Raw genomic sequence first — 72,089 nt, forward strand, 5'->3', positions numbered from 1 at the left:
TGTGTAACCTCATTCATGTGTGTCTGAAGAATGAAGAAGAACTCATGTCAGAGTCATTCACGCTGTACTCTTGTATCATGTGGCTATGTGTTCTCCTTTACCAAAAAGTTTATTTTACTAAGTACACTTAAGTAATATTTTTAAGTATATGTTATGTAGCAAGTAAGCATATATCAGTGTTGTAGTAGTATACTTGTGAGTGTACTGTCTCAGTTCTCTTTGGGACTAAATTGGCACACTTTCTAGTATATAAATGTATACCTTAAGTATAACAGTAGCAAACTCTGAGTACACAACTAGTTTACCTCTGTGTTTGTAGTTTGTACTGCAATTATACTAAAAGTGAACTTATATGTATGCTGATAAGTTTACTATGTTATGTATGTTATATACTTTAAAGTGAAGAATAAGACGACAGAGACACGAGGTGAGTTTCACAGTCAGGTCTTCATCGAGCGCAGTGTTAGTTCAGTCAGGCCATGGAGGCAAGGCTGTGAAACAGCTGATGCGGTTAGCTGTCGAATCACTCCAATCACCACATCTCTCCTATTAGACACGGGACATATATACACGTGTCACTACTGCTCGGTAAGTATGCTCAATGGCTCGCAAGGCTCAAACTGCTCACGAGAGCCATTGCTCGCTCAGGAAATATCAGACGGCGAATCTATCTCCATAGGAAGCATTAATAATAATAAAATAATTAATTACATTTATATAGCGCTCTTCTATGCACTCAAAGCGCTTACATCGTCAGGGGGTATATCCTCATCCACCACCTGTGTGCAGCATCCACCTGATGATGCTCCAGATCGCCCAGCACACACACAAACACACACACACACACACACACACACACACACACACACACACACCAGCTTACTGGTGGAGAGGAGACAGAGTGATGAAGCCAATCAGCAGATATGGCAGGGCTCCAAACAAAAAAAACCACTTAGGAGCCATTGGCTCCTATAAGAAAAAAACTTAGGTGCCAAATGATTTTTTTAGGTGCCACAGAATAAACATGTTTTATGTATTTTATTTAAATTATTTATTTTACATTTTAACTTTTTAATCATACTGACGTGTTTATGTCTCATCTTTTCTTGACTTTATCAGCATTTTAATCCATCTTGTAGATGACCTGGGAATGAAGGTTCATGTAAAGTGGGAGCTAAATGTCTTTTCCAACTTGAAATATACAGTCATGCGTTGTTTATTACACAAAATCTGTACCCATATCATGGACCATAAGCATCACTTGGCCCCTGAGTATAGTTAGGGGTCCTCCTCAATGCATCCTGTAAATGTTGTCATACATGGGGAAGTTGTGGCCTAATGGTTAGAGGGTTGGACTCCCAATCGAAGGGTTGTGGGTTCTAGTCTCGGGCCGGCAGGAATTGTGGGTGGCGGTAGTGCATGAACAGCTTCAATACCACGACTGAGGAGCCCTTGAGCAAGGCATCGAACCCCCAACTGCTCCCCGGGCGCCGCAGCATAAATGATGAACACTGCTCCGGGTGTGTGTTCACAGTGTGTGTGTGTGTGTGTGTGTGTTCACTGCTCTGTGTGTGTGCACTTTGGATGGGTTAAATGCAGAGCACAAATTCTGAGTATGGGTCACCATACTTGGCTGAATGTCACTTCACTTTCACTTTCTCTCTTAAAAATAAAGGTGCTTCATAGAAGAACTTTTTTCCCTGTCTAAATGGTTTGAAGACAATAACAGATTATGAAAAGGTCAGAAAGACATTGTTCTTCAAAGAGCCTTTGACTGAATGGTTCTTTGTGGAACCAAAATTGTTCTGTGAAGAACCTTTTAAGCTCCTTTATTTTTAGGAGTCTTTCACACTTTCAGTCTGTTTTTCTTTATTATTAAATTTTTTTTCTATTTTATAGGAAGAGTTGAATCATGTAGACAACAGGTTAAATAAAAATTCAATAGCTCAGAAATATAGCAAAATGCTCCTCTTTAAGTTATTTTTCTAGCTGACTGATGATGGACACCAAAAGATTACTGAGGTTAATATTACGTAGCATGTTAACAAGCCTTACACGTTTTCCGCAGTTTGAAAGTGTTGTACTGTAGAATATCTTATAAATAGCCTACCTTTTGATGTTAATTCATGTTCATTATGTACTCTAGTAGTGAAGCGCAAGGTATGATAGGTTCACGCGCTGCTTGAACTGAGGCACTACTCGCGATCGCGCCTGCCGCATTAGGGACCGTTCACATGTCGCGTCTTTTGTGCGCACAAGTTCGGTGTTTCAAATGTAGCGGTATGTGTGCGTGCTCATAATGGAAGCGACGCGCTCGTTTTTTCCAGAAGCGCCCGCACCGCATCGAGTTAAAAACATCTCAACTTTTCAGAATCCCACAAGCGCACCGCGGGTCATGTGACAAGAACCAACCAATCAGCTTCATCCTTTCCAGTACCAAAGTTGAAAGCTCAGCCAAGATGAAGGAACAGCTGATCATAGCAGTATATGGATAGCCATTATTAAATACATTTAGTAACAGAGCTGCTGCAAGCGATTTTTAGTGCTGCAAATCCATTTATCCTTTGCTGAAATTTACGTCTTCATGGAGAGAGCAGCTCATGGTTGCTTAGCAAAGGCAGACGCCTCAGGAGCGCTTTGGAAAGGAGAAAAGCGGCACGCCTAGCGTTTTCCACGCGTTTTTAGTCGCGATATGTGAACGGCCCCTTAAAGAGCACCAAAACTGTATTTATTGTTTGAATTTTGTTATGAATTTGGAATAATTTTAAAGCGGATACTTTGTAAATGAAAAAGTAACAAAGCACAAAGCGATTACTGGACGGCAAGTGCACTTCATATAATGAAGTTCATGCATTAACAGAACACAGCATGGACTAAGATCTTGTTAAGAAGAAGCCTTATGATTATAAACGAGAACTGTTAACGATATTGCCAATATCCACACAGATGACAGCTTTACCTGTTATAGTTTGTTCAAGTTTTGAACGAAATAGACGCTGTTTTTCTGCACTTTCTCTTCAAGTCTCCATCATTTCTCTCTCGCGCGTTTATCAGATGTGTGTCAGCACTGCTGCGCGGCAGATGAGGACTGTTTAAAACTCTTTTTCCCACTAACACTTCGATGCGCACTCACTCAATGCGCGAATATAACAAAAGATGTGAATGCAAAACAATCAGGAAAAAAGGCATTACATGCAATTTTTTAAAAGAAAACATGTAAATACATAGGCCTAGTCGCCAGTGGCGACCTAAGAAAAACTTCACTCGCATTTTAATATTTATGGTCGCAAATGCGACTGTTTTAGATGAATCACGTTTACTTCGCACGTGATTCATCGTCAGAGTGTACTAATATGACTGAATCACAACCTTACACGAAATCTGTTCCCCACTGGAAGAGCTATATATTCAACAAAAATCAAAGCATCCATCAACAATTGGCAATTTCAACTTTAATCCATTTCTGGACGTCTTCACGAAGCTAAGCAAAGGTATTTCATTTTATTGCCTAGTGCTATTTTGGCGAACATGCTACAGAGATTGTTTATTGTAAAAGCTATTGTTCAGTTATGTTGCGAGGCATGCTATCATATTACCACACCGGTAACACAGTTAAATTTACCCACTGCCTCGTTAATCTGTGGTCAAGGCTGTCGATATGAATGGGCTGCTGCCTCAGGCTCATCTATTGGGGATGCTTTCCTCAAACTTATCTGTTACGCCCTTATTAGGGAGCAACAATGAAGGAGGATAAAACGTCTACGGCGGTTACAATATTTTTTTTATTCTCACATTCTACATAGCAAAGACTGTCTCAAGTTTCGCAATACGCCGCAACGCCGATCAACATCTCGGTCCTGGCCAGGGATCAAGGTGACAGAATGGAACGTACTTGAACCTGATGTGTGGCGTGAAAGCGTGTGAAAAGAGTCAATTGCGTGTGTCTCACGGTGAATGCTTGAGAGTTGGCAGCTCTGGTTACGTTGGTTGGCGCTAGCTTGGTCAACATCAGCTGTCTGATGTTGGCCAATGATGTTGACAGAATGCTGTCTGTCAAATTAATTTAATTCAAATAATGTAATGTAATGTAATATGAACAAAACAAATATGAACATATTCACTGGTAAAGGTGAAGGGGAGTAGCTTGAAGATGTCATGTTTCAAAATCACTTGACATCACCCAACGTTCCTCTGGAGGCAAAATGTCCTCTTAGGCTTCGGCTATGGCTGTAGGGTTGTTGTGAAGGTAGGGGCGGAGCATATGACGTTTCTCCTTTGTTACTCTAGAGTAGACCAATTCACTTTATTGAGGCATACTGCCCCCATCTGGTATGGAATGTGGAGTATGACTTGATTTTTTTGCCAGACATGACAGATGGCACCTTTAATCAGTGATCTGCTGTTGCTCAATCAATCAATCAGTCAATCACCTTTATTTATATAGCGCTTTAAACAAAATACATTGCGTCAAAGCACTGAACGACATTCATTTGGAAAACAGTGTCTCAATAATGCAGAATGATAGTTAAAGGCAGTTCATCATGGTATTCAGTGATGTCATCTCTGTTCAGTTTAAATAGTGTCTGTGCATTTATTTGCAATCAAGTCAATGATATCACTGTAGATGAAGTGACCCCAACTAAGCAAGCCAGAGGCGACAGCGGCAAGGAACCGAAACTCCATCGGTGACAGAATGGAGAAAAAAACCTTGGGAGAAACCAGGCTCAGTTGGGGGTCAGTTCTCCTCTGACCAGATGAAACCAGTAGTTCAATTCCAGACTGCAGCAAAGTCAGATTGTGCAGAAGAATCATCTGTTTCCTGTGGTCTTGTCCTGGTGGTCCTCTGAGACAAGGTCTTTACAGGGGATCTGTATCTGGGGCTCTAGTTGTCCTGGTCTCCGCTGTCTTTCAGGGCAGTAGAGGTCCTTTCTAGGTGCTGATCCACCATCTGGTCTGGATACGTACTGGATCCGGGTGACTGCAGTGACCCTCTGATCTGGACACAGACTGGATCTGGTGGCTACGGTGACCTCGGAATAAGAGAGAAACAGACAAATATTAGCGTAGATGCCATTCTTCTAATGATGTAGCAAGTACATCGGGTGTTATGGGAAGTGTTCCCGGTTCCAGTTTACCTAATTAATGCAGCCTAAAAATCCTTTAACGGATTTGGATATTAAAAGCATATTAGTATGTTATGTGTATGCCAGGTTAAAGAGATGGGTCTTTAATCTAGATTTTAACTGCAAGAGTGTGTCTGCCTCCCGAACAATGTTAGGTAGGTTATTCCAGAGTTTAGGCGCCAAATAGGAAAAGGATCTGCCACCCGCAGTTGATTTTGATATTCTAGGTTTTATCAAATTGCCTGAGTTTTGAGAACGTAGCGCACGTAGAGGAGTATAATGTAAAAGGAGCTCATTCAAATACTGAGGTGCTAAACCATTCAGGGCTTTATAAGTAATAAGCAGTATTTTAAAATCTATACGATGTTTGATAGGGAGCCAGTGCAGTGTGGACAGGACCGGGCTAATATGGTCATACTTCCTGGTTCTAGTAAGAACTCTTGCTGCTGCATTTTGGACTAGCTGTAGTTTGTTTACTAAGCGTGCAGAACAACCACCCAATAAAGCATTACAACAATCTAACCTTGGGGTCATAAATGCATGGATTAACATTTCTGCATTTGACATTGAGAGCATAGGCCGTAATTTAGATATATAAAACTAGTGTATCGATCTGCTTGATACTAAATGTACAGATCGTAATTTTTTCTTGTATCAATTCTAAAACGTATCCGACAAGGGCTCATGCTGTTGCATTAATTAGAGTTCTGACCATATGACATACTGCTTACAGGTGCACGATGATTTTCAGCTGTTTAAAAGAGCACCCTTCGCTACTCCTATTTCTGTAGGTGATCCTGCACCACTGCACACACTACGGTCTTTGTTTAAGCTATCAAGATATGGGACTGCTTGCTTGTGAGGTTTATGTAATGTCCAGCATCATGTGCTAGTCCTGCCATCGCATAGGAAGGATTCATGCTTTTGCTGGCTCCACTGCGAGCCTCCGCTGACTGAGCACGCACCTGATCAAACGTTCAAGGCTTCATACTCGTCACATTTGCCGTTGTACAGGGTCATAGCACGGGGTGTTCGAATCCTCGGAAATGCTGGAAATTAATGCAGTATTTCAAAGGTTAATCATAAAAATGCTTGGATTTAAATAAGTGCCCCGAAATGCGCACATTGGGTTAATATTTGCTTCTTACTGAATGAGTTTTGAGCTCTCTTCATCCAGTTTTATTTGCCAGAAGCCTTGATTAGTGTCTAGGACTGAGAATATCTTTGCTTTTGGCATATTGGATATCACTTCTTCTACTGTCAGTTTGTGCATCCAAGAAGTGCAGGTACGTTACCATCGATATCTTGAAATTTAATATTGTGCTTTTGGTTTCTGTAGGTGAAGGTAAGTTGAACTTGACCCACAGGTGACATCTTGTGGCCAAAATATGTAATTAAGTGACAGGTGGATTTTTGTAGTTTTCTTTGTGTTTCCAGTGACTTGAACACATTGTTGGGTATTACATTACATGCTGCCCCTGTGTCTAATTTAACGTTCTTGTTGTTTATTTTCAGGCTTTCAGTCCATTTGTCTTTTTCATTCTGTGTTTCAGTGATGACTGTGTGCATATTTTCCATTGTTTGTGTTGTCTGCACATCAATGGTTCCAACAAAGAAATCATCTTGCTCATCACTTTGTTCTACAGTCTGTATTTTACTGGTGGAGACTTGCATTCTGCACATTTTAACAATTTAATTGAGGTTCAACAATTAAAAAACAGATGCAATATGGATAAACAAATGATAAAGCTTGGCTTATTGAATATCAGATCCCTTTCTACAAAAACATTTTTGTAAATAATATGATCAATGATCATATTGATCAAATGATTTGAAGTAATGGTGCTAAATATAACATTATCCAGAGAAACAAATTTTAATGATAAATCCCCTGTTATGTTTGTACTGGCTACTGTATACAGGCCACCAGGGCACCATACAGACTTTATTAAAGAGTTTGGTGATTTTAAATCTGAGTTAGTTCTGGCTGATAAAGTTTTAATAGTTGGTGATTTTAATATACATGTTGATTATGAAAAAGATGAATTGGGATCAGCATTTATAAACATTCTGAACTCTATTGGTGTTAGACAACATGTTTCAGGACCTACTCATTGTCGAAATCATACTCTAGATTTAATACTGTCACATGGAATTGATGTTGATAGTGTTGAAATTATTCAGCCAAGTGATGATATCTCAGATCATTATTTAGTTCTGTGTAAACTTCATATAGCCAAAATTGTAAATTCTACTTCTTGTTACAAGTATCGAAGAACCATCACTTCTACCACAAAAGACTGCTTTTTAAGTTATCTTCCTGATGTATCCAAATTCCTTAGCATATCCAAAACCTCAGAACAACTTGATGATGTAACAGAAACTATGGACTCTCTCTTTTCTAGCACTTTAAATACAGTTGCTCCTTTACGCTTAAGGAAGGTTAAGGAAAACAGTTTGACACCATGGTATAATGAGCATACTCGCACCCTAAAGAAAGCAGCCTGAAAAATGGAGCGTAGCTGGAGGAAAACAAAACTAGAGGTATTTCGTATTGCTTGGAGGGAAAGTAACCTATCCTACCTATAGAAAAGCATAAAAACTGCTAGATCCAATTACTTTTCTTCTCTTTTAGAAGAAAACAAACATAACCCCAGGTATTTATTCAATACAGTCTAAATTAACGAAAAATAAAGCCTCAACAAGTGTTGACATTTCCCAACACCACAGCAGTAATGACTTTATGAACTATTTTAATAATAATAATAATAATAATAGATTTTATTTATAATGCACTTTTCATTTGGGGGAATCTCAAAGTGCTACACTAAAATAACAAGATCATAAACATCACAGATTACTAAAACATGACAGCTCAGCAATTATATGCTTTCCTAAATAAAAAAGTCTTTAGGTTTGCTTTAAAAGTGTCCAGTCTCTGTGTGACTCGCAACTGGACAGGAAGATGGTTCCAAAGCTGTGGGGCTGCAGAGCAAAAAGCTCGACCCCCATAGTACAAAGCTTGGTGAAAGGAACTTGAAGGAGCATGCTTCCTGATGATCTGAGGGTACGATTTGAAAGTTGCAAATTGATCAAATCTTTGAGATATGATGGTGCCTGGCCGAAAATACATTTGTGAGTTAACAAAATGATTTTGTATTCAATCCGGGTAGAAACAGGGAGCCAATGGAGTGATTTCAGAATGGGGGTGATATGTTCAAATTTCCTTACTTTCATTAGGATTCTAGCCGCGCTGTTTTGGATGTACTGCAACTTTTGTATGTCCTTAGCAGGAATCCCAACAAAAAGTCCATTACAGTAGTCCAGCCTTGAGGAGATAAAGGCATGGACAAGTTTCTCTGCATCTGGAAGAGTTAACAGGGGGCGGAGTTTGGAAATTTTTCGTAGCTGATAAAATGATGTCTTACACAGATGTTTTATGTGGCCGCTGTAGGTCAACTGTGCATCAAGCTGAACCCCCAAATTTGTGACTGAGGAGGAGAGAGTAATAATCTTGCCATCAAAGAGGAACTGAGATATAGGAAAAGAACGAATCTGATGGGGGGTACCAACAAGGAGTCCCTCAGTTTTACTACTATTTAACTGTAAAAAATTTCCATTCATCCATGCCTTTATCTCCTCAAGGCATGCGGTGAGGTGAGAGATGGCTTCTGAGGGGTTAGGGACAGTTTTGATATAAAGCTGCGTGTCATCAGCATAGCAATGGAAGGACAGCCCATGTCTGCTGATGACGTGCCCGAGAGGTAACATATAGATGGTAAAAAGGATGGGACCAAGAACTGACCCCTGCGGAACACCACATGTAACGGTGGACAGCCTGGACTTACATCCTCCCAACATAACACATTCAGTTCTGCCAGACAGGTAGGACTGGAACCACTGCAGTGCAGTCCCCGAGAGTCCAACTGTATGATGGAGTCGATCCAGGAGAATAGTATGGTCCACTGTGTCGAAGGCCGCAGACAAATCCAACAGAATAAGCAGTGATGGCGATCCTGCATCAGCTGTCATCAGTAGGTCATTTGTCACCCTGAGCAGTGCTGTTTCCGTGCTGTGGGCATTTTTACTTCTAAAATCGATACTATTAGAGATAAAATTGCAACCATTCAGCCGTCAGCTACAGTATCACATCAGACAGTGCACTATAGACCCCCTGAGGAACAGTTCCACTCATTCTCTACTATAGGAGAGGAAGAATTGTATAAACTTGTTAAATCATCTAAACCAACAACATGAATGTTAGACCCTATACAATCTAAGCTCCTGAAAGAGGTGCTTCCAGAAGTCATAGGTCCTCTTCTGACTATTATTAATTCCTCATTGTAATTAGTATATGTTCCCAAAACCTTCAAACTGGCTGTTATTAAGCCTCTCATCAAAAAACACAACTTGACCCCAAAGAACTAGTTAATTATAGACCAATCTCAAATCTCCCTTTTCTGTCCAAGATACTAGAAAAAGTGGTATCCTCACAATTATTTTCCTTCTTAGAGAAAAATGGTATATGTGAGGATTTCCAGTCAGGATTTAGACCGTATCATAGTACTGAGACTGCTCTCCTTAGAGTTACAAATGATCTGCTCTTATCATCTGATCGTGGGTGTATCTCTCTATTAGTTTTATTGGATCTTAGTGCTGCGTTTGACACAATTGACCACAACATTCTTTTGCATAGACTTGAACACTTTGTTGGCATTAATGGAAGTGCATTAGCATGGTTTAAATCGTACTTATATGACCGCTATCAGTTCGTAGCAGTGAATGAAGATGTATCATATCGATCACAAGTGCAGTATGGAGTACCTCAAGGCTCAGTACTAGGGCCGCTACTCTTCACGCTTTATATGTTACCCTTGGGAGATATCATCAGGAAACATGGTGTTAGCTTTCACTGTTATGCTGATGATACTCAGCTCTATATTTCTTCACAGCCCGGTGAAACACACCAATTTGAAAAACTAATGGAATGCATAGTCGATATAAGAAACTGGATGACGAGTAATTTCTTACTGCTAAATTCTGAAAAAAAAAAACAGAGGTGTTAATTTTAGGACCTAAAAACTCTGCTTGTAATAACCTAGAACACTGTCTAAGACTTGATGGTTGCTCTGTCAATTCTTCGTCATCTGTTAGGAACCTTGGTGTGCTATTTGATTGCAATCTTTCCTTAGAAAGCCACGTTTCTAGCATTTGTAAAACTGCATTTTTCCACTGCATCTAACTTACGGCGCTGAATGGTTTAGCACCTCAGTATTTGAATGAGCTAATTTTACATTATAATCCCATTATAATCATTGTTTTCACATGCTCTTCACAAGATACTTCTGTGATTGGCTTCACTGCTCATCGCTTCATGCCCTTCACCGAGTGCTCACACAGAAACACACAAAAGCATCTGAAAGCCCCATCTATCAGCTGATCAGTCGATGTGCAGATATATTAGGGATCCACTGACGGTGACGAATCCATTTTTAACATTTCAGTACCAAATAGTATTGCAGTCGTTTGAGCACTCGGTGAACAGCATGAATTCAATTAAATTCAAATCAAGTTCCTCTTCAGGAACTCGAGCTGCATCGAGAACGTTTGGGGAACGCGTCCAGCATGACGTCTCTGAATAACATGTATAATCAGTCCAAAGGAAGGGCGAGACGTCATAGGCGGGTGACGTCAGAGACCAGGAAGCATAAAAGCATGAGCAGCGAAGCTGGATATCAGCCTTGTGTCTTGAGCAAGCGCTCTGTGTGTGTGTCAGTCGCTATCTGTTTGTGAGTCTTATTTAGTGTCGTTTGTCCACTGATAAACTCCATTGTCAAAGCTTCAATCAAGGGAAGTTTTGGGCGAGAGCAGGCAGCGCTCAGGTTGTGTGTTTTTCCCTGCCAAAAAAAAAAAAAAGGGGTAGGGACACACGCTGCTCGTGTGTTGTCTGCTTGAGAGTGAAGCGTGCAGTGTCAGCTCTCGAGGGAGTTGACGGCTGCGATGCGAGCCTTTGCTTCACTCTCAGAAAGCTCTCTTTGAGGAGAGAGCTTTCACTGGCGTTTCTCGCGGTGCCAGTCGCTTTCGGATCTGCTGGAAGGAATGTAAGTCGGGCAAGTCCCTATCTTCTTTCTTAGCCACCAGATCCGGCGCCCGCTCTCGGTGGTCGGAAGCCCACATTTGCGGTACTTTCTCCCCGATGAGAGGGCGCGACGGCGCTGCCTGTCTTTCTCTGAGGAGATTGATGTGGAAAGGCGTCGATGAGCTCGCCAGTTACCAAAGCACCAGTCACACAAGCACCAGTTGCACAAGCATATTATGCCTAATATTAACATAAGCAGCAATAATGAAGACTGGAGCTTGCGCAGTCAGCTCTCGGGGGCTGATTGTGCTTTTCTCGCTGTTAAGCGCTCCGCTCTCGCCGGGCACGCTCTGAGGAGTGTGTCCGTGAATGCGATCCTGCAGTTGCGGTCACGCTGATGCCGAGGCACAGCGGCGGCCGCGATAGCGGGAATCGCACATGAACTGGCGAACGGGTTGGAGACGGCTCGTCTTATCTCCACCCGTGTTCACTAGATCTAGAGCTCATTCTCGAGGCTTGGAAACCAGCGCTGCAGTTTTCTTCGCCCTCTCAGACAGCTCGCTGCGGCATCCATCTTTCTCTGAGGAGACTGATGTTGTTTGTGTGACTGAGTAGCATAAAATAATATATATATATATATATATATATATATATATATATATATATATATATATATATATATATATAAAAGACATGAGCGCTGCCGAGGCAACGCGTGTATTACAAGGTTTCATTTTTATGTGAGTTTTTCTACACCAGACCGTGTTGACTAGTCTGGTTGCTGACTACATTTAATTCTAAGGAATAAAATGACATTTATCTGACTATGTGAAGTTAGATGTACAGGGGCTCTAGGGATGTGATTTCTTTTGTGAGAACACGTGTGTACCGCTCTTCCTCTGAGGAGGTTGAGGCGGTCAGGGGCTGCTGGGCGGAGCAGTCCCAGCCGTGTTCCAGCCCCACGTGCCGGGGGTGTCACTTTTGTACTCCGCAGACGCTAGAGTCAAAGTGGCGTTCCCAGGCCGAAGGCTTCTAGTGGAAAGCAGTTCTATGGACCGTTGTTTTCGCTGGATAGCCTTCATCATAATGTCCTGACGCCTAGGACGTTTTGAGGGTCAGCTCCCTCTGGGGAAGAGTGGTGTACACCGCATTAAACGGTGCCCGTCTCTCCTCAGTGCCCTCAGGAGATCGTTCTGCCAACCCTGCTGGTGTTCCAGGCCGCAGCGATCTCCGGCGAGCGCTTCTCTCAGTTACCGCCCGGAAACGTAGCGGTGCTGAGAGGCTCGCTACCTCTACGGAGGTCTCTAGAGCAGCTGGTACGGTCGTCCCCTGCCGGTCCACTGCTTCAGGGCACCGAGCTAGTGACTCTAGGCGCACCAGAAGCCAGTCTCGCGAGACTGGTTCCCTTAGGAGGTCACATGGCGGTGTGGGAGCCCCTGCCAAGTGTACTTCACGGGGTCCTGCCCCGAGCAGGCTCTTGTCTAGTCTTCCTAGCAGTTGATGTGGGTCTGAGGACCGTAGTTTTTAGGAGACTTCAGCTATGAGAGTCCTGATGCTGCGGCTCAGGACCTTGGAGGGCAGGCCCCTCTGGGGAAGAGTGGTGTACACCGCATTACACGGTGCCCGTCTCTCCTCAGTGCCCTCAGGAGATCGATCTGCCAACCCTGCCGGTGTTCCAGGGCGCAATGGTCTCCAGGGAGCGCTTCTCTCAGTTACCGCCCGGAACTCTCTCTGAGGAATGGAGACCATCGAGGTGGTCCCTCCTTGAGTTGCAGAGTCCAGGTCCTACAGCCGGTACTTCACTGTTCCGAGGAAGGATGAGGTGTTGTGTCCTTTTCTAGATCTGTGCTTTTTGAACCTCTCAGTCAGGGGACTGAAGTTTAGCACGACTGCACAGGCCAAGTCTGAGGACTGGTGTGTCATGATCTATCAAAAGATGCACTTATCTCCATCCTTCTTCATCGGAAGTTCCTGAGGTTTGCTTTTGTGGGCAAAAGCCTACCAGTAAGGATCTTCCACTGGCCTTGAACTCTCACCCCACACTTTCCCGACTCAACCACATTGTTGATTGGTTGATATCAGCTGAATCTAAGCCGATGGCGGTTCGGCACCGAGGTGTCGTTCTCGCTCACATGAAAGAGCTGGGGTTAAGACTTAACGCCAAGAAAAGTGTGCTTTCTCCAGTTCAGAGAACCACTTATCTGGGCATGGTGTGGGATTCGACCACGATGCAGGCAAGTATGTCACCTGCTCAGATCGAGTCGATCCTCACTGCAGTCGCGAGAGTGAGAGAAGGCTGGTCACTCACAGTCAAGCAGTCACGGAGATTGCTGGGTCTGATGGCAGCTGCGTCCAACGCGAATACTATTGGCCTGCTGTACATGAGACCCCTACAGTGGTGTCTCAAGACCAAGGGGTTCTGCCTGAGGGGAAACCCACTTCACATGCTAAAGGTCACGCGGCACTGCCTACGTGCCTTAGATATGTGGAGGAAGCCTTGGTTCTTGTCCCAGGGCCCGGTGCTGGGAGCTCCTTGTCGCCACGGTATGTTAGCGACGGACGCGTCCCTCACCGGCTGGGGTGCGGTCATGAGTGGCCACCCTGCCCGTGGTCTGTGGAGTGGTCGCCATCTGACATGGCACATCAACTGCCTGGAGATGCTGGCCGTGCTTTGTGCACTTCGTTATTTTCTCCCAGACCTAAGAGGTCACCATGTGTTGGTGTGCACCGACAACACAGCGGTGGTCTCTTACATCATCAATCAAGGAGTTCTGCACTCACGCTGTTTATACAACTAGCGTACCAGATCCTTGTGTGGGCCCAGGACGAATTCCTCTCGCTCAGAGCAGTTCACATTCCTGGGCATCTTAATATGGGAGCAGACATCCTGTTGAGGCAGGGGCCGAGGCCCGGGGAATGGCGGCTTCACACTGAGGTGATGAAGCAGAGTATGAGATGTTGGCCAGACTCGGGTGGATCTGTTTGCGACTCGAGAGACATCACACTGTCCCCTCTGGCTTCCTCTGACTCATCCAGCTCCACTGGGGCTGGACGCCATAGTACAGACATGGCCGAGGCTCCATCTGTACATTTTCCCCCAATTGCTCTGCTCTCAGGAGTTCTGGAGAGAGTGCACTGGGACGGAGTTGAGCTGCTGTTAGTAGCCCCGTTCTGGACGGGCCGGGTATGGTTCCTGGGCCTGATTTCTCTTTTTGACGGCACTCCTTGGGAGGTTCCTGTCAGGAGAGATCTCCTCTCGCAGGCGGAGGCTGCGCCCCCGCATGGAGCTTAGAGGCTGTAGGTGTTGTCTCTGAGGAGGCACAACTCTTAGCTTCTGGTCTCTCAACCGAGGTTGTAAGACCGTTCTCCAATCCAGAGCTCCCTCAATGAGGAAACTGTATGCCTTGAAGTGGAAGCTTTCACTTCTTGGTGTGGAGACCGCCAGCTCGACCCAGTTAACTGCCCAGATGGTACAGTGCTGGAGTTCCTGCAGGCTCTTTGCAGGGTTGACCCACTCCACCTTGAAGGTCTACGTGGCGGCCATGGTGGCCTACCACGCCCCTCTCGGTGGCCAGTCAGTGAGCAGAAACCCTCTGGTTACATGTTTCCTCCATGGTGCGCTGAGGCTGAGGCCTCCGGCCAGAAGAAGCTTAAGCTAAGCGGTGATCAGGATGCTGCCCTAAGTCTAGAGGCCTCTGATCTCCCCTGTCCTGGGGGTCAAGACTCAATTCAACAAGATTTTTCAGAAAAATTAATACAAGAAGAAGTCAGCCAGACGATGAACATTATTAACAGCAATTATTATATGATGCCATCACACTTGTAGCAATATTTGTTAGTTCTGTTTGTTGATTAAGGGTTAGCATCATCTGGGGCATTTGATCAGATTCAACTGCAATCACAATTTATGAGATGCATTATTTGAATGCTTGGAAAAAGATGTGTTTTTAATCTAGATTTAAATAGAGAGAGTATGTCTGAACCCCAAACATTATCAGGAAGGCTATTCCAGAGTTTGGGAGCCAAATTTGAAAAAGCTCTACCAGCTTTAGTGGACTTTGTCTAGGAACTATCAGAAGTCCAGCGTTTTGTGACCTTAGGGAGCGTGATGGATTGTAACGTGGTAGAAGACTAGTTAGGTATGCAGGAGCTAAACCATTTAGGGTCTTAGAGGTAAGTAATGATAATTTGTAACTGATACAGAACTTAATAGGTAGCCAGTGCAGAGACTGTAAAATTGGGGTAATATAATATATTATATATTTTCTTGACCTGGTCAGGGGTCTAGCTGCTGCATTTTGGACTACCTGTAGCTTGTTTATTGAAGATGCAGGACAACCACCTAGAAGTGCATTACAATAGTCCAGTCTAGAGGTCATAAATGCATGAACTAGCTTTTCTGCATCAGAAACTGGTAACATGTTTGGTAGCTTGGCAATATTTCTAAGATGGAAGAATGCAGTTTTTGTCACAAGGGAAATATGGTTTTCAAAAGACAAGTTGCTGTCTAATATAACACCCAGATTTTTGACTGTAGAGAAAGTAACAGTACATCCGTCTAGTTGCAAACTGCTGTCTACTAGATTCTGTGTACTGTATTTTGGTCCAATAATTAATATCTCTGTCTTATCCGAATTTAATATGAAAAAATTATTGGTCATCCAATCTTTTACATTTTTTAACACACTCTGTTAGCTTAGATAATGTAGATGTTTCATTTGGTCTCATTGAGATATACAGTATAGCAGAGTATCTTCAGCATAACAGTGGAAACTAATCCTGTATTTTCTAATAATATTACCAAGGGGCAACATGTATATTTAAAATAGAAGGGGACCTAGGACGGATCCTTGTGGCACTCCATATTTTTCTGGTGATAAATGAGATGACTCCCAATTTAAATAAACAAAATGGTAGCGATCGGACAAGTAGGATCTAAACCATATTAGAGCCTGCCCTTCAATATCTGTATAGTTTTGTAATCGATCTATGAGTATGTCATGATCTATGGTGTCTATGGTTATCTATGGTGGTAAAACTAGCAATGAGATGCAGCCTTGATCTTAAACAAGAAGCAGGTCATTTGTAATTTCAACAAGTACAGTTTCTGTGCTATGGTGGGTCCTGAAACCTGACTGAAATTCTTCATACAGAAAATTTTTTTTTTTTTGCAGGAAGGAGCTCAACTGAGCAGACACAACTTTTTCAAAAAATTTAGATAAAAATGGAAGATTTGAATTAGGCCTATAATTTGCCAGTTCACTAGGATCTAGTTTTGGTTTCTTAATAAGAGACGAAATAACTTACAACTTAAATGGTTTTGGGACTTGACCTAAAGATAACGACGAGTTAATAATATTGAGAAGCACAGATAAACACCAGCAGACAGCTCTGGGTTCTATTCAAAGTATTTCTAGTGCCAAATTAAGACGGGGGACTTCGACCCATTCTAGACTTACGAAGCACTGAACGAATTCATAAAGGTGATGAATTCAAAACTCAAAATGCTGACTACAGCACAAACTCTAGAATCCATAGAACTGGGAGAATGGTTCACTTCCATAGACTTGAAGGATGCCTAATTCCACATACCCATCTGTCAGGATCACTGCCCGTTTCTTTGCCTTGCCTTTCAAGATCGGGTTTATCAGTTCAGGGTCCTTCAATTTGGACTGTCTCTGTCTCCAAGGGCCTTCACCAGGGTGGTAGCAGCCCTTCGTCCTCTTCAATGTGCAGGTTTGAAAATTCTGTAATACCTGGAAGACTGGCTAATTTGTGCTCCTTCTCGCATCCAAGTCATGAAGGACACAGAAATGGTGCTCCAACATGTCCAGTCTCTCGGGTTCAAAGTAAACTGGGAAAAGAGCAATCTAATTCCCAGACAACAGACCGTGCTTGTGGGAATTTAGCTAGATTCCCAACTGATGACTGCAACTTTATCACCCCAGAGAGTGGTACAGTTGGTCAGTCTAACGCAATAATTCCATCCGAACAAGAGAGTGAAGTTAATTCAGTTTCAGCGAATGTTGGGCATGATTGCAGCAGCAGCAGCAGCTGTGGTCCCACTCTGCCTTCTCAAAACCCGTCCACTACAACGTTGGTTGAACAACTTTCACTTGCATCCCAAATTACACAGACATTTAAGGATAAAGGTTACACGAAGGTGTGTCCAAATGTTACACCCTTGGAAGTCGTTACCATCACAAGGGGTTCCTCTAGGCAACATCCCAGCGAGACGGTCTGTGATAATGACAGATTGCTCTCTAACAGGGTGGGGAGCAAATATTGGCAAACACCCTTTGGTGTCTCAATTTCTCAAGGGTGCAAAACGCCTGCGACCAGGGAAAATTATGAGATCACCTGCTTTGGACCTTTCTATTGTCTTACACTCACTGGCCAAAGCACCTTTTGAACCTTTGGAGCAAGCAGATTTCAAGTTTTTGACATGGAAAACCGTGTTCCTACTGACGATATGTTAAGCCAAGAGAGTTGGTGAATTGCATGCTTTATCAGTCAGTGAAGACTGCTTGAGATGGAAGGCAGAAAACAGGGCACTGAAGGGGGTAGCACTCTCAGATATCTGTGCCACAGCCTCTTGGAGCAGCTCATGCATGTTTACAAGATTTTATAGGATTAATGTGGCAAATCCAAATCATTTTGGGTCTGCGGTTTTATCTGCCGCTAAATAAACAGGGGAGAGAAAAATATACTAGTCCCTCGTGACCCTGGTGGTATAAGTCATCCAAGGTAAGACCGTGGTGACGGTCTGAGTGAGGTCGAAATAGATCGGAAGTTATGACTATAACTATGGATCTATGAGACCGAACGATGACCGTCACCATCCTTTGTCACTCAGGACGAACTGGGGCGCTCCAGGCAAGAGGAAGTGGTTGGTTCACCTGGATGTTATATAGCCAACCCCTTAGGTCAGTCACCTGACATTGTTGATATTAGGTCTCAAGGATAGGTGGAGGAATGGCGTCATTCAAGTTAAGACCGTGGTGACGGTCATCGTTCGGTCTCATAGATCCATATTTATAATCATAACTTATGATATGCTCTGCCCTGGCAATTTTTATAGCCTGTCTATAGCTGGACGTACTGTTTATCCACGCAATTCTAAAAACTTCCAAGTTTGTTTTTCTCCATTTTGCTCTCAAGACTTGGAGTTTCTTTCTTGAGAGAGTGGGTATTACTGTTATACCATGGCACAGTACGTTTTTCTCTAACCTTTTTCAATTTGATGGGGGCAACAGCTTCTAATGTATTAGAGAAAATAGTGAACATGTTGTCAGTCATTTCGTCTAGTTCATGTGTATTTTTGGGTACAAATAGCAGTTGAGATAAATCAGGCAGTTATTTTGCAATTTATTTGCAAGTCTTTGGTGGCTGGAAAAATAATTCTGCCCAGACGGTAACACTGAGCCAAATAGTTAATATCAGTGATACGCAACATGCACGATACAAGGAAATGGTCTGTAACATCATCACTTTGAGGCACGACATCTATATCAGTAAAATCAATTCCATTGGATATAATTAAATCTAGAGTATGATTAAAATTATTAGTAGGACCGGTGACATTTTGCTTGACTCCAAAAGAGTTTATTAGGCCAGTAAATGCAAGTAACCAGAATGTCTGAGTGGAAATCTGCAAATTCTTTTAGGAATTCTGTATACGGCCCTGGTGGTCTATACACAGTAGTCAGAGCAAGAGACACAATAGATTTCTTTTGCATATCTGACAGGGTAACATTAAGCAGAAGTATTTTGAATTAGTTAAATCTGTATACTGTTTTCTGGGTAACATTGAGAATATCACTATATATTGCTGCAACACCTCCGTCACAACCAATCTGACGGGGCTCATGCTTATAACAGTAGTTAGGTGGAGTCGACTCATTTATACCAATATAATCTTTTGGTTTTAGCCAGGTTTCAGTCAAGAAGAGTACCTAAAAACTATTATCTGTTAGAGCAGGTAACAACCATAAATGGACATTGACTTGTAAGGCAGAATCAGATCAGAAACTCAACTAATTTGTGCACAAGAGTTTTATTAAGTCAAGTCAAGTCACCTTTATTTATATAGCGCTTTAAACAAAATACATTGTGTCAAAGCAACCGAACAATATTCATTAGGAAAACAGTGTGTCAATAATGCAAAATGACAGTTAAAGGCAGTTCATCATTTAATTAATTGATGTCATGATCTCACTTCATTTTAAATAGTAGCTGTGCAATCATTTGCGATCAAGTCAAATGATATCGCTGTAAATTAAGTGACCCCAACTAAACATGCCAGAGGCGACAGCGGCAAGGAACCAAAACTCCATCGGTGACAGAATGGAGAAAAAACCTTGGGAGAAACCAGGCTCAGTTGGGGGTCAGTTCTCCTCTGGCCAGATGAAACCAGTAGTTCAATTCCAGACTGCAGCAAAGTCAGATTGTGCAGAAGAATCATCTGTTTCCTGTGGTCTTGTCCTGGTGCTCCTCTGAGACAAGGGGCCCTATTTTAACGATCTGAAACGCAAGTGTCAAAGCGTGAAGCGCAAGTAACTTTGTGGGCGGGTCTCGGCGCTGTTGCTATTTTCCCGGCGGGATAAATGGCTCTTGCGCCCGGCGCAAATCTAAAATGGGTTGGTCTGAAGTAGCTTCATTATTCATAGGTGTGGTTTGGGCGTAACGTGAAATAAACCAATCAGAGCGTCATCCAACATTCCCTTTAAAAGCAGGTGCGCAAGTTCCATTATGGATTGCTATTATTATGGCGTATTTACCAGGCGCACGCCAGGAGCGGTTCACAGCCGAGGAGACTGATGTTCTTGTAAGAGCAGTGAAAGACAGAGAAGTTGTGTTGTATGGGGATGGGAGAAACCCACCCAAAATTGCGTCGGTTAAACAGGCGTGGGAGGAAATAGCCACAATTGTTTCATCGATTTATTTTCCTGGTTCTTGACGGACAAACATATTTGTCAGATGTCCTTATATACATATATGTCTTGCCACTATAGGGCAAACAGGTCTGATCCTTAATTACTACAATTAGCCTGAATAATTTGTAAGCTAGATTTATGCCTATTTTTTCACATCTTCGTGGCACACCACAATGATTTCCGTCATCTCATGTGTTAATATTTTTTTAGTGTAACAATTTATGATTTGCAAAAATAACTGTTGCATCTGTGTAGATTACATGAGCAAAGTGTATGCGCGTTGTGCACGCTATACATTATGGTCAAGCATGCGCCCTTAAAATAGCATAATGATCAACGCGCAACGCGCCACTGACTTTAGACTAGGTTTTTTCTGGTCAGTGGCGCAATTGTTTAATGAAACAGCAAAATAGCACCAGGGATTGTTTGCGCCGGAACACGCCTCCTTTTTTGCGCTGAACCGCCCAGGGAGCGCAAGTTCATTCACTAGTTTAGCGACGTGCTTCTGTGGAGGGAAAAGCGCGCTTTGCGCGGGTGCAAAATAGGAATGACACATGCGTCTGTGTACAAAGTCAATTGCGCTGGGTGCAAGATAGGGCCCAAGGTCTTTACAGGGGATCTGTATCTGGGCTCTAGTTGTCCTGGTCTCCGCTGTCTTTCAGGGATGTAGAGGTCCTTTCTAGATGCTGATCCACCATCTGGTCTGGATACGTACTGGATCCGGGTGACTGCAGTGACCCTCTGATCTGGATACAGACTGGATCTGGTGGCTACGGTGACCTCGGAATAAGAGAGAAACAGACAAATATTAGCGTAGATGCCATTCTTCTAATGATCTAGCAAGTACATCAGGGAACTTGATGGAGGTGGAGGATTATAATGCAAATAGAGCTCATTCAAATACTGAGGTGCTAAACCATTCAGGGCTTTATAAGTAATAAGCAATATTTTAAAATCTATACGATGTTTGATAGGGAGCCAGTGCAGTGTGGACAGGACCGGGCTAATATGGTCATACTTCCTGGTTCTAGTAAGAACTCTTGCTGCTGCATTTTGGACTAGCTGTAGTTTGTTTACTAAGCGTGCAGAACAACCACCCAATAAAGCATTACAATAATCTAACCTTGGGGTCATAAACACATGGATTAACATTTCTGCATTTGACATTGAGAGCATAGGCCGTAATTTAGATTATTTTTGAGATGGAAAAATGCAGTTTTACAAATGTTAGAAACATAGCTTTCTATGGAAAGATTGCTTTTAAATAGCACACCTAGGTTCCTAACTGATGACGAAGAATTGACAGAGCAGCCATCAAGTCTTAGACAGAGTTCTAGATTATTACATGCAGAGTTTTTAGGTTCCTATAATTAACACCTCAGTTTTTTTTTTTTTTCAGAAAACTTCAAAAGCTTGTGGGTTTGATTCCCAGGGAACACACATAGTTGTAAAACAATGTATAGGCTGAATGCACTGTAAGTTGATTTGGATAAACGTGTCTGCTAAATGCATAAGGTTAATTATATCTCCCAAGGGTAACATGAAAAGTAATGGCCTTAGTACTGAGCCTTGAAGTACTCCATACTACACTTGTGATTGATATGATTCCTTTTCATTCACTGCTACAAATTGATGGCAGTCAGATAAGTATTATTTAAATCATGCTAATGCACTTCAATTAGTGCGAGAAAAGTTTTCTAGTCTATTCAAGAGAATGCTGTTGTCAATAGTGTTGAAAGCAGCACTAAGATTCAATAGCACAAATAGAGAGATACAACCATGCCGTACTACGGTCTAAATCCTAACTGTAAATCCTCAAAGATACCATTTTATTCTAAGGAATATGATTGTGATACTACCTTTTCTAGTATCTTTGGCAGAAAAGGAAAATTAAAGATTGGTCTGTAATTAATTAGTTCTTTGGGGTCTAGTTGTGTGTTTTTGATGAGAGGCTTAATAACAGCCAGTTTGAAGGGTTTAAAGTGCCTTTTATTTGTATGTACCTGAACCCATTGTAACAGTTGAAAATGTGCATTTAGTAGTAGGATAACAAATAGGATTTGATAATTTTGCGTCTGCATCACGTAAAGCGGTAGTGGTGGTGTTTTTGAAAAGGTGAAGCACTGGAAAGATGGTGTCATATGCTGAGATAAGTGTTTACAGCAGTGTTTTTTATTTATAGTCCTAAATATCAATCTAATAAAAATTAAATGTTTAATTCTATTGAACTTTAAGGAAAAATTGGCAATATGGTTATCACAGAAAAGAAAATTTAATGTTGAAGAATAAAATGATGTTGTCATGATTTTAATTACATTAATTTATAAAGTAACTATAAAGTAACTTATTTATGATGTATTCTAAAAGTATGTTTGAATGTTTATATAAGACGAAAAAGAATATATAATTTCTATTAATGATTCAATTGATATTTATTGTAAATTATAGAAGAACTTAAAAGTCAATGTCTCTCTCTCACAAACACACACTTTTGGACACATCTTTTGGTCTAGCAATGGCAGATCCTGTGGCATAAAGCACAATTCCACAATACATCCAAGAACACTTCACATAACACCCGATGTACTTTCTACATCATTAGAAGAATGGCATCTACGCTAATATTAGTCTGTTTCTCTCTTGTTCCGAGGTCACCGTAGCCACCAGATCCAGTCTGTATCCAGATCAGAGGGTCACTGCAGTCACCCGGATCCAGTACGTATCCAGACCAGATGGTGGATCAGCACCTAGAAAGGACCTCTACTGCCCTGAAAGACAGCGGAGACCAGGACAACTAGAGCCCAGATACAGATCCCCTGTAAAGACCTTGTCTCAGAGGACCACCAGGACAAGACCACAGGAAACAGATGATTCTTCTGCACAATCTGACTTTGCTGCAGCCTGGAATTGAACTACTGGTTTCATCTGGCCAGAGGAGAACTGACCCCAACTGAGCCTGGTTTCTCCCAAGGTTTTTTCTCCATTCTGTCACCGATGGAGTTTCGGTTCCTTGCCGCCGTCGCCTCTGGCTTGCTTAGTTGGGGGACACTGCTGAATATTGGGTTACATTACACTGTAGGCAAACCTACTGGCTAAAAGGAACATGATTGACTGCAGATATCATTATTATTAGAGTATGATTCATTAAAGAATATTTATGAATAAATTAATATTTAGCTGCTTTATCTACTTTTCCCTAAACAAAAGAGCTGTGCTGATGACATTTTTACAAGTTTAGTTTGGTTCCTTTGACAATAAACCAACTGGCCTTTGGATTACTAAAAAAAAAAAAAAAACCTCTGTGGACAACAAAAACTTAAGATTTTTAAATGATCATTCTCCCAAACTTTTTACACAACTTGGTAATAAAGGAACTACACCACATGACGTCACATGAACGTTACCACCAGTCATTATTTAAAAATAGTTTCCCTGAGAGTTTGAGTTAAATTAGTTAGCAAAAGTGTGATTAAACACACTAAGGGCCCTATTTTAACGATCTGAAACGCAAGTGTCAAAGCGCGAAGCGCAAGTAAGTTTGTGGGCGGGTCTCGGCGCTGTTGCTATTTTCCCGGCAGGATAAATGGCTCTTGCGCCCGGCGCAAATCTAAAATGGGTTGGTCTGTAGTAGCTTCATTATTCATAGGTGTGGTTTGGGCGTAACGTGAAATAAACCAATCAGAGCGTCATCCAACATTCCCTTTAAAAGCAGGTGCGCAAGTTCCATTATGGATTGCTATTATTATGGCGTATTTACCAGGCGCACGCCAGGAGCGGTTCACAGCCGAGGAGACTGATGTTCTTGTAAGAGCAGTGAAAGACAGAGAAGTTGTGTTGTATGGGGATGGGAGAAACCCACCCAAAATAGCGTCATGATTTCCGTCATCTCATGTGTTAATATTTTTTTTAGTGTAACAATTTATGATTTGCAAAAATAACTATTGCATCTGTGTAGATTACATGAGCAAAGTGTATGCGCGTTGTGCACGCTATACATTATGGTCAAGCATGCGCCCTTAAAATAGCATAATGAACAACGCGCAACGCGCCACTGACTTTAGACTAGGTTTTTTCTGGTCAGTGGCGCAATTGTTTAATGGAACAGCAAAATAGCACCAGGGATTGTTTGCGCCGGAACACGCCTCCTTTTTTGCGCTGAACCGCCCAGGGAGCGCAAGTTCATTCACTAGTTTAGCGACGAGCTTCTGTGGAGGGAAAAGCGCGCTTTGCGCAGGTGCAAAATAGGAATGACACATGCGTCTGTGTACAAAGTCAATTGCGCTGGGTGCAAGATAGGGCCCTAAGACTGAGAGCGACTAGTGGATGAGTTTACTTGTTCACTGTGATGAACTTTAATGTCCCAGACAACCTCTGGAGTCCCATTTAGACACTTACTGGAATCCGCCTTTTCCAACACAAATAAAAAAATAAAGTGATAAAATCCCATGGCTATATTAGCAATCATTTTATGTAGTAGAATAAAACATGAGATTCTTAAGCTTGAGTTCACCACAGACCTTATTTCAGTTATTTAACATAAAAACACATTTAAAAAAAAAAAAAGAAAAAAGAAAAATATAAATATATTATTTTTTTTATTTTTTAATCACCTTAGCAATGGCTGACTTAATGACTAATGACAATAAAACAGGAAATGACATTTAAATAGCTTTGGAAATGTTTTTATTAATTATCTTTTTGAAACACAAATGAGGTTGTGACACTAATAAAACAAAGCATCATAATTCAGAATCATCTCAGTTTGAATATACTGTTGCTATGTTTCTTAGATTTATTATTCCTCTGTTTTACAGCACAGACATTTATTTCTAAACAGTATGAAGGTCTAAATACAATGATTTGAGGCTCCACAAACTGTACAGAAGCTCACAGGCAGAGCTGTTTAGGGTTTGTATCAGCGCTTCATGAGGATCGATGAAAACTGTCTGTTCACTCCAACTCCAGCATTTTCAGTATTTTAAACACAGTTTACACAACTGAGCAGCTATCAACATTTGAATGATTCTTCAATCTGTCATGACACACATGATAAAACGTCCTTTACTAAGTGCTCTAAAGCTTGTCGGCTCTTTCACAGTGACAGCAGGGGTACGATGAAGTAGTGCAACAAAAATCTTCACGATCATCGGTGAGATGAGCTATTATCGACAGGGCACAGGAGCTTCAACATCATTATTAGTATGTGATTATCAGCTCAATGAACATGGGTTTTCAAGATTAGCGGTCGACTCAAATGGGTTGAGAAACTTCACATTATGACGTGTCTCCAGCTGACAGCTTCGCGGGTTAAGGCTTACGAAACTACAGTCTAAGAATATACAGGTAGAGACGTGATCTAGGATCAGGGTATTTCTTGTGCTAAGGCTGACAAATCCTGCAGTTCCTGAATGAATGAGCTTTCAGATGTACAGAGTCTGTGAAGTGAGCCACAACAGCTCATCTAAAAGCCTATCTAACTGTGTACTCACATCAGCTAGAGCTTTCTATGAAGGCTCAGGACGTGACCAGAAGCTCTGCAGTAATTGCCAGTAATGAATCATGTAAACTTTGACAGTGGCCGATTACAGTGCACCTTTTTTTTTTTAAGGCTATTTTGACAAAAGCGTCACAAGTGTTTATGAAGTGCTTATAAACGGTCTCTTCTAGAGATTTGTACTTGGCAGTTAACGACAGCACAGATACATGAGAAAATGAGGGCTGTATTTAGGAGGATATAAAAGAGGGCTACCCTGTGATCAAGATCCATTCAGCCTGGAATAAAGCACTGCACACTCATTTTCTGAAACATCTTGTATGTGTGGATGGCAGTGAGTGCAGTGTGTGTGTGTGTGTGTGTGTGTTAGTCGTCTCCACAAGGTTGTGGCAGAGCTGCTCATATGCAGGAGTTTTCTTGATGTATTTCTACACAGTGTCGTGTGTTTGTGTGTGACTTCAGGATGGCCAGTGTTCTGCAGGAGTGTGTGTCTTCATCACTGTATGTGTGTGTGTCTCTATGCCAGAGTGTAATCAAACTGGCCCTTCTCGAGGCCGTCCAGACCGTCTGCCCAGGTGGAGGTGGGCATGCTGCGGTAGGGGTCCAGCAGGATGCGGAAGCAGCGCACGATCAGCATGCAGAGGAAGACGAAGAGGAAGATGACGAAGGCAAAGGTGGTCTTCTGCTCCAGGGTCATGCCGGCTCCCGCCACAGGCCCCCCTGTCTGGAGGGAGGAGGTGAACGGCTCGGCCTCCATCAGCCAGGACATCTGCAGCGGCTCGTCCCACAGCAGACGCTCACGCATCCTCACACGCAGGGGCCCCACATCCTCCACGTAGACCTCATCTACACACACACACACACACACACAGACAGAGACTGAATGATCAAACCTGTGACACTTCCACTGTAGCTTCCTCACTAAACAGCTGCAAGTAACTGTCAAATCCAAGCGTGGACTTCTTCATTATCTGGCTCGGCTCGGTGTTCATCTTCAGTTCTCTCTTCACAGCAGTTCAGTCAGTCACTGTTTGAGTAAATGAATTACTCCGGGATATTGGTTTGTTTGAACTCAGAGGGAGTGTCAGACACATTAAAAAAGTTAACAGCTTAAGTCATTTGTGGATTAATGCGTATTAGAGATGCAAACCTTTAAAATGATTCAGTTCGATTTGGTGAACTGGTTCAGGAAGATCTGGTTACATCGAATGATTCATGAACCGGATATCACAAACTGCTTTGTTTTGAACTATCTCTCACAACAGACACGGAAGAGAAGACAATGCTGAATAAAGTCGTCGTTTTTGCTATTTTTGGACCAAAATGTATATTCGATGCTTCAGAATATTCTAACGGACCCTCTGATGTCACATGGACTACTTTGATGATGTTTTTCTCACCTTTCTGGACATGGACAGTAGACCGTACACACAGCTTCAATGGAGGGACTGAGAGCTCTCGGACTAAATCTAAAATATCTTAAACTGTTCTGAAGATAAACGGAGGTCTTACGGGTTTGGAACGACATGAGGGAGAGTTATTAATTACATAATTTAGATTATTGGGTGAACTAACCCTTCAACAATGCAGATTTTCTCAGCACTGGGCATTGTAGCCAATGTTGAATCCATGATCAGAGTTTGGTTCAGGGCAAGCTTATATACTCAACAAATCTACTCATCATAACCAACATATGCAGACACAAGTAACAATGTCATTATAAAGTATAGATGGTTTCAATGATCATAAAAGGAGTTTTGGCCAAACTTGCACTGAACTGAAGTAACTGACTATTATTTTAAGTATTAAACTTTCTATACATAACATCCAAATCCGTCACATCGTGTAACCTGATGGACATACTTGGTACTAAAAAAGACACTGATCCTCAGGTGGTTTTCTGTGCACGTGATCAGAGACGGAGTGAAATATGAACAATTACAGACTACTTTAGGCTTTGGGTGTGCATTTAAATGAACAAACCTCAAATTGTCATATGAATTAGTTGTTTGTCCATTTCTATTCCATTATTATTATTCTTCTGACAGCTACTTTATATTTGACTCGATCATTCTCGCACTGGCCGTCTCATGGATCTCATGGTCACAAACTCTCCAGACTGATCATTAGTCAGAGGTTAGGACTACTTAACTGAGGTTATGGCTAGTACTATGAAGTATGCTGAACCTTGTTTACTAGTACTCCATAGTTAATGGAATTGTAGATTTGTGGAAACATAAGACTTTACTTAATCTACTTGAGAAAATAATGTCAGAGTAAGTCAGAATAAAATCAAATGTAACAATTTATTGTCAGACAGGTAAATATGTATAATGCCAATTGCTTAGTCAATTCAGAGATATCAAATTAAATCAATACAAGACATCAATATCTCAAAATACATCTAAAAAAATAAAAGATGCATACCTGACTTCTGGAAAATTAATAGTATAGTGTGTGTGAACACTACTGGCTCATCTGACTACAGAAGACCCTGATCCTCTTGAAACATTCACTTAAATACTCAGACCAAGACAGACATCCTCCAAATAAAGACAGGAACGAACCATTGGAATTGCCATTGATCAAGCAAAGTTTACACTTTTTGGGGACGGATGCAAAATTAGCATGAAAGACTACACAAAATATCTCTAAACTCATAAAATCTGTATTAACTTTATTCTGCGTCTTGTAAGATTGATTTGACTTGAGACAAATGATTCCAAACAGGACTGTGAATATCACTTCATTCATGTAGAACATGATATTATGCTGCTGGTCATTCTGAGTGAAGGAAGTGAAGGAAGTGGACGAACAGATGTATAGGTGATTGTGTAACTGTGACTTCAGCAATTAAACTCTTACTGACATGATCAGGGACTAAATTAAAAGTAAACAGCCATTTCCCAAAGGTGAGAATCCTTCAGAAGGTCAGCAGAGACCATGTTCTTCCACAACAAATCTACTTTTATTCCATGTGAATCTGCTGTAGTATCACTAACATGTGTCAGCTGGTGTTGATCAGTGTCTGTCTGTGCAGACAGTCTTATGATTGATATATTCTTCCTTAATACCTAATAAAAACCCAGATGGAGAAAACGGGTCATTTTGGCAGCTAGGTTTCAACGAAAGCCAGATTTTGAGAGTTCTGAACGGTACAGTGTTTTTAAAGCACAATCACCTGTTAAACGACAAAAGATCAATGACGATATGATTTCTAAACTCGTGACCCCAGATTTGAGAATAATTAAATAGACGAGTCCACTAGGTAGTGCACACGAGCCGAAAGCACCCATCTGTAGCTCCTCACATGCAATCAGTTTCCAGAAATAATCTAGCTGGAATCAGATAATAATGCATTTTAAAATAATAATGATCCGATTACAGTTAGTCTTTTTTTGAGCGAATTGGCAGTTAATTCACTGATTCTCACTAATTATCCTTTCTTTCCTCAGCTGACGAATGCACTTTTCTAACAGATATTTCAAGATAACATTGTCTTGTAAATTCAACAAGTTTTGTGGTGATCAAATATATCAAATTAACATGAACATATTTAATGCAAAGAAATGCATAATAAACATCTTTAATGTAGTTTTGAAATCTGAGCCAGGCTATAAATGAGACCAATGACAGATTTCGATCCTTAGTTAAATTTAGTGTTGCCACATTATGGATGATGCTTATTTAAATGTGTTCCCTTCATCCTGATATCTGCTCTCACACACCTTCATCCAGTGAGGAGCTGAAACTGTTAATAACGGATTTCACTGCAGTCAAACTAAATCTACCACAGCCTTCATTCCTGACCTCTGGAGCACAGAAATACAGCCGCTGAGCTCTAACAAGAGGAATATGGAATGTGTGATGCTCCAAAACACTGTACACTATATTCAAGGGCTCAAAGTTTCCTATGAGAAGTGGTGAATGAATGCAAATTATACTGCAGTAAGGGTAAGCAGGAGAGAGAGAGAGAGATCACTTCAGCAGTGTGGGATGCAGAGGTCACTGCGTCTCTATTAACAGACAAGATCACTTCAGCTCACCGGTCATCTGTCCAAATCACTCATATTACACAGATTTTAGTGTTGAGACATCAACTGCAGTTTACATGAAAACAAGAATCTGAAAGTGATCTGCATAAGCACGTGTTCACATCACATTGTGTTGATTATAATTTATATCACTGCAAATTTTCTGATTTAACTTTTGATGACTTTTTTCCTGGTTAATTGTTTTAATATGCAAGCAAAATAAGAATGAAAAGCAGGCTGTGGTTAACACACACACACACACAGGTAGTGTTACTGTGAAAGTTGCTGCAGAGATTTCATAACGGTGATGTTCAGACTCATAACTGCGGAAAGAGATCAATGACCTGATCAAATATGCATAAGTCATGTTTCCACATCTGAATGATCATTAGGTGCATCTGTATTTCACACTGACTGAACTCGACAGAGAAACGCATAATGATTCATCTGAGAGAGATGTGAACTTGTGCTGAGGCGACACCCTTTTACTGCAGTCAGGAGCTGTAAGGTGAACTAGTGTGATCTTCTGCAGTGGCTCATCTCCACCCACAGCGCTCTTCTATGGAAATAAGAGCGTTATTGATCTGCAACCATCAATGGATCAGCGCTGAATGTCAACAATCTGCTTGTGTCGCGATCGATCAACAAGTGAAATGACGAGAGTCGACACAAACAGCCACCCAATACAATGAAATAATCAATCACATATCGAAAAGATATGCAGATGACCACTAGTGAATGACATTTCATGATATTTGACTCGCACCTTTGTCTCCAAGTGAGAATGTGGGATCCATTTCCACAGTGAGAGTCAAATCCAGCGGTCTTCGCCCATTCTACACATCCACATCAGTCCACAGACGGCGGACAGAGCCGACACCGAGCGATTCACCGGTCGCTTTAAAATAACAAAGGAAGAAATAATACTGCTTCGTCTTGTAGAAGCGTGAACGCGATGCTGCGGCGCACACGCTCGCGCCCCAGCTGTGTGAGCGCGTGAGCGAATCTTGCCGTGGTGTTGGTTCCGAACCGAATTGATTCATTTGGATGAATCGGTTCGTGCTGAACTGAACTCTTCTCTTCTTTAGGGTAGCAGTCACCAAACCCACTTATTATTTATCTACTTATTTATTTATTTTACTTAACTGCACCCCCCCCCCCCCAAAGCGACTTAATGATTTATTTTAAATATTTGAAACAGTTCAAAGGAATCAATTATCTAAAATGAAGAATTCCCAGACTGAATTTGAGGCGTACTTAAAACTGAAAGATGAAAATGAAGAACAATTTAATCTGCAACAAATAGCATATTTTCTCCTCAAGGTCAATTGGTATTTACAAAAAAAGAAAAAAACAAAACAAAAAAAAACAACAACAACAACAACCAACTTGTAGATTCTATGGTACGCTAATAAGACAATAAAACCTAGAAATGTTATCTTAGGGATTATTTCTACCTAATCTAACCCATAAATTTCATTTTATTACTATAACAAAATGTAGTGTGATCAGATTAATATTTTGGGGTTTGATTAAAATCAAATAAATTTGATGTTACCAGCTGAAAAACTGCACATATTTAATGATGAAAACACTTAAAGGTGCACTAAGCAGTAAGCAATATTTGAAAAATGCTTCTGATCATCGTCTCAGAGCGGGTCCTAAAACACACTCTCTGCCAATCAGCAGTAAGGGGCGTGTCTCGTGATGAGCGGCAGAAGAGAGGGGATGCACTGCTGTGAGGGCACAGGACAGATATTAGCAGCTGTCAGTGCCCTTTCTAGGCATTAGTTATAGGCGGACTTCTAGGGTGCCACCTACATCCTGGCACTATATTGCTGTATTATAGCAGGGTTTTGATAAAGAGTAGCATGGTCACCCTGAAATATGACTGCCGTCCCCACTGGATCCCTCAACATAATTGGGCTAGAGTACTGTCAATCTGACGATGTCTGTATGTCATTGGATCAGAGAGCTGTCAAGTGCATGTAAAGTCTGCATTTGGAGCACTCATCAATGCCATTAGATCGATGTCAGTGCTTTGGCAAGACAAGGTTGTTGTTGTTGTTTTTTGTTTTTTTGTGGCCTTGCAATAAAGCTAAGTTCAAAGGCCAATTGAAAATATTGATACAGTAAATAAAGTGCACAAAATTAGTATTTTGCTTAGGCAGTATTTTTGCCAGTTGATAAATCATATTGCACAAGCATTTTTTGTGCCAATGCATTGTTAAAGATCAGTGTGCCATGAAATATTCTCATATGAACTTTAACAGCCAATTAAAAAAATAATGGTATATTCATTCACAAAAAGGGCAGAGCATCACATTATTTAAAGGGGAAGTTCACGCATTAATGAATAGCAAAGGATTAAGGAGCTGCTTTGATTCTTTTTATGCCACTGATCAGGCTTTTATAGGTATTTTGAGATAACAAGGGTTTTATAGGGTTGACTCAAATAATAATGCAATAACTGACACTTTAAATCAATGTTTAAAGCAACGACAAAACAATTTAACAAAAACAAAAAACAGATAAATATAAAAAGTAGCAATTTATAATATCTAAACATGTATCCAACATGAATTTATGTGTGAATTATGTGCAAATGATGTGCAATGTCTTAGCTATAGGGATTGTTACACAAGGCTATACAGGCATCTAGTGTCAACACAATGATAATACAGCTGAAAAAATTTGTAAAATGTTTATCAATTCACTCAATTTACAAATAATGTATTCAGAACTCACAAAGCCCTTTATAGCCATCATTTCAGAAGTGAGGGGGACAGAAATGAACAGCAAAAGTTGTAATGTTTTGAAATATTTTTACTATTTAAAACAACTGTAATTTATTTCTGTGATGCACTGCACAGCTGTATTTTCAGCATCATTACTCCAGTCTTCAGTGTAACATACTTCAGAAACATAGACAGTAAAAGAAATGGACACAGCGACCCCATTGGAACTCAATTGAGACAAGTGAAGCCCATTTTTAGCGTTTTTTAGCACTTCCGTTTCTGACACGCAGACTCAAACGAAGCTTGACGACGTCAGCAACCTGTCTGACAGATGTAAATCTTCTAGTAGCTGTGCGTGAAAACTGCCATCGTTAATCTTGCAGAGACGGTGAGCTCGAGCGGGGAGTTCTTTGTCGTGAGTGAGCAGGAGTAAGTATTCTGATTAATTATTTTATATAGTATTTTAAAATGTAACGCCAGTAAGCCATATTAAGTTAATTGCCTGCGAGCTTCTCCTCCTGTCTGTACGGTAATGCGACAGAGAGACGAGTGGTTATGATGCAATCGTTAGCCTATTTTTTTACAAAAACTGTTTCTACGGGGCCATAATGTAACATAGAAGTTAATGGAGCCCTTTATACATTGTTGTGTATCTTTAGAAATAAATAATGGACAAACGGAGTCTTTAAACGCCTCAGATGTAAAGTTATTCGCTGTCAAAGTGACACCAAAATGAATGGGAGTCAATGGGAATGCTAACGCAAGTGAAGTTCTGCTAAAAGATGGCAGCCCCCACCCGACTTCAACTTCCGGTCGAGTTCCTTGCCGCCTGTTCAGAAATCAGAATAATATGCTGATATTCATCTCAAGAAACTTTATTATTATTATTATTATTATTATACGGAAGTTCTAAGCGGCCATGCATTATCATTTTTTTTCTTTTTGTTTTCTCGTTATAAAGATTTTATTTTCTCGTTATCTCGACATTACGAAGTTCGTTTTCTCGTTATAACGACTTAATTTTCTCGTTTTCTCGACATAACGAAGTTCATTTTCTCGTTATAACGACTTCATTTTCTCTAAGAAGTTACAAAACAGCGCCAGCAGGTGGCACTATATACCTGAATATAACTGATGGGGTGTTGTACACTATCCACTTTACTGTACGCGTACCTTCCTCATGATCGCTATAATTTGTGCAGTCTTCATTACTGACATTTAATTAATTCATAAATGTTAGATGCTTGAATCAATATGAATATTTTGTGTATTAAGTTCCTGCTAGATGCATGAGTTTCACCAACGCGGTCTGTGTCATAAAATAACTGCTTATCAAAACCAAGGTTGACATCACTGTATTCTGTTTATCTACAGTAGGACGGGATTTAACGATGCAGGCTGATGTGCTTCTTTTCCTTATTACTAATCTTTATTGTTAACCATATTAATGAGAAATGTGATGTATATGTAAAATCCATAGGCTAATTTAATTCAGTTTTGTCCTATAATGTTGTAATCATTTTTTTCTACACACACACACACTACGCGTACACATGAACGCTCTTTTCAAACAGAAGCTTGGAACACACATGATATCTGCCACATCATATAATGGCTACTACAAATTACAAATTATATATAATTTTATTTCAAATAAAGGGAAAATTAAAAGTGAGTTTAATACAAGCAGCTCTAATGGCACGGTGTTGCCATTTAAACATGTTAATTACAAAAACAAAACGTTCGTTGTACTGTCTCTGGAAAAATCAACAGTGATTGATCAGCCTTTATTTATATACAGAATTGTAGACTTTATTACCTAGGCGAAGCTAAATTTGCTGAAATATAGGCTACAGTAAGAGCGCCTGCATGGTGTCCATCAGATGCCTGTCAAAGTTGAGTTCGTTACTATAGCAACAGTAAAACTGTCATGTCATTATAATGAGAAAACAAACTTTCGTTATGTCGAGATAACGAGAAAAATAAGTCGTTATAACGAGAAAACAAACTTTCGTTATGTCGTTATAACGAGAAAACAAACTTTCGTTATGTCGAGATAACGAGAAAAATAAGTCGTTATAACGAGAAAACGAACTTCGTTATGTCGAGATAACGAGAAAATTATGTCGTTATAACGAGAAAACAAAAAGGAAAAAAATTATAATGCATGGCCGCTTAGAACTTCCGTATTATTAATATTTAAAACAGTTGAGTATTTTTTTTTCAGGATTCTTTGATGAATAGAAATGTCAAAAGATCAGCATTTATGTGAAATAAAAAGCTTTTGTAACATACTACACTATACCACTCGAAAGCTTCATTAAAGCTTCAAGAAGTCATTATATTTTTATACATTTTTGGCTAGAAATGGCCCTGGTATGTAAATGAATAGATTAAAATTTTTAAGCATTTAGTAGAATTCTCTCTTACATTTATCTGTTGTAATGTTGTTATATGAACAAATAATTAAAGGGGTCATATGATGTTCATAAAATAACATTATTTAGTGTATTTGATGTAATGAAATGTGTTTATGTGGTTTAATGTTAAAAAGAAAAACACAGAATTTTCTACATACTGTACATTATTGTAAAAGTTAAACAAGGCGTTTTAGGAGACATGGATGAGTCTTAACTTTTATAAAGAATATCTCTTTGGATTTGAGACTTTAGTCTTTGCAACTTTAGGGCTCTTATCTTCATGAACAGCTAACACTCCAAAGAGAAAGAAAAACTTGTAACACTTTATTTTAGGGTCTTTTAGTATCATATTATTAGAATATTAGCCATTTATTAGTAGTACTAAAGCACATATTAATAAATTATTCTATATGACCTTATTCTACATCCCTAATTCTACCCAATAGGAATTTTTTTTTTTTTTTTTGAGGGAAAAGTCATTGTTAATAGTGAATAAGTGTTTTTGATTCTCAAGTGTTACAGGAAAACTTGAAATCACATCATAATCCCTTTAAGTTACAGTATATATCAGCCTCACTGCTGTCATTAGAAGCTTTAAGACATCAGACTTATATTCATTTCCAATGGATTTGACATTATGTAAATATAATGAATTGAAATAAATGCACTTGTTTCTTTTTTGAAAACAGTTAATGAAATGACTTAATGTGTGTGCATGATGAAGTGCATCGAGTTTTATTTCTAAGAACATTAAATGTAATGAGATTACAATAATGATTGCCTTCAGAAGACTGAATGTGTTCCTGCGGACCATTACACCACAAACAGCTGACACTTATTTGTGCTTTTGTTTCTATTTATTATCTATAATTCTATTTATTATGCATTTTCTAGTAATTACAAAAACTTAAGGCAAAGTTTTCAATTATTTATTTATTTATTTTTGTTAGCAAATAGTAGAGTATTCTTGTGGACATTTCTATTTACCAGATCATCAAAAACAAAACCAGGTTGCCACCCCCCAGAAACCCCTCTCCCTTTTTCTCTGAGGTCCACGAGGACATCTGGTGGTCTTGGCGCTCCCCCTATTCGGCCTGGGAGTCTGGACTTACACTAAACCACTGCCCATCGAGGAAGCAGTTGCAGCACATCTTTGTCTGTCTGCACGTTGTTGTAAATCTGCACTATTGCTTCTGTCAAAGCTGTCCCGCACCACGAGCCACATCACAGATAAGGGTTATATGGCAGCCAGCCAAGCAGCATCTATAGCTGTTCTCCAGGCTTTTCAAGCCAAAATGAAACAATGGAGAACACATCTTGCAGATTAAAACTTTAGGTTATCATTTTACGACTCTCTGAATATAATATGGATGATTGTATTCCAATTTGAAAGGGTTCATGACATGAGATACCAAATTTCCCTTGATCTTTTGACATAGAAGAGGTCTTTGTATGATTAATATGTCCTGCAAGTTTCATAACTTAAAATGTTCTCACCATCAATATAAAACTATTTATGCAATAACCCTCAAAAATTGGCTCGTGTTTGATCAGAGGAACAAGCTGACGTCACCTGGTCACAATATTTTGCATATGACCACCTCCAGAGCAAGACAACAGCACTTATTTTTGCAGTATTGCATCGTTATAACACAGGTGTTGTTGTGCAGCGAGTGTATCTGAATGAGTAGTTGTTCACAATGACATTTTGATGTCAATCAGACCATGTGCCATTCCTGGCTGTGGAGAAACATTTGTATTATGTAACAGTATGAAAATCGTATCAATATTATAACCTAAATTATCAGTATTATCAGTATTATCACGGTTTTGTTCAAATGTGTTGGAAATGTTCAAAGGTACTGAATCATAAATTCTGTTTGAATTTAAAAACAAACAATAGATAAAATAACTTTTTGTTTGCCTAAACACTAAAACAAACATTATCAATTATGTCGTGATTTGAACAGTTTATCTAATAGCATGTATGAAATTTTTTAAAGTTTCGTAAAATGGTAAACCTCACATTTAATTTTTAGTAAAACTGATAAATGATTAATAAATGATCATAAGTATTTTTATGTTTTCCATAAATAATTATAGATACCATTTTCAAATTGTTTAAATGTGTAGAATCCACATCAGCTTGTTTTTCATTAACCAGGCAAAATTTACAGCAGGGCATGCAAATTCGGTCCAGGTCTCTTTTTTTTTTTTGCCATTTTTTTTTTTTTTGCATTTGATTGTGAATTTAAGTCTGTGTAAATCCACTCTCTGACGATGGATCCCGGCATCACAGAAAAATAGATTCAGTTTATTTTTAGCGAACGTCCCAGTCATGTCAGTGCTAATTTACACATGTGTTCAGTACATTTCACCACTGACTGTTTTGAGAACAAATTGCACAGCAGTACTTTTGCTCAAAGGTCAGGTGCCAACTGTTCTGAACACAACATCAACGCTGCAAACTGTAAGTAATCATTTAAAAACTATGTTTAAAATGACAATGATAGTAAAAGATGTTAGCCAATCATAAAAAGGACAGTTACACAGACCTCATGAAGGAAAAAAAACACCCCGAAAATTACTTTTTCAGTCATAAATCACTTAATTTTTAATATTTTTCATCCCAAAAATGTCTCAGGTTACGCAGGTAACCATGGCTCCTCGAGGGAATGAGACGCTACATCGAATGCTCTGAGGTGTGCCTTTATCGTGTGCGACTCTGAATATCTATGCAATCTGTCCAATGGAAGGGAGTGATTTCACGGGTGCTATTCAGGTGAGGTACCCACGCCACCAGACTTCCACGACCCTGCCTAGTGTGTATCCAAAGAGCACAGCTAAGGCAAGAGAACAGAAGAGCCCAGAGTGGCTCGCATATGGGTTAGGGTTATGGCTTTGGAGGATACCATAACCAGTGTTGAGTGAGCCCTGACCCCCATCAGCAAGGGGAAGTCAGAGGACTTATAGGCCAGTTTGATAGCCTCAACTATCCACCAGCTAAGGGCCAGCTTAGTTAAAGGAAGACCCCTTTTGGGAGGACCATAGCACACAAGCAGTTGGTCTGTCCTTCTCCACAGGACATTTCTGTAGACGTTTGTGTCCAGCGCTCGAACTGGACACATACAATTAAGATGTTTCTAGTCAGGCTCCAGGAAGGGAGGAGGACAGAAGGCCTGCTAGACTATCAGTTGTGGTGTGACAGAGGGAACCTTTGGAACATAACCCATTCCAGGGTAAAAAAATGCTTTGGCCATGCTGGACACAAAGTCGAGATGAGTAGGAGCCACTGAGAGGGCCTGAAGGTCTCCAACACTCTTTAGAGAAGTAATTGCCAACAAGAAGGCAGTCTTTATAGTCAGATGACGATCTGATATCTACTCAGTTGGCTCGAATGGAGCTTTACAGTAAGTCTCTAACACCACAACCAAGTCCCAGGGGGGAACATGGGGGACCATACTGGAGGCCTCAGCCTCAGCGCACCGTGGAGGAAATGTGTCACCAGTGGGTGTCTGCTCACAGACTGGCCCCTGAGGGGGACATGGTAGGCCTCAATGGCTGCGACTTAAACTTTTAAGGTGGAGTGGGTCAACCTTGTAGAGAACCTGGCTTGTAGAAACTCCAGAACTGGGCAATTAGCTGTGTAATGCTGGTGGTCTCTGCATCATGAGGTGAAGAGTTTGCACCTCATGGCGTACAGTTTCCTCGTTGAGGGAGGTCTTGATTGGAGGATGGTTTCAACAACCTCAGTTAAGAGACCGGATGCTATGAGTTGTGTCCCCTCAGGGGCCACACTCAGTTTCCACAACTCCAGGCGAGGGTGAATTATCGTACCCCACGGCTGTGAGAGTAGATCTCTCCTGACTGGAATCTCCCATGGAGAGCTGTCGAGGAGCAAGATCAGATCTGAGAACCATACTTGGTCCAGCCAGAACGGGGCTACTAATAACAGCCGAACCAAGTCCTGGCGTACTCTCGCCAGAATTCCCGGTAACAGAGCAATCAGGGGAAAAGCATATAGATGAAGCCTTGGCCAAGTCTGCACCATTGCGTCCAGTCCCAGGGGAGCTGGATGAACTAGAAAGAACCAGAGGGAACATTGCTGAGTAGCAAAAAGCTCCACCTGAGCCTGGCAAAAAAACTCCCCATATCTGCTTCACCACCCCGGGGTGAAGCATCCATTAGAGATTAAGATGTCCAGGAATGAATATTGCTCTGAGAGAGAGGAGTTTGTCCTGGGACCACACAAGGATTTGGTGCGCCAGCTTGTATAAGGTTCGTGAACGCAGACCTCCCTGGTGGTTGATGTAAGAGACCACTGTGTTGTCAGTGCACACCAACACATGGTGACCTCTCAGGTCTGGTAGGAAGTGTTTCAATGCTCGATACATGGCCAGCATCTCCAGACTTGAATTGATATGCCATGTCAGATGGCGACCACTCCACAGTCCACGAGCAGGGTGGCTACTCATGACCGCTCCCCAGCTGGTGAGGGACACCTCCATCGCTAGTATTACATGGTGACAAGGAGCTCCCAGCACCGTGCCCTGATTCAAGAACCAAGGTTTGTTCCACATGTATATGGCATGGAGGCATCGCCACGTGACCTTGATATTTCGAAGTGGATTCCCCCTCGGGGGAAAATCTCTTGGTCTTGAGCTATGGCCTGGCTCAGTGCATGATTCCAGAATCTTTCGGGCCTCTTCTTTTTCCCACCAACTGGCACAAGGTATGTTAGTCACTTAACATATGGCAAAAACTACAACTTTAAAATAACTTCACCAAATTCAAATGTTAATAAATAAAAAAATTAAATAAACAAAAATTGAGGTGAATTCCTCAGGAGTTTTGCTGGGAGACAAGGGATAGGCATGCCTGCCTTATCTCTTGACTCCCTATCAGGAGACACAGACTGAGGCACAGCACAACTACAATATTGGCCATGCACGCACAAGAGCTCATATAGAGATGGCATTTGGGCTCATCAAGTCAAGGTTCCAGTGCCTGAATTACCTCAGAGTGACTCCACAAAGGGCATGTGACATTGTAGTTGCATGTGTTGTTGCCGTTTATTTGTGCCGGAGGAGTTAAGGTCCGAGGTCATCCAGTGGGGTCATTGTTCTAATGTGGCTTGTCACCCAGGGATAAGTCGAACTAATGGGTTGGTTAAACAACGATTCTGGTGGCCACGTATGGCTCGTGATGTCCGCGATTTTGTTTTGGCTTGCTCAGTTTGCGCCAGTGGTAAGTCATTTAACCGGCCTCCTGATGGGGTTCTTCAACCGTTGTCTGTCCCTTCAAGACCCTGGTCCCACATTGCACTAGATTTTGTTACTGCCCTCCCACCCTCTAATGGCATGACGGTCGTTTTGACCGTAGTGGACCGGTTCTCGAAGGCGGCACATTTCATTCCCTTGCCCAAATTACCTACAACCAAGGAGACAGCGGTCACTGTCCTAGATCACGTATTTCGGCTTCATGGCCTCCCGGTAGACGTGGTTTCAGACAGGGGATCTCAATTTATATCCAAATTTTGGAAAGAGTTTTGTAAATTGCTAGGAGCGTCAGTTAGCTTGTCTTTGGGTTATCATCCCCAAAGTAACGGACAATCTGAGAGAGCCAACCAAGATTTAGAGAGGACGTTGCGATGTTTGGTCTCCAAGAATCCTTCTTCCTGGAGTCAACAACTCTCTATGGTGGAGTACCCCCACAATTCGTTGCCAGTGTCAGCTATGGGCCTTTCTCCGTTTCAGTGTAGTTAAGCAGTGTTGTAGTCGAGACCAGCTCATTCGAGTCCGAGTCCAGATCGAGTCCAGAGAGGGTCGAGTCCGAGTCAAGACCGAGTTCAGAAAGGGTCGAGTCCGAGTCAAGACCGAGTTCAGAAAGGGTCAAGACCGAGACCAGAGAGATTGGTTAAGGTTATGGTCATTATGGTCCTGCTCCTGCCTATTGTTTACTTTTAAGATTTAAAGTGCAGCCAATCTGCGTTTAAGCGTTACCATTTCATCACTTTGTGTAACAGCAACGGATAATCTAATGCTAATTCCACTGGATGGTGCGTTTTAATGCAGGGTAAAATACACAATAGTCGAAGTTTTTTTTGATTTTTACGGAGGGCATACACACAAGAGCCAACTGACTGTCCAGGAAATGTTCATGCAAAAGTGTGTATGTGCAAGGGGAAGAGAGCTGGATGAAATGCCATATAAGTTCAATGCCTTCTGTCAGACATTTTTTTGGGGGGAGATATTTAGTGTTGAGACAGTCAGTCTGTGTCTGTTTTCATTATAGAATTTAATTAAACGATATTTGTTTTTTTTCTGTGACCATTTTAACCTAAAATCCTGCCATCCGCCTGTAGTGATCCCGCTTTCCAGAAAGCCACATTGCTACATTATTTCTCTCAACTGTGTTATTTTTACAAAGTAGGATATCTGATAGAAGCGAGCGGGGCGGGCGGGTCAAGGTGTGGGAGAGAAACTGGCGGGAGCCGGACTAAAAAGTGGACTTCTGGGCTGCGGCCGAACTAAGCATTAGCTGATGCGTAAAATGTATGCATATACTACAAGAAATTATGAGTTCTTAATCTTACCTTTCTTTGTGCTTTCGCTCCACATGTCGATGAAAATTGGAAGTTGTTCCCTTTGCCTCCGTGATTGATGTACCACAGAATTTGCATATCCCAGAATGTTTCTTTTTTAGAGTCTTGCTGCATACAAACTCTTTGTGGTTCTTATATGCAAACTGAATTATGCTTGATGTAACAGACATTTTTTTTTTTTTTTTAATCCAGCTGCCTCTGCACTAACATTACGCTAACGTCTCACGCAGGCCCGGATTTATGGGTGGGCACTGGTGGCCCGCCCAATCAGATTAATAAAAACAAATCTTTTTTTTTTTTTTTTTTTAATTTTAATAATAACGAATTAATAAATAATATAATATTAATAGTTTCCTGAGGACATTTAAGGCTGGCCACACGCTCTCAGTGCGCGCACTGACTGTTACACTGTGAAACACACATACTCCGTGTTTGCAGTGTGTGACTGATCCACGAATGTAGGCTACCACAAACACATACTCACTATTTGTATTTCAAATCCAGAAGTTATCAGACACTTTTATAAAAAAAAAAAAAAAAGGTTTGTCAGCATTGCGATTCTGTTCGTACATATACACTCTTTAATAGACGTTTTAACAATTTAAACAACGTATTATTCAGCGCTACTTATATAGATTTATATATGAAGTTGCTCAAACAAGTGGTAAAATATTTAACCATGTAGTACTTTTATTAAAATCGCAAACATTTTATGGCATGTCACAAATAAATAGTTTTTTCACATATACCATGAATGAGACGAGAGTTGTTCATTATGTCGCCTTGTTGAAGTAAAAAAAATTTCATTGCTTTACCCTGGTCCTAAAGTAAAAAAAGATGACTGTGTAAACGCATTTATGGTGAGATTATTACATTTTCATTTCAATCTGTGTTCATTTTGACCACGAACCATGCACTATCAGCCTGTCACTTTAATTCAGCGCGTGCATCACATCAGAAATACATCGGTGCGAAAACGATCTCTGCACTGCACCGCACATGGAACGGATCGCCGGACCGCATCCGCGCGCTGTGTGAAAGCTCTGTAATACGGAGCCCGGGAATCAGGTGTATTTGATTAAAAAACCAGAGGCCCCTCCGTATATTCACCAGGCCCACCTATTAATGACGTTCTGTATCCGCCACTGGTCTCACGTCACAAGAAAATCAAAAGTCATTCGATGTGTCAATCATACATCAGTTTAAAGAAACATTAACATACAGTTATAATAATCATGAAATATTTTTAATGGGACTCGAGTGGACTCGGGCATGAGTCCGATTCCTAATATGTTCGAGTCCGAGTCAATACCGAGTCCAAATGCACACGAGTCCATGACAAGACCGAGACCATTAAAATACGGTCTCGAGACCGAGTCCAAGACCGAGTCCGAGTCTCGAGTACTCAACATGTCAGAACCTTTGTTTTGCAATGTGTTATTTTGGCCACTAGAGGTCCCCAATGTGCACTCACGTCAACATTGTGCCTTTTGTAATCAGTGTAATTGTTTTCACATGTTTCTCATTCTGGGCTGCCTATTTAAGCTGATCACTTTCTTTGTATCTTTGCTTGGTTATTATTGTTCCTAAGCAAGTTGCTGCCGTAAGTCTGCTCTAGTTCTAAGATCTATTCTTTGAAAGTATTTTTGAATTGTTTTCCTGTTAATAGTTTTTGCAGTTTTTTCTCTGAGTTTTTGTTTTGGAGACTATTTAACTATTTTTGACCCATTCTGGTCTGAGGTTTTTCCTGTTTTGTAACCTAACTCTATACAAAGGATATTTTGTTCCCTTTTGCTGTTTTTGTTGAATAAACTCTTCTGAGTTAAGTTTACAAGGCGTCTGACTATTGGGTTCAACTACCTCCTGTGGCTCAGCGGTAGAAATTAAGACTCTGGCATCAGAGACCCAAGTTCGAGCCCCGGTCCTGACAGAATAACCAAGCCACATTATGAACCCAGAGGCGCCAAATCCTCAAGAACTCCTTGCCACAGCTGCTCAGTATGAGTCCACAGTCCAACGCCATGAGTCAGCACTAGCTCAGCAGGAGACTTTGATGGCTAGACACTCCCAGTTGCTGTCTGATCTCATGACTTCGGTCCGTCAGATCTTTGACCGGCTGCCCTCTACCTCAGTTACTGCTTCTCCTGCTGCCTCTGTACCCCTTCCAGATTCTCGAGTGCTCTCTCCTCTAAGTGAACCCCGCCTACCTCCACCACAACATTTCTCAGGTGACCCTAGTGCATGTGATGGGTTCCTGACTCAATGCTCTCTCACGTTTGAACTACAACCATCGTCCTTCCCCTCAGATCGAGCCAAGATTGCATACGTCATCACCCTCCTTTCTGGCAAAGCTCTTTCTTGGGCAACTGCGGTCTGGAAGGCACAAGCCCCCTTCTGTACAAGTTATTCCGCATTCGAAAAGGAGTTCAAGCGAGTCTTCGATCACCCCTTCAGTGGCCGACAAGCCTCAAAGAGACTTCTCACCCTCCGTCAAGGTAATGGCAGTGCAGCTGAGTATGCCATTCAGTTTCGGACCGTTGCAGCAGGGAGTGGTTGGAACAATGAGGCCCTCATGGTGTGTTTCCTGAATGGTCTGTCAGAGGCAATCAAGGATGATCTGGCTACCAGAGAACCTGCTGTTGATCTGGAAACCCTCATGGATCAAGCAATCCGACTGGATAATCGCCTGAGAGAGAGAAGCCGGAACCGCCCATCTGTTTCCTCATGGTCTGCCAGTCCAGCTCTTGCTCAAATGCCACCAGTGCCCCAAGATTCTTCGGAACCCATGCAATTGGGTAGGGCTAGACTTTCCCCCTCGGAACGAGACCGTCGTATGAGAGAGCGCTGTTGTCTTTATTGTGGATTGTATGGTCATTTTCGCTCCACCTGCCCCGAGCTTTCGGGAAACGCCCAGTCCCGTACAGGCAAGGAAGGACTGTGACGGGAGTTACACGCACCACTTCACCTTCCAACTCTGGGCTGTTCCTTCCAATCACACTCACTTGGAGAGGACAAAAACACCAACTAGAGGCATTGATTGATTCTGGCGCTGCCGGGAATTTCATGGATGTTTCTCTTGCTAAGAGTCTTCAGATCTCTACTTATTCTCTTCCTGCACCCCTAACTGTGACAGCCTTGGATGGAAGACCATTGTCTCCCGGGAAAGTAACCCACCTCACCTCTCTCCTTGGTCTCACCACTTACCAGCACGAGGAGAGAATGTGCTTTCACCTTATACAGTCTCCAGAGTTCCCTGTTATCCTCGGTCACCCATGGCTTCTCCAGCATAATCCACACGTTGACTGGTCGACTGGCACTGTTCTAGGTTGGGGTCCCACCTGTCAGACTAAATGCTTGGCCCAGAATCCCCCTGACCTTATTCTCGAGTCCCAAGAAACCATAGATCTGTCTCAAGTCCCTGCTCCATACCACCACCTCAAAGCAGTCTTCAGTAAAAGGAAGGCCACCTCCTTACCACCTCATCGGCCTTATGACTGCGCTATTGAGCTACTCCCGGGTACCTGTCCCCCCAGAGGTCGTATATTCTCTTTGTCTCCCCCTGAACGAACTGCTATGGACAGATACATTAATGAAGCTCTTGTGGCAGGCATCATCCAACCATCCACTTCCCCTGCTGGAGCTGGATTCTTTTTTGTTGGGAAAAAGGATGGCGGACTTCGACCATGTATTGATTACAGGGGCCTAAATAAGATAACCATTCGAAACCGCTATCCCTTGCCACTAATGACAACTGCATTTGAAATGCTGCAAGAAGCCTCCATCTTCACTAAGCTTGACTTGCGCAATGCCTACCATCTTGTTCGCATTAGGCAAGGAGATGAGTGGAAAACTGCCTTCAACACGCCCACTGGGCACTATGAATATTTGGTTATGCCCTTTGGCCTCACTAATGCTCCCGCAGTATTTCAAGCTCTCATCAATGATGTTCTCAGAGACATGTTAAACCAATTTGTTTTTGTTTATTTAGACGATATCCTCATCTTCTCGAGTTCCCTCCAAGAGCATGTAAAACACGTCAGTAAGGTTCTGAGACGCCTTCTTGATAACCATCTTTATGTTAAACCTGAGAAATGTGAGTTTCATGTGACCAAGGTTCAGTTCCTGGGGTTCATCATCAAGCCTGGCCAAATACAAATGGATCCTCAAAAGGTTCAAGCTGTTGTGGATTGGCCCTCCCCCTCATCTGTAAAAGAGGTACAGCGTTTCCTTGGCTTTGCCAATTTTTATCGCAAATTCATCCGGAACTTCAGTACTGTGGCGGCTCCTTTATCTGCTCTCACCAAGGGGAACACAACCAGCTTTTCTTGGGGACCTGAAGCAGAGTTGGCTTTCAACAAACTTAAGAAACATTTCACCTCTGCACCTATTCTCATTCTCCCTAACCCAGATAGACCATTCATCGTGGAAGTCGATGCTTCAGATGTAGGGGTTGGAGCTGTATTATCCCAGAGAGGAGAGGACAACAAGCTGCATCCATGTGCATTCCTTTCCCACCGCCTTACACCTACTGAAAGGAACTATCATGTAGGGGATCGAGAGCTACTGGCCGTCAAGTTAGCGCTTGAAGAGTGGAGACATTGGCTTGAGGGGGCCAAACACCCATTCCAAGTACTGACAGACCACAAAAATCTGGAATATATTCAGCAGGCAAAGCGACTCAACCCCCGCCAGGCACGTTGGTCCTTATTTTTCAATAGATTCCAGTTCATCTTGTCCTACCGCCCTGGCTCTAAGAACCTAAAGCCTGATGCTTTGTCCCGAGCATATGTTAAAACTCCACAGGAAGATTGTGTTGCGCCAATTATCCCAAGTTCCAAGATATTAGCCCCTATCAGGTGGAATCTGGAAGATACGGTAAAACAAGCCCAAGCCAGAGAACCAGACCCAGGAGGGGGGCCTACCCACTGTCTGTTTGTCCCTAAAGCTGTCCGCTCTCAGATCCTCCAGTGGGGACACTCCTCTCGTCTCACTTGTCATCCTGGTACCTCACGCACTCTTGAGTTCCTCCAAAGACGATTTTGGTGGCCAACTATCAAGGAGGATGTGACCACATTTGTGAACGCATGTCCCACATGCAACCAAAATAAAATCTCTCACCGCTCTCCTCAAGGGCTATTGCACCCTCTCCCCATACCTCATAGACCTTGGTCCCATCTTTCCATGGATTTTATCACTGGTCTTCCACTATCACAAGGCAACACCACTATCATGGTCATAGTAGATAGATTTTCCAAGGCCGCCAGATTTATTCCTCTGCCTAAACTACCCACCGCAAAACAAACTGCTGAATTGGTCATAAATCATGTGTTCAGAGTCTTTGGAATTCCACAAGACATCGTCTCTGATCGAGGACCCCAGTTTTCCTCCCGATTCTGGCGGGCTTTTTGTCAATCTCTGGGGGCTACAGTGAGCCTGTCTTCTGGGTTTCACCCAGAGTCCAATGGACAAACTGAGCGGCTTAACCAAGATCTTGAGACTACACTGAGATGTATGGCAGCTAACAGTCCTTCGTCTTGGTCTTCATTCATCATGTGGGCAGAATACGCACACAATACCCTTCGCTCCTCTGCAACAGGCATGTCCCCTTTCGAGTGCCAGTTTGGTTACACCCCTCCACTATTCCCTGAACAAGAGGTGGAGGTTGCAGTTCCCTCTGCTCATCAATTTGTTAAACGCTGCCGCCAGACATGGAAAAAAGCCAGACTCAAGCTCCTTAGGACCTCTCAGCAATACCAGCACCAGGCTAATCGCAGACGCAGACCTGCCCCCACTCTGCGCCCTGGCCAAAGAGTCTGGCTCTCCACTAAGAACATTCCCTTGCGTGTGGAGTCCCGCAAACTTTCCCAGAGATTCATTGGCCCCTTCAGGATTGCCAGGAAAGTGAACCCTGTTACCTATCAATTGTACTTGCCTAAGTCTTTGAAAATTAATCCAACTTTTCATGTCTCCCTGTTAAAACCTGTTTTGTCTTCTCCTTTTCTTGCGACAGGAAGACCTCCTCCTCCTCGTATCATCGGGGGCCAGCCAGCTTACACAGTCCACAGAATACTAGATGTCCGTCAAGTACGTGGGTCCCGGCAGTATCTTGTGGACTGGGAAGGCTATGGTCCCGAGGAGCGCTCCTGGGTTCCTGCTAAGGACATCTTAGACCCCAAACTAGTGCAAGAATTTTACGCTCGCAAGACCAGTTGTCCTGGAGGGAACGTCAGGAGCCGTTCCTAGAGGGAGGGGTCCTGTCAGAACCTTTGTTTTGCAATGTGTTATTTTGGCCACTAGAGGTCCCCAATGTGCACTCACGTCAACATTGTGCCTTTTGTAATCAGTGTAATTGTTTTCACATGTTTCTCATTCTGGGCTGCCTATTTAAGCTGATCACTTTCTTTGTATCTTTGCTTGGTTATTATTGTTCCTAAGCAAGTTGCTGCCGTAAGTCTGCTCTAGTTCTAAGATCTATTCTTTGAAAGTATTTTTGAATTGTTTTCCTGTTAATAGTTTTTGCAGTTTTTTCTCTGAGTTTTTGTTTTGGAGACTATTTAACTATTTTTGACCCATTCTGGTCTGAGGTTTTTCCTGTTTTGTAACCTAACTCTATACAAAGGATATTTTGTTCCCTTTTGCTGTTTTTGTTGAATAAACTCTTCTGAGTTAAGTTTACAAGGCGTCTGACTATTGGGTTCAACTACCTCCTGTGGCTCAGCGGTAGAAATTAAGACTCTGGCATCAGAGACCCAAGTTCGAGCCCCGGTCCTGACACAACACTGTAGTTAAGGGTACCAGCCACCAGTTTTTCCCAGTCTGGAATCTGAAGTCGCGGTCCCCTCTGTTCACACGTTTGTCCAGAGGTGCCACCGCACCTGGACCAGAGCCAGTGAGACTCTGCTCCGGATGAGGGAGCGCACTAAGGCTAAGGCCGATCGCCACTGGTCAAAGCCTCCCATTTACGTCGTGGGTCAAAAGGTGTGGCTTTCTAACATTCCTCTGCGTTCCGTTTCTAATAAATTAGCTCCCAAATTTATTGGCCCGTTTACTATCACCAAGATCATTAGTCCGGTGACAGTCCGCCTCAAACTACCTCCAGCGTACAGAAGGATACACCCCGCCTTTCATGTGTCCAAAATTAAACCTGTGTTTTATGCACGTGTTAATCCGCCTACTCCGGTTCCCCCGCCGCCGCGTCTCATAGATGGGGAACCTACATATTCGGTTAATCGTATTCTGGACTCGACATGGAGGGGGCGAGGATTAGGCCCTTCCAAGAGGAGTTCCTAGAGTGGGGGGTACTGTCACGGTTGGTAAACCGTGATCTCTGGGTTTTTGCACTTTGTGGTGAAGTCTGTGTGTTTCGTGTCTGCACTGATTAGCTTGTGGGCATCTCCGTTAATTGTCATCAGCAGCAGCTGTCACTCATGACACACTCCCTAGATATTGGCTTGTCTCACGTCTTGTGTTTGTGAGAACGTTGTTTAATGTCGCTACCTTGTCTGTTTGCTTCTGTGTTGTATGCGTTTGGATGTCCGTGTCTTCCACAGAACCTCATCCACTCTCCGCACCACTCTCCACTCTCCTCATCACTCAGCACCAGACTTACCTTCGGCTCTATTCCCCGCAGTTCCTGTGCCATCCTCTCCTGCTGTCGTCTCACCATCTTCACCTGGATTACTCACCGTCTCCCCACCATCTTGGATTGTCATCTTCCCAGCATTGTTACTGAACTCTTGGTTGTATGTCTCATCTTCAATAAATTGTTAACTTGCATCTGTTTCCAGTTCCTCCTTCACCCAGTCGTCACACCCTCCCCCAGTGCCAACAACCTCACTCTTCTTTTGGCAGCTGCAATTAATAAACATCATGAGACTGGACAGTTGGAACGTCAAGCTGGTTATGCTTAAGTACTTACATAGACTATACTTACCATTCTGAACAATATTTTTGTATTTTATTTTCACCTGCTGCCATGTTCTTTTTTCTTCACTTAAATTGCTGCTGTAAAAGTTAGTTATACACACACACACTTATATTAACTTCAATGTGTTGTGGCAAATATTTAATTTCACTTTAGTAAAATAGTAAATTTTGAACATTTCATGTTAGTGAAAATTTCTAGAAGCAAACGCTGCTCAGTTGCAGTGAACAGCGCTGCTCTTTCGTTCCCCTTAGTTGCCATGGTAAATTGATGAATCCATGCTCCACTATCAGGGCTTCTTAAGAATAGCGTGCATGTGCAATTATCTAGACTAGATAAACCAATTACCTTTTATGGAACCATTTTAGCCCCAACTTTTTTGTTAGGCTCATTCAAGTCCGGTTTTGGAGTTTAAACCCCGCTTTTCTAAGCTACTTTTATGGAACAACCCCCAGGTTCCTTTCTACGAAAGCACTTTTTGTAAATAATATGATCACTGATCGTAATCCATTCAATTCAATTCAATTTCAAGTTTATTTCTATAGCGCTTTTTACAATACAAATCGATACAAAGCAACTTTACAGAAAATTATGTTTCTACATATAATATTTATTAGTCTAGATCTTTTTGACATAAACCTGGCTAATCTGATGATTACATTATTTTAAATGAGTCCACCCCCCAAGATTACTGTTATAAACATGAGCCGCGTCTAAAAGGCAAAGGGGGAGATGTTGCTTCCATTTATAACAATGTTTTCAGGATTTCTCAGAGGGCAGGCTTCAAGTATAACTCGTTTGAAGTAATGGTGCTAAATATAACATTATCCAGAGAAACCAATGTTAATGATAAATCCCCTGTTATGTTTGTACTGGCTACTGTATACAGGCCACCAGGGCACCATACAGACTTTATTAAAGAGTTTGGTGATTTTACATCCGAGTTAGTTCTGGCAGCAGATAAAGTTACAATTTTTGGTGATTTTAATATCCATGTTGATAGTGAAAAAGATGCATTGGGATCAGCATTTATAGACATTCTGAACTCTATTGGGGTTAGACAACACGTCTCAATATGGTCTCACAATAATATGCATCAAAAATATGAATAAAAGTATGATACTTATCATTTACCACTCCACTATTTAGGAGACCTGATTGATGTCTAAATTATTATGGGCGTAGACTGGTTAGTGTGATGGGGTTGAGTTCAGACTAAGGGACATACTTTATAGGGGTCATTTGATGCTGCTAAAAAGAAAATTATTTTGTGTATCTGGTGTAATGAAATGTGATTATGTGGTTTAAGGTTAAAAAACGCATTATTTTCCACATACTGTACATTATTGTTTCTCCTCTATGTCCCGCTTTCTGAAACGCATACATTTTCACGAGGCTCATCTCTCTGAAAAGTGAGGTGTGCTGTGATTGGCCAGCTATCCAGCACATTGTGATTGGCAATTGACTCAAGCCTTGTCCAGCCAGAGCAATGAGACAAAAACATAAAACCCATTATAAACATGATATAAACATTATTTCTAATCTTGTTTTCTTTTGGAAGGCAAAACAAGGTAATTTCACTTTCTCAACAGAACAATGTCACACACCCAGCCTTGAGTGAGCAGAGGCTGCAAGCCTAAATTGAGCCGCAGCCAGCTTGAGTGAGCAGAGGCGGGCGGCTTGAGAATGGTGCGGCAGGCGGATTGTATGAAGGAGCGTACCCTTTTAATTACCACATGTGACGACCCCGGCTGGATGCCGCACCATCAGGGAAAGCTGGTTCGGCGATCCAAAGGCCAAAGAAAATAGTTTCACAGTGAAACACACAGCATCTATACGGCATCCTGGTTATGAGATACCTCAGAGCTATATAATTCAGCATAAAAACTGTGAAAAGTATCATTAACTTGTGAAGGTTCATTAAGAATGTTACAATTTTTGTACTTAATTGTGCTGATATCTGAAAAATTATAATTGGACCAAAATCTAAAGAGGAACAAAATGGCTTGGTCTTGTTCCTCTAAAATAGTACAACTACTGTGTCCTATGAATTAAATATTTAGTACGCTGCTTCATAATATAATTTATCGGCAATAATGAATTTGAAGCCAGAAAGCTCCAGAAGTACCTTAGTGATCTGTTCATAAAATTATTTTTCAAAAGTATTAGGGGCATAAACTGAAACCAAGGCAACATCTCTATTTTCTATATTAATTTTCCCAACTGTTATTCAGCCTTTGCCATCTGCCCAAGTATCCAACAGCTTAGTGTAGATTACGCTGACATATAATCACCACCTCTTTAGAATTATTTTAAGATGAGAATCAAAAAAGCGATTAGACATGCAGTTTGTATCCCTTTTGACCAAATCAATCAAATCAGTCACTCCTGTAAGAAAGCAATGTTTAGTAAGGAGTCCGCTCATGAGCCTTCCCAAGTCCCTGAGTCCACTCTAGAGCCCACTCCAATTATTGTCGTAAAGGCCAGGAGTGCCATTCTCTGTTCCAATGATTCCAGTTCCCTCATCACACCAGGAGTGCCGTTTCTCATTCCAATGACTCTAGTCAAGTCAAATCACCTTTATTTATATAGCGCTTTAAACAAAAAGGATTGCGTCAAAGCAACTGAACAACATTCATTTGGAAAACAGTGTCTCAATAATGAAGAATGATAGTTAAAGGCAGTTCATCATTGAATTCAGTGATGTCATCTCTGTTCAGTTTAAATAGTGTCTGTGCATTTATTTGCAATCAAGTCAATGATATCGCTGTAGATGAAGTGACCCCAACTAAGCAAGCCAGAGACGACGCCGTAGACTATGAACTCTCTGTCTGTCTAGCCACTGCCAAGGAGGCCATTTATGAACTTTCTGCCTGTCCTGTTTTGGCCACAGAGGCTGCTGATAACCTCTGTGCTCTTTATTCCAGTCTAGCCTGATCCGCTGCTGTGGTTACTGCACCATCTACTCTATAATAGCAGTCTTAAGTCCAGTATGCTCTACTGTGGTGGTCTTCAACTCCACCTGCTCAGCCCTGGTGGTCTTCAGCCCCAGCAGCTCCACCCTTGTGATCTTCTGCTTTGCCATGGGGACCTTTGGTTCTGTCTTCTGCTTTGCTCTATATTTTGCTCTATATATATACACACACACACATAATTGCATAATAAATGAAAAGAAAATAGAATACAAAAAGATTAGAAAGGTAGTTAGATTTATCTTTTATTTTTTTAAGAATAGAATTAGAATAGTGAGTGTTAAAGTTAGAGAGTCAAATAAAGATGGAAGAGATGTGTTTTAAGCCGATTCTTGAAGATGGCTAAGGACTCAGCTGCTCGGATTGAGTTGGGGAGTTCATTCCTCCAGAAGGGAACATTTAATTTAAAAGTCCGTAAAAGTGACTTTGTGCTTCTTTGGGATGGCTAAATGGACTATTATGCTTAAGATTAAAACCTTTTATGACATAAAGAAAAATTTTACAAGGCATTATCTGAAACTGCAACCCTCGCAATATTGCTGTAAAAAAAAGCATGTTATTTGTTTAAAGTGTATGCAAACCAAATGTTATTGCACTTTTGTTCATATAGAAGTTCTTTTAAAATGAAAAAAAGTGCACAAAACAATACAATTTGAACTCATTATTGAATTGTGTGCATAACAACGCGATTAATCGCAATAAATCATGCGATTAATCACGATTTATTTAAAAATTATCGTTGCCAAGCACTAATATATATATGTGTGTGTATGTATGTATGTATGTATGTATATATATATATATATATATATATATATATATATATCCATATATATCCACATTTATATATATTTTAAAAAAGCACATTTATTTAACCAAAATTGTTGAGGCACACACACAAGCACTGTCCACCTTCACTTAACATACACATAAACTGTAAGAATATAGCCTTATCTCCAAATGACTACAGCTCCATTGACTCCCTCTGCCAATGCATTGATGAAATTAATAGTTGGATGTGCCAGAACTTTCTTCAGTTAAACAAGGAAAAAACTGAAGTCATTGCATTTGGAAACAAAGATGAAGTGTTCAAGGGGAGAGCATACCTTGACTCTAGGGGTCAAACAACCAAAATCAAGTCAGGAATCTTGGTGTGATTCTGGAGACAGACCTAGTTTCAGTAGTCATGTCAAAGCAGTAACTAAATCAGCATACTATCATTTAAAAAAACATTGCAAGAATTAGATGTTTTGTTTCCAGCCAAGACTTGGAGAAACTTGTTCATGCCTTTATCACCAGCAGGGTGGACTATTGTAATGGGCTCTTCCCAAAAAGAGCATTAGACAGCTGCAGCTCATCCAGAACGCTGCTGCCAGGATTCTGACTAGAACCAGAAAATCTGAGCATATCACACCAGTCCTCAGGTCCTTACACTGGCTTCCAGTTACATTTAGGATTGATTTTAAAGTACTTTTACTCGTATATAAGTCACTAAATGACCTAGGACCGAAATATATAGCAGATATGTTCACTGAATATAAACCTAACAGAGCACTCAGATCATTAGGATCGAGTCAGTTAGAAATACCAAGGGTTCACACAAAACAAGAGGAGTCCTCCTTTAGTTACTATGCTGCCCGCAGCTGGAATCAGCTTCCAGAAGAGATCAGATGTGCTAAAACACTAGTCACATTTAAATCTAGACTCAAAACACATCTGTCGGGTCTCACTTTTCTGAAATTATTTGTCCCTCCCCGCAAACAAAGTAAAATTTCTTTACCCACCCCAACCCAAGCATCGGGGACATCACAGAATAACGTTGCTGCTTAGACCTTCGTACTGTAACCTTATCAAATAACCTAATAAAATATGAAAATATATATTCCAAATATTTAATATAGGCTAAAGGGAATTACACTAGTGATGGTTCGTACATGAACAAATATTTTAGGTGAACGAATCGCTTTCATTCACCGAATCCATTGACTCATATTTCTCGTTCACTGAAATTCTTCCCTCCACAGCAGCGAGCGAGCACGGTGCTATTAGCAGCGCATGCACAGCTCGTGAACAGCTCTGTGAACTTTTTCATCCTGTCAAAGACTCAAGGGCCCAATCCCAATTCTATTTTATAGAATTCCCCTTCCCCTCCGCCTACCCCTTGTCCCTTGAAACAGAGGGTCAAGGGGTAGGGGAGAAAATGTTCCCCTAAGGATTGGGACACCACTACCATGACGTCACACATCTTCATTTGTCGTCTAGCTCTTACAATACACACATATACTGGTGTGCTGGTGTGCATTAGAGCCTTCATCGTTCTGTATTAATGAGCTGCTTACTGACACACACACACATATTGGAAATCGCACAGCTCACACATCCAGGAGAAAATAAACTTGTCAACGCTGCCCCACGACTTTTATTAAATACAGTTTAAATACTGAATTGCTACATTATATTTTCCAGAGACTAGAGGATACAATAGCTGTTTTTAAGTAAACTCACTCTAAAAAGATAAACGCACAGACGCGAATACAAGCAACTTCCATTTCTCTCTCTCTCCCTCTCTCTCTGTCTCTGTCTCTCTCTCTCGAATAGGCAATATTTGAGAAAATGGTTTAACGATTTCTAATTCACAAGTTCACACTCACATATAATTAGCTGAAGTATTATAATGCATATTTAACGTGCTGTCTGGGGAAGGGGCTACGAGCTCGGAAATGGCCCGAACCTAGAGTACCCCCCAAAAAGCAATAGCAGAAAGGACAGCCACCAGACTAAGGACCCCCCCCCCACAATAGCTTTGAGATCTGGCGGGGGCTGATATTTAGAAAGTCAGCTGGTAGGCAGGTCGGAAGAGCCTATGTACTCCAGTGGGAGCAACTTTGCCTATTTGGGGAGATAGGCCCTACCGGCTGCATGTATCAGACTATGTGATTTGGGGCGCCCGGTCGGGAGGGCTCCAGACGTTGCACAACCGGAGCACCTCATTGCATTGGAATGGATGAGCCCTACTCTCGCCGTCATCTGACACGAGCACAATACTCAACGGCGTGGTCTAGTGTTCTGGACGGGAGGCTCTCACCGATGTCTGATGGGAGGTAAATACTCACGACATCAAACAGGAAAGCCTCTCCGAACGTAAGATGGAAAGGTAAAGTTGAATGGCCAGTATTTCGCCAGACAGTGAAGAAGGGATTTTTTTTTTTTTTAATGGAAAAGGCAAAGGTTGGCTATGAAAAAAAAAGAGAGCCTATGGAATCACAGATAGACTAAAGAATATATACTTTCAGATGCACTGATAAACTGACGTTAAATATAAAAGTACTATATTTAAAACAGCTAGTTCATGTAGTCGGGTACTACGGTCATCTCGCTTGTCCTGTGAAAAATTTGCAGCATCTGCGCATGGAAGTTATCTGTCTAAATGATATGCAAACTGGTCAATGGTGAAAACAATAGTGGATTTCATTGAAAGTCCAACAATTTAACCCTAATATGGATGTAAACGAACGCCTTAAATATAAATTATTCAAAACAGGTAAGTTCATATATTTGGAGTAAAGTTTTGTTGAAACTGATGCATTGGTTGTACGCGCTCCAGACCACGCACCTCATGATGAGACTGACACACCGCCACAGAAACAAGAATGAGATGCATTCTAACGTAACTGTGGCATTAAACTCAGTTAGTGAGGCTTGTTTAAAATATTGCACATATCAGATTAACTGTTAAAGTGCAATGAAATACCTTGTATCTGCAGACGATGTACATCTGTTTGTGGATTGAGACTTCTTCACCGCCTACAGGCTCAAATCATCCTTGCAAGCACGGGCAAGCATGAAATGCAGTGCTGAAATGGAATAACGGAGCAGTTTGGTAGCCGAATTATAGTAGGCCACCTAATAATGATAGTAAAATCAGTGAATTGGCTTAACGTAATGAAAATCAGAAAAATTGACGAAGAAAACGGAAAACAGAGAAGTAAAGGGGAGCATAAGAAGAGGAGGAGAGATAGCTCCTTGGGACACCTGCGGAGCTTGCTTCGGCTACTGTAGTTGTTGGCTGCGGGAAGAGTAGAAGGGTTAGTAAAACTTGATGGGGCAAGCTAAAAATTAATGCGTAGCCTATTGTGTTGCCAGCTTAGCAATTGGTTGCCTGATTTGACAATTCCTTAAGCCTTGTTCACATTAGTATGTTCCAGTTGGAAAAGCATCTTTCCTCTCGTTTTGGCCTTCTGTACTTTTTAAACGGCCGCCAGAATGGATAAATTTGGAACACTGGTTTCACGTTGTAGTATAGACTGTGGAAACAGAGGCTTTTGAAAACTATGAATATTGTTTAGTCTTGTAAAACATACCAATGGACATGATTATAGAATTAACATTAATTGTAGTTATGTGCTATTCACTTACAAGCAGTTTCTAAAGATATTTACTTGCATGCTTTTCGTATTACAGTCCTAGAAAGACAACAGAAGTTTACTCACATTTGCTGTAGTGGTGTATTAGATAAATTCTAAGTGTCCCTAAATAAATTGGTCCTGCCAGAATAATTGCATGAAACTTATGTCTGTATAATCTCAGTGAGGTTTAAACATGCACAGTAAGGCAGATGTATTTATCTTAATAAATGTGGGTGAGGAATCCCCAAATGTATTTAGGGCCCGAGCACCGATGGTGTGAGGACCCTCTTGGAATTGCTCCGTTTATTATTATTAGGGCCCGAGCACCGATGGTGTGAGGACCCTCTTGGAATTGCTCCGTTTATTATTATTATTATTAGGGCCCGAGCACCGATGGTGTGAGGACCCTATTGGAATTGCTTCGTTTATTATTAGGGCCCGAGCACCGATGGTGTGAGGACCCTCTTGGAATTGCTCCGTTTATTATTAGGGCCCGAGCACCGATGGTGTGAGGACCCTCTTGGAATTGCTCCGTTTATTATTATTATTATTATTATTCTTCTTCTCTAAGATGAATCGCATTTTTGAGGGCCTAAACATGCTCGAAAAGTCATGAAACTTTGCACACACCTCAGAACTGGCGAAAATTTACGTCTGATATGGGTTTCAGAAGTGGGTGTGGCAAAATGGCTCAACAGCGCCACCTATACACGTTCAACGGTGTGCGCCTCGAGCTACGTTTCATGTACATGTATGAAAATCGGTATACATATGTAACTCTCCAATACCTACAAAAAAGTCTCTTGGAGCAAAATCCGAAACCCAACAGGAAGTCGGTTATTTCTAATATTATGAGCAAATTTTGTGTCATTTTTGTCAATTCCATGCGTTGTATTTTAACGAACTCCTCCTAGAGATTAATTCAAATCAACACCAAATTTGGTATGCCTAATCTAAAGGCCTTTGCGATGTTAAATTGCGAAGCTTTTGAGTTTTCGTTGAAGGGCCTGTGTGTGGCGGCCTGGCGAATTTCGATGATTCGCCATGAAACAGGAAGTTGCTATAACTCAGACATACAATGACCAATCTGCCCCAAACTTCACATGTTTGATGAGACTCCTGTCCTGAACGGTTTGACATGACCATATTCAGTTATAGTCATAGCGCCACCTATTGGCAACAGGAAGTGACATATTTTACGCTGCGACAAACTACTCCTAGAAATTTTTGACATCAATGTCTTTTTTGTCGTCAGTCTAATCTAAAGGCCTGTACGATGTTAAATTGAGAAGATCTTGAGTTTTCGTTAAAGGGCGTGTCCATGGCGCCATGTCAAAGTTCGATGTCTCGCCATGGGAGTAGAAGTTGTTGTAACTCAGTCATAAAATATCAGATCTTGCCCAAACTTCAAATGTTTGATAAGAGTACTGACCTGAACACATCTGGAGGCTAATATTCCATTGGGTGTGGCAAAATGGCTCGATAGCGCCACCTAAACACTTTCAACAGAGTGCGCCTCGAGCTACATGTCATATACATGTACGAAAATCGGTAAACATATGTAACACACCAATAGCTACAAAAAAGTTTCTTGGTACGAAACCCGAATCCCAACAGGAAGTCGGTTATTTTTAATTTTCCCTGCAAAATTGGTGTTGTTTTTGTCATTTTCAGGGGTTGTATTTTAACGAATTCCTCCTAGAGATTTATTCAGATCAACACCAAACTTGGTCAGTGTAATCTAAAGCCCTTTGCCATGTTAAATTGCGAAGGAATTGAGGTTTCATTAAAGGGCGTGTCCATGGCGGCCTGACAAATTTCGATGATTCGCCATGAAAAATGATGGTGCTATAACTCACACATACAATGTCCAATCCGCCCCAATCTTCACATTTTTGATAAGACTCTACACCTGAACAGATCTACATGCCAATATTCAGTTATAGTCATAGCGCCACCTATTGGCAACTGGAAGTGACATATTTTACACTGTGACAAACTACTCCTAGAAATTTTATGACATCAATGTCTTTTTTGTGGTCAGTCTAATCTAAAGACCTGTGTGATGTTTAGTTGTGAAGATCTTGAGTTTTTGTTAAAAGGCATGTCCATGTCGCCATGACGAAGTTCGATGTCTCGCCATGGGAATAAAAGATGTTATAACTCAGGCATAAAATGTCCGATCTTGCCCAAACTTCACATGTGTGATAAGGGTCCTGGCTTGAACACATCTGAAGGCCAATATTCCACCGGGTGTGGCAGAATGGCTCTATAGCGCCACCTATACACTTTCAACGGAGTGCGCCTCGAGCTATGTTTCACGTACATGTACAAAAATTGGTACACACATGTAACACTCCAACACCTACAAAAAAGTCTCTTGGTATGAAATCTGGATCCCAACAGGAAGTCGGTTATTTTGAATTTTCCCTTCAAAATTGGTGTTGTTTTTGCCATTTTCAGGGGTTGTACTTTAACGAACTCCTCCTAGAGATTTATTCAGATCAACACAAAACTTGGTCAGTGTAATCTAAAGCCCTTTGCGATAATAAATTGCGAAGGACTTGAGGTTTCGTTAAAGGGCGGGTCCATGGCGGCCTGACAAATCTTGATGTTTCGCCATGAAAAAGGAAGTTGCTGTAACTCAGACATACAATGTCCAATCTGCCCCAAACTTCACATGTTGGATAAGACTCTTGACCTGAACAGATCTACATGCCAATATTCAGTTATAGTCATAGCGCCACCTATTGGCAACAGGAAGTTACATATTTTACGCTGCGACAAACTACTCCTAGAAATTTTATGACATCAATGTCTTTTTTGTGGTCAGTCTAATCTAAAGACCTGTGTGATGTTTAGTTGTGAAGATCTCGAGTTTTTGTTAAAAGGCGTGTCCATGGCGCCGTGATGAAGTTCGATGTCTCGCCATGGGAATAAAAGATGTTATAACTCAGGCATAAAATGTCCGATTTTGCCCAAACTTCACATGTGTGATAAGGTTCCTGGCCTAAACAGATCTTAAGGCCAATATTCCATAGAGTTTGGCAAAATGGCTCGATAGCGCCACCTATACACTTTCAACGGAGTGCGTATACACTTTAAACGGAGTGCGCCTCGAGCTATGTTCCATGTACATGTACAAAAATCGGTACACACATGTAACACACCAATATCTACGAAAAAGTCTCTTGGTATGAAATCCGAATCCCAACAGGAAGTCAGTTATTTAGAATTTTCTCTGCAAAATTAGTGTTGTTTTGGCCATTTTCAGGGGTTGTACTTTAACGAACTCCTCCTAGAGATTTATTCAGATCAACACCAAACTTGGTCAGTGTAATCTAAAGCCTTTTGCGATCTCAAATTGCGAAGATCTTGAGGTTTCGTTAAAGGGCGTGTCCATGGCGGCCTGACAAATTTCGATGTTTCGCCATGAAATAGGATGTTGTTCTAACTCATAAAATGGCATAAAATGTCCAATCCTCCCCAAACCTCACATGTTCGATAAAAGTCCTGCCCTGAACACATCTGAAGGCCAATATTCCATTATAATGATAGCGCCACCTGCTGGCAACAGGAAGATTGGCACATATATGGAATAACTTTGATATATTCCAATTATATTTATGAGTTTAAATGCATATTTCTCACCGCTCACCTATTTACTAAAGCCACTCGCTGCCGGTGAGCCCGGGTGCGAGGGCCCGTTCATCGCTGCTTGCAGCTTTAATTATTATTATTATTATTATTATTCTTCTCTAAGATGAATCGCATTTTTGAGGGCCTAAACATGCTCGAAAAGTCATGAAACTTTGCACACACCTCAGAACTGGCGAAAATTTACGTCTGATATGGGTTTCAGAAGTGGGTGTGCCAAAATGGCTCAACAGCGCCACCTATACACGTTCAACGGTGTGCGCCTCGAGCTACGTTTCATGTACATGTATGAAAATCGGTATACACATGTAACTCTCCAATACCTACAAAAAAGTCTCTTGGAGCAAAATCCGAAACCCAACAGGAAGTCGGTTATTTCTAATATTATGAGCAAATTTTGTGTCATTTTTGTCATTTCCATGCGTTGTATTTTAACGAACTCCTCCTAGAGATTAATTCAGATCAACACCAAATTTGGTATGCCTAATCTGAAGGCCATTGCGATGTTAAATTGCGAAGCTTTTGAGTTTTCGTTGAAGGGCCTGTGTGTGGCGGCCTGGCGAATTTCGATGATTCGCCATGAAACAGGAAGTTGCTATAACTCAGACATACAATGACCAATCTGCCCCAAACTTCACATGTTTGATGAGACTCCTGTCCTGAACGGTTTGACATGACCATATTCAGTTATAGTCATAGCGCCACCTATTGGCAACAGGAAGTGACATATTTTACGCTGCGACGAACTACTCCTAGAAATTTTATGACATCAATGTCTTTTTTGTGGTCAGTCTAATCTAAAGGCCTGTGCGATGTTCAGTTGTGAAGATCTTGAGTTTTCGTTAAAAGGCTTGTTCATGGCGCCGCGACGAAGTTCGATGTCTCGCCATGGGAATAAAAGATGTTATAACTCAGGCATAAAATGTCCGATCTTCCCCAAACTTCACATGTGTGATAAGAGTCCTGACCTGAACAGATCTGCAGGCCAACATTCCACCGGGTGTGGCAGAATGGCTCTATAGCGCCACCTATACACTTTCAACGGAGTGCGCCTCGAGCTATGTTTCACGTACATGTACAAAAATTGGTACACACATGTAACACTCTAATACCTACAAAAAAGTCTCTTGGTACGAAATCCGGATCCCAACAGGAAGTCGGTTATTTTGAATTTTCCCATCAAAATTGGTGTTGTTTTTGCCATTTTCAGGGGTTGTACTTTAACGAACTCCTCCTAGAGATTTATTCAGATCAACACCAAACTTGGTCAGTGTAATCTAAAGCCCTTTGCGATAATAAATTGCGAAGGACTTGAGGTTTCGTTAAAGGGCGGGTCCATGGCGGCCTGACAAATTTCGATGTTTCGCCTTGAAAAAGGAAGTTGCTGTAACTCAGACATACAATGTCCAATCTGCCCCAAACTTCACATGTTGGATAAGACTCTTGACCTGAACAGATCTACATGGCAATATTCAGTTATAGTCATAGCGCCACCTATTGGCAACAGGAAGTTACATATTTTACACTGCGACAAACTACTCCTAGAAATTTTATGACATCAATGTCTTTTTTGTGGTCAGTCTAATCTAAAGACATGTGTGATGTTTAGTTGTGAAGATCTTGAGTTTTTGTTAAAAGGTGTGTCCATGGCGCCGTGATGAAGTTCGATGTCTCGCCATGGGAATAAAAGATGTTATAACTCAGGCATAAAATGTCTGATCTTGCCCAAACTTCACTTGTATGGTAAGGGTCCTGGCCTGAACAGATCTGAAGGCCAATATTCCATCGAGTGTGGCAAAATGGCTCGATAGCGCCACCTATACTCTTTTAACGGAGTGCGTATACACTTTAAACGGAGTGCGCCTCGAGCTATGTTTCACGTACATGTACATAAATCGGTACACACATGTAACACAACAATATCTACGAAAAAGTCTCTTGGTACGAAATCCAAATCCCAACAGGAAGTCAGTTATTTCGAATTTTCTCTGCAAAATTAGTGTTGTTTTGGCCATTTTCAGGGGTTGTACTTTAACGAACTCCTCCTAGATATTTATTCAGATCAACACCAAACTTGGTCAGTGTAATCTAAAGCCTTTTGCGATCTTAAATTGCGAAGATCTTGAGGTTTCGTTAAAGGGCGTGTCCATGGCGGCCTGACAAATTTAGTTGTTTCGCCATGAAATAGGATGTTGTTGTAACTCAGGCATAAAATGTCCAATCCTCCCCAAACCTCACATGTTCGATAAAAGTCCTGCCCTGAACACAACTGAAGGCCAATATTCCATTATAATGATAGCGCCACCTGCTGGCAACAGGAAGATTGGCACATATATGGAATAACTTTGATATATTCCACTTACATTTATGAGTTTAAATGCATATTTCTCACCGCTCACCTATTTACTAAAGCCACTCGCTGCCGGTGAGCCCGGGTGCGAGGGCCCGTTCATCGCTGCTTGCAGCTTTAATTATTATTATTATTATTAGGGCTCAAGCCCGAAGGGGCGAAGAGCCCTATTGTTCTTCTAAGGATTATTCTTGTTATTATTATTTTTATTTTTTATTAAACCTTCCGGGGTGTTTTGGGGGCCTTAACATGCTCAAAAACTCTTGAAAATTGGCACACACATTGGAATCTGCGGCCATCAGGACGCCGCAGAGGCTGGGACCCGGGCGTGGCACAGGGGCTCTACAGCGCCCCCTGGAAGACAGTCAGAATTCTTGAACCATAGCTCACACACACTTGCATGTATTTATATCAAACTCGGTACACTTATAGATCTCATTGAGCCGAACAACTTTCACACTTTATGTCATAGGCTCCGCCCAACAGGAAGTCAGCTATTCAGGGCTGTTTAAAAAAAGCATGCTCTGGAATTTGAAATACTCCTCTGAGGTTTTCAACCCGTTCGCCACGAAACTCGGTGAACATGATCTCAAGACATTGAGGATGAAAAATTGCGAGGGGATTTTTGATATCTCGAACGGTTTGCCCGTGGCGAGGCATGGAACTTATGGCGAGAAATGAGAAACAGGAAATGTCTAATAACATCCACATACATTTCCTGAATTTGATCAAACTTCATGGGTTTGTTCGTTGTATGATACCGATTGTATATATGTGGCTATTAAGAGTCAACGTTATAGCGCCACCAACTGGCAGCAGGAAGTGTGTCATTTTCCAAATGCTTTGAATTCAGCATCTTATTTTTACTCGATTTACTTAAAACTTCATCAGAATAATGACAAAACACGGCCGATGTAAATCTGTTGTGGGGATATTGATATCTGATATAGTGTTGCCATGGCAACGTGTCAAACTTGAATGTTCTGTTATGGTGAGTTTGAGGCAGACAACAAGCTCAGATTTACATGAAACTCAAAACACATATCAGTATTAGTGATAGCTAGACAATGGCAAAAGCTTTTAAAAGGGCGTGAAGGAGGCACTCTATAGCGCCACCTTTTGTCAAAAGTGGGGGGGTTAGTTTTAGCTACAGACACCAAACTTGGTACATAAATTGTTCTTTTCAAGACGGACAACTTTCTAATTCACAGTCATCAGCTACGATCAACAGGAAGTCGGCTATTTTGATTTGAATGTGTATTTTTGAGATTTTACAGTTGTGAATTAATGAATACTCCTCACAGGGGAAGTACACTATACACACCAAACGTTGTCTACATGAAGAAAAAACATCGAGGAACTTAAATTGCGAACAGATTTTGGTTAGCTTGAACGGTTTTGTCGTGGTGATTTTTTGAAATGACAGTAAAAAGTGAAACATTAATCGTCTTGTATTTTTAAATTGCAGCTTCCAAACCTTTAAAAAACATTTTTAATTTAGAAAACCAGTGATTCTGAGGAAATATGCATAGTTTCATGACTTTACAGCACTGTATGATTAAAAGAAAATTAAAAAACTGTCAGACATCTGATCTCACTCTGTCACTCTGTGTGCTGACTCTGTGTGTGTGTGTGAGTGTGAGTGGGGGAGGGGTGTGAGCTGAGTGGCAGACAGACAGAGAGAGAGAGAGAGAGAGAGAGAGAGAGAGAGAGACTTAAACATCTCTTTAATCACCAGAAAAAAAACTGTATTTTAAATAGTTATTTTTTTGTTGTTGTTGCTAATTTTGCTGTTATCATTACATCTTAAGAAATATCTTAGGCCTTATCCTTTTCTGACAGTTTCAGGGATTAAAAAAAATCCTAAAAAACCTTATTTGTGCTGCAAATAATAATTTCAAACTCATTTGATACTGACCTCTGTCACCCTGTGACATGACATTTATTTGAATTTACATAATCTCAAGGATGTAACAGTAAAACTGTTCAGCTCACAGATGAAGACTAAGCTTTAATGCAAGCAGAACTATTTCACAAATGCTTATAGGTTAATGAAATCATAACAAAACACTTTTAAATTATTTAAGGATTTGGTAACACTTTAAAATAATGTCTCAATTGTTAACATTAGTAAATGCATTGGTAACACTTCATAATAGCTGCAATTCTTAGCTAAGCATTAGTAAATATTCAGTTCATGCTTTATATAGCCTTCTCCCAAAATTAATATTTTAGTAAGCATTTTATAAATACAGCTATAATTAAATTGTTCATGGTTTATATGCACATTTATTTTGAGGAGATTAAAGGCTGTAATCTCCCTAAAAAAATGTAAAATAAAAAATAAAATAAACAAACACAGAACTCATAAATATTTATTTCAAGATGCAATAAAAGAAAACTGTACACTTGAATTTATATATATATATATATATATATATATATATATATATATATACACACAATTGCATAAGTTTATATTTAAAAATGTTTAGCAAGTGTACAGCTAATAATAATAATAATGCATTTTATTTAGTTTTAGCTACAGACACCAAACTCGGTACTTAAATTGTTCTTATCAAGACGGACAACTTTCTAATTCACAGTCATAAGCTACGATCAACAGGAAGTCAGCTATTTTGATTTGAATGTGTATTTTTGAGATTTTACAGTTGTGAATTAATGCATACTTCTCACATGGGAAGTACACTATACACACCAAACTTTGACTACATGAAGAAACAACATCGAGGAACTTAAATTGCGAACGGATTTTGGTTAGCTTGAACGGTTTTGACGTGGTGATTTTTTGAAATGACAGTAAGAAGGGGAAACATTAATTGTATTGTATGTCTAAATTGCAGCTTCCAAACACTTCAAGGCATGTTTTCATACAGAGATCAAATCATTATGAGGAAATATGCATAGTTTCATGACTTTACAACACTGTATGGATAAAAGAAAAGAAAAAACTGTCAGACTTCTCAACTGACATGATCTCACTCTGGCCACTCCGTCTGTGTGAGGAAAGGGAGGGGGAGAGGGAGGGGGAGTGTGAGTGTGAGGGGGTTGGTGACTGTGAATCTTTGGTGACTGACAGTGTGTGTGGATTGTAGGGAGGGGCTGTCTGGCAGAGAGAGAGAGAGAGAGAGAGAGAGACCTAATCATTCCTTTAATAATCAGGAAGAAAAAATCTATATTTTAAATTGTTATTGTTTTTGTTGTTGCTAATGGTGGTGTTTTTTTCCTTTCATTACAGGTTAAGAAATCTCTTAGGCCTTATCCTTTTCTGACAGTTTTTGGGATTTAAAAACATCCTAAGAAGCCTTATTTGTGCTGCAAATTATAATTTCAAACTCATTTGATACTGACCTATGACAACCTGTGACGTGACATGACATTTATTAATCTCATGGATGTAACAGTAAAACTCTTCAACTGACAGATTAAGCTGCAATGCAAGCAAAACTATTTCACAAATGCTTATAGGTCATTAAAATCATTACAAAACACTAATAAATTATTAAAGGGTTTGGTAACACTGTATAATAATGTCTAATTTGTTAACATTAGTAAATGCATTGGTAACACTTTATAATAACTGCACTCATTAGCTAAGCATTAGTAAATAGTTCATGATTATAAAGCCTTTTCCCTTAATAATAGTCATTATTAAGCAGGAATACATCTCTAATTACATTGTTCTTGGTTTAAAAGCACATATATTACAAAGGAGATTAAAGTTTCAGTTGTCTTATAAAATAAATCAATAAACACAACCCAGTTTGATTCAGAATTCAGAAATATTTATTTCAAGATGCAATAAAAGGAAACTGTACACTTGAAAAGGTTTTGAGCGATTCTTGAAGGACTAGCATCACCTTCACTTGTACGATGGTTTGAGGAATATATCTTCCAGATAGTACCGCCGCTCCCTATATGCAGAGTATGCAGTCTTCGTAGAGCACCAACTCCCAGAGGGGGCACCAGTTGCTCAAAAAAAAACAAAACAAATATGCGCCATTCTCCCATCCGCGTTCGCGACCACTCAATAGCATTTGAGAAGAAAGACTTGTAGTCACAAAACAATTGTAATGTGTTCATATAGGTGTCAGCTACAATGCACACCTTATACATTTTTTATACATTTTAAAATAAAGTGTTACTAAAGTTATATATATTGTTCTGTGTATGTGATTTCAAAGTCTAGATTGGTCGGATTAACCCTTTAACTGCCACATCCCTTAAAACTTGATTGTCAGAGGGTTACTGTAAATGCTTATGCCCGCTGGGCACAGTTTTCCCGATGCCACCAGGGTGGCGTTGCACTGATGGCTTGAGCCCGACATCGCTGCTTGCAGCTATATTTAGGGCCCGAGCACCGATGGTGTGAGGACCCTATTGGAATTGCTCCGTTTATTATTATTATTATTCCGCTTCTCCAAAATGAATCGCATTTTTGAGGGCCTAAACATGCTCAAAAAGTCACCAAATTTTGCACACGCCTCCGAACTGGCGAAAATTTACGTCTGATATGGGTTTCAGAAGTGGGCGTGGTAAAATGGCTCGACAGCGCCACCTATGCACGTTCAGCGGTGTGCGCCTCGAGCTACATTTCACGTACATGTATGAAAATTGGTACACACATGTAACACATGAATACCTACAAAAAAGACTCTTGGAGCAAAATTCTAAACCCAACAGGAAGTCGGTTATTTTTAATATTATGAGCAAATTTTGTGTCATTTTTGCCATTTCCATGCGTTGTATTTTAACGAACTCCTCCTAGAGATTTTTTCAAATCAACACCAAATTTGGTATGCCTAATCTAAAGGCCTTTCCGATGTTAAATTGCGAAGATTTTGAGTTTTCGTTGAAGGGCGTGTCCGTGGCGGCCTGGCGAATTTCGATGACTCGCCATTAAAAATGAAGTTGCTATAACTCAGACATACAATGTCCAATCTGCCCCAAACTTCACATGGTTGATAAGACTCTGGAACAGAATAGATTGACATGCCCATATGCAGTTATAGTCATAGCGCCACCTATTGGCAACAGGAAGTGTCATATTTTATGCTGCGAAGAACTACTCCTAGAAATTTTATGACATCAATGTCTTTTTTGTGGTCAGTCTAATCTAAAGGCCTGTGCGATGTTAAGTTGTGAAGATCTTGAGTTTTCGTTAAAAGGCGTGTCCATGGCGCCGTCACGAAGTTCGATGTCTCGCCATGGGAATAAAAGATGTTATAACTCAGGCATAAAATGTCCGATCTTCCCCAAACTGCACATGTGTGATAAGAGTCCTGGCCTGAACACATCTGAAGGCCAAAATTCCATCAGGTGTGGCAAAATGGCTCGATAGCGCCACCTATACACTTTCAACAGAGTGCGACTCTAGCTATGTTTCACGTACATATACAAAAATCGGTATACACATGTAACACAGCAATACCTACAAAAAAGTCTCTTCACACGAAATCCGAATCCCAACAGGAAGTCGGTTATTTCGAATTTTCTCTGCAAAATTGGCGTTGTTTTTGCCATTTTCAAGGGTTGTACTTTAACGAACTCCTCCTACAGATTTATTCAGATCAACACCAAACTTGGTCAGTTAAATCTAAAGGGCTTTACGATGTTAAATTGCGAAGATCTTGAGGTTTCGTTAAAGGGCGTGTCCATGGCGGCCTGACAAATTTCAATGTTTCGCCATGAAAAAGGAAGTTACTGTAACTCAGTCATACAATGTCCAATCTGCCCCAAACTTCACATGTTATATAAGACTTCTGCCCTTAACAGATCTACATGCCCATATTCAGTTATAGTCATAGCGCCACCTGCTGGCAACAGGAAGTGACATGTTTTACGCTGCGACAAACTGCTCCAAGAAATAGTATGACATTAATTTTTTTTTTTTTGTGGTCAGTCTAATATAAAGGCATGTGCAATGCTAAATTATGCAGATCTTGTTTTTTTTTAAAGGGCGTGTCCATGGCGCCATGACAAAATTTGTTGTCTCGCCACAGTAAAGGAAGTTGTTGTAACTCAGGCATAAAATGTTCGATCTTCCCCAAACTTCACATGTTCGATAAGAGTCCTGCCCTGAACACAACTGAAGGCCAATATTCCATTATAAGGATAGTGCCACCTGCTGGCAACAGGAAGATTGGCACATATATGGAATAACTTTGATTTATTCCACTTATATTTATGAGTTTAAATGCATATTTCTCACCGCTCACCTATTTACTAAAGCCACTCGCTGCCGGTGAGCCCGGGTGCGAGGGCCCGTTCATCGCTGCTTGCAGCTTTAATTATTATTATTATTCTTCTTCTCCAAAATGAATCGCATTTTTGAGGGCCTAAACATGCTCGAAAAGTCATGAAACTTTGCACACACCTCAGAACTGGCGAAAATTTACGTCTGATATGGGTTTCAGAAGTGGGTGTGGCAAAATGGCTCAACAGCGCCACCTATACACGTTCAATGGTGTGCGCCTCGAGCTACGTTTCATGTACATCTATGAAAATCGGTATACACATGTAACTCTCCAATACCTACAAAAAAGTCTCTTGGAGCAAAATCCGAAACCCAACAGGAAGTCGGTTATTACTAATATTATGAGCAAATTTTGTGTCATTTTTGTCATTTCCATGCGTTGTATTTTAACGAACTCCTCCTAGAGATTCATTCAGATCAACACCAAATTTGGTATGCCTAATCTGAAGGCCTTTGCGATGTTAAATTGCGAAGCTTTTGAGTTTTCGTTAATGGGCGTGTCCGTGGCGGCCTGGCGAATTTCGATGATTCGCCATGAAAAATGAAGTTGCTATAACTCAGACATACAATGACCAATCTGCCCCAAACTTCACATGTTTGATGAGACTCCTGACCTGAACAGATTGACATGCCCATATTCAGTTATAGTCATAGCGCCACCTACTGGCAACAGGAAGTGGCATATTTTACACTGCGATGAACTACTCCTAGAAATTTTATGACATCAATGTATTTTTTGTGGTCAGTCTAATCTAAAGGCCTGTGCGATGTTTAGTTGTGAAGATCTTGAGTTTTCGTTAAAAGGCGTGTCCATGGCGCCATCACGAAGTTCGATGTCTCGCCATGGGAATAAAAGATGTTATAACTCAGGCATAAAATGTCCGATCTTCCCCAAACTGCACATGTGTGATAAGAGTCCTGGCCTGAACACATCTGAAGGCCAAAATTCCATCAGGTGTGGCAAAATGGCTCGATAGCGCCACCTATACACTTTCAACGGAGTGCGCCTCGAGCTATGTTTCATGTACATGTACAAAAATCGGTATACACATGTAACACACCAATACCTACAAAAAAGTCTCTTGGTACGAAATCTGAATCCCAACAGGAAGTCGGTTATTTAGAATTTTCTCTGCAAAATTGGCGTTGTTTTTGCCATTTTCAGGGGTTGTACTTTAACGAACTCCTCCTAGAGATTTATTCAGATCAACACCAAACTTGGTCAGTGTAATCTAAAGCCCTTTGCGATAATAAATTGCGAAGGACGTGAGGTTTTGTTAAAGGGCGGGTCCATGGTGGCCTGACAAATTTCGATGTTTCGCCATGAAAAAGGAAGTTGCTGTAACTCAGACATACAATGTCCAATCTCCCCCAAACTTCACATGTTGGATAAGACTCTTGACCTGAACAGATCTTCATGCCAATATTCAGTTATAGTCATAGCGCCACCTATTGGCAACAGGAAGTTACATATTTTACACTGCGACAAACTACTCCTAGAGATTTTATGACATCAATGTCTTTTTTGTGGTCAGTCTAATCTAAAGACCTGTGTAATGTTTAGTTGTGAAGATCTTGAGTTTTTGTTAAAAGGTGTGTCCATGGCGCCGTGATGAAGTTCGATGTCTCACCATAGGAATAAAAGATGTTATAACTCAGGCATAAAATGTCCGATCTTGCCCAAACTTCACATGTTTGATAAGAGTCCTGGCCTGAACACATCTGAAGGCCAATATTCCATTATAATGATAGCGCCACCTGCTGGCAACGGTAAGATTGGCACATATATGGGATATACTTCAATATATTCCACTTATATTTAGGACATTAAATGAATATTTCTCAATGTTCACCTTTTTACTAAAGCCACACGATGGCGGTGAGCCCGGGTGCGAGGGCCCGTTCATCGCTGCTTGCAGCTTTAATTAAACATGGATCTGATCAGCCAGCAGCTAACACCGCTACTAACAGGCGCTCAAGGTCAAGCAGACAGCGGCTTTCAGCTCAGAGCGCAGCCGAGCCAGGGACTCCGATAGTGGGTGACTCTGTTATCAGAAACATTAGTAGCAGGCAGTGGCGAAACCAGGATGTTTTTATAGGGGTGGCCAGGGAAGGGCCAGCAACCAGTCTGGGGTGGCACAGAAATCTTCATTATTTTATATAAAAAATGTGTTTGACTATAACGTAGGCGTAATGGGCTATTTTAAGTGCCTTAAACACAACTGAGTACAATTAATTTCTACTTAACTGAATTGAGATTGCAATTTGCAACTTAGATCAAGTAACACTGGGTGAATATGACAATTTTTGTATTATTCCTCACCTCCAGGTATTTTAATAAAGGGGCTCACTTTAACTTTATTGCTCCTTCAGCTTCTCAAAACTCGTAAATGCTTGCTCTCCAACATTAATCATGGATGAGGCGTGCAATGATAAAAAAAAAAATAAATGTGAAAAAGGCCAGAAATCAACATAACAGTAGAATTTGTTTTTATGCATTTAAATGGTTTAATTTTCGCATATTTTATAGTATAAGTGCACTGTGCTCACAATTAATTGTGCATTCAATTACTAATAAAAAAATACAAATCAACTTACGTCTGATATTGTGACCTCGAATTGCAGAATAGGCTAGATTTTATTTGAACATGCATTTGAGAGATGTGGTTTGCTGCTTATACACGCACAGTTTGCAGCTTTAATCGCCTTTTCTGTGATTTCATGACTTAGCTGTAGACATCTTCAAGACTAAAAGACTTTAAACAGCCCTTTAACCACCGAGCAAATAAATAAGTCAAAGCCTGTTCTTGTGTTATAGTTACTTAATTCTAGGCTGTCACACTATATTTCACACTTTGGTTGGCCAAAAATATAACATTAGCTCTACTGAACACACACATCTGCAAATAAACACCCTCAGTCTTCAGTCCAGAAAATAGCTTTTCATATTTCATAGCAGTCGATTCTGTTCCCCTCTGGAATTCCTGTTTCCCCTCGGGTTGCAAGGTCTGTGTAATAAACTCAACCAAATAGTTTATCAAACATTGCCCCAAAATAGCCTAAATTGTGCCACAT

General features: G+C 41.1%; 1 protein-coding gene across 1 annotated transcript; it reads right to left on the reverse strand.

The window, feature by feature from the left end:
- Nucleotides 1-24,804: 24,804 nt before the first annotated feature.
- On the reverse strand, nt 24,805-30,689 carry ctxn3 (cortexin 3). Its single transcript, XM_026219131.1, has 2 exons — nt 30,433-30,689; nt 24,805-26,478 (listed from the first exon to the last, which is right to left on the reverse strand). The coding sequence occupies exons 1-2, from the start codon at nt 30,461-30,463 to the stop codon at nt 26,150-26,152; spliced, it is 360 nt and encodes a 119-aa protein (XP_026074916.1). The 5' UTR covers nt 30,464-30,689; the 3' UTR covers nt 24,805-26,149.
- Nucleotides 30,690-72,089: the final 41,400 nt, after the last annotated feature.

The sequence above is a fragment of the Carassius auratus genome, chromosome 35 (genome assembly GCF_003368295.1).
Source record: "Carassius auratus strain Wakin chromosome 35, ASM336829v1, whole genome shotgun sequence".
Classification (NCBI taxonomy): domain Eukaryota; kingdom Metazoa; phylum Chordata; class Actinopteri; order Cypriniformes; family Cyprinidae; genus Carassius; species Carassius auratus.

Coding starts and splice junctions, on each gene's coding strand:
- ctxn3 (XM_026219131.1), bottom strand. CDS start 30,463: ATGGATCCCACATTCTCACTTGGAGACAAAG. Junction 26,479..30,432: donor ATTCTCACTTGGAGACAAAG/GTGCGAGTCAAA, acceptor GTGTGTGTGTAG/ATGAGGTCTACGTGGAGGAT.